General features: G+C 51.3%; 2 protein-coding genes across 2 annotated transcripts; one reads left to right on the top strand and one right to left on the bottom strand.

Annotated features, from left to right (window-relative positions):
- Positions 1–4,157: 4,157 nt before the first annotated feature.
- Positions 4,158–17,343, top strand: UTP11 (UTP11 small subunit processome component). The gene is made up of 8 exons (XM_055255264.2): positions 4,158–4,565; positions 8,581–8,642; positions 9,892–9,994; positions 10,689–10,802; positions 11,584–11,677; positions 11,778–11,908; positions 15,544–15,654; positions 16,390–17,343. The coding sequence occupies exons 1-8, from the start codon at positions 4,503–4,505 to the stop codon at positions 16,471–16,473; spliced, it is 762 nt and encodes a 253-aa protein (XP_055111239.1). The 5' UTR covers positions 4,158–4,502; the 3' UTR covers positions 16,474–17,343.
- Positions 17,344–36,246: 18,903 nt separating this feature from the next.
- Positions 36,247–39,208, bottom strand: POU3F1 (POU class 3 homeobox 1). The gene has a single exon (XM_055255259.1). The coding sequence runs from the start codon at positions 39,156–39,158 to the stop codon at positions 37,803–37,805; it is 1,356 nt and encodes a 451-aa protein (XP_055111234.1). The 5' UTR covers positions 39,159–39,208; the 3' UTR covers positions 36,247–37,802.
- Between the last annotated feature and the right edge of the window lie 23,244 nt (positions 39,209–62,452).

Raw genomic sequence — 62,452 nt, 5'->3', positions numbered from 1 at the left:
CCAGCCTGGCCAACATGGTGAAACCCCGCCTCTACTAAGAATACAAAAATTAGCTGGTTGTGGTGGTGCATGCCTGTAATCCCAGCTACTTGGGAGGCTGAGGCAGGAGAATCGCTTGAACCTAGGAGGAGGAGGTTACAGTGAGCCAAGATCGCACCACCGCACTCCAAACTGCGCGACACAGCAAGATTCTGTCTCGGGGAAAAAAAAAAAATCAAATCTAGACAGTCAGAAGTCATAGCACCCTATGCCAAAAATGAGCTTCACCATTAGGCTCTAGTATCTGTAGTCATTTAATCTCTGTAAACCTCAGTCTTCTCACTGTGAAAAGTGAATGAGTCTGCCTCGCAACATTGTTGTAAGGATTGGATGAGAGCACACAATAGGTTGTCAATATGTGGGGACAGTCCCCATTTTCATGATCAAATGTTAAGGTTCGGCTACTTGGACTTGGAGTCTGGGGGCCAGAGAAAGTTAGCTCTCTGGCTTGGGCCACCTGGGCTAGGGAAACCGGCCTAGAGGCAAGCCTCCCACAGTGAAGCTGTGTCTCCCTGTCTCAATTTCCACTCCCCAGTAAGCTCACATTTCCCTGCTCGCTCTATTTTTGTTGGCCCAGGAGGACGTGCCCCAGGGAAGTCCAGGGATCAGCCACATGGACTCCCTGTTCCTGTTCCCTGTCTGTCCTCCCCCCTCCCTGGGAAACAGGTGTGTCTGAACTGGCGCTGGAAGCAGAGCCTGAGAGCTGGACGACTGGCCTTGGGTGAGTAGGATCCTGCTGTCTCTCACTCACCCTAGAGTTCCCCACACACTCTTCTTTATCTCATGCTTAGGGCACCCCTGCTGTTTTTTCACTCTGCAAGGGTTTTCAAAAGGAGGCCCTGGGTGGCTACTGACAGGCCTCTCATGGTTTCCTCTGAGTGCTGAATCACTCTCTGATGCCTGTAACCACAGGCCCTCCTTCCCCCTAGTGAGAACACAGCCTTTTTCCTCTGGGTGTATTGCTCACTCTTACCTACTGGCCGCCTAGAGCCCTTGCAGGCCTCAAGGCTTGGTAGATAACCTCTTCCAAATTGCCCAGATGCTTTCTTTTATTTTTTCTTTTTCTTTTTCTTTTTTTTTTTGAGATGGAGTCTCGCTCTGTCGCCCAGGCTGGAGTGCAATGGAGCAATCTCGGCTCACTGCAACCTCCGCCTCCCAGGTTCAAGCTATTCTCCTGCCTCAGCCTCCTGAGTAGTTGGGACTACAGGCATGTGCCACTATGCCCGATTAATTTTTGTATTTTTAGTGGAGATGGGGTTTCATCATGTTGGCCAGGCTGGTCGCGAACCCCTGACCTCAAGTGATCTGCCTGCCTTGGCCTCCCAATATGCTGTGATTACAACCATGAGCCACTGCGCCTGGCTGTCCAGAAACTTTCCTTGTGATCCCAAGCTGGACACTGAATTTGTGGGTGGAGATGGTGAAATAAGTAAGTGACTTTCACAGAGCATGGGAGGTGGGAAGGGCAGATCGAGAACTAATGTAGTTAAATGTTGACTGTGTGAAGGGCACCATGCCACGTGGTAGTCATTACCTCTTTTTGTCCTCACAAAAACCAGAAGAGGTAGTTATTATTATCATCATCACCATTTGACAGAGTAAGACAAGCTCAGAGAGTTTGACATCATAGCCTCAAATCACAAGCCAATAGGTGATAGATATAAAGCCAGGGCTGACACCAGGGTCCCCCTGTCTAATGTACAGAGCTAGCTTCTCTTGGGTATGCTGGTCACCCAGTGCCTTCTTCAGGGGGAAGAGGCAGGAGTGGCTGGGGCTGCCACCCAGTCACTCTGCCTGATAGCTGGTCTTCTTAATGGAAATGAGGCTGGAAAGGTGGGCATGAGGCAGGTTATAAAGGGCCTTGTCTTCCAATGGTAAGTGATAAATGAAATGGAATTTTGTTAATGCAGGAGGCCCTAAATGGGCAAGGCTCAAACTCATACTTTCAGCTCTTTCATGTCCACTGGTCGACTGGACTGGCATTTCTGGGGACTAAGGGGAGGATTTCCCTGGAGCTCCTGAGCTGGAGGAGTGACCCCTGTCATGAGAAATGGGTGCAATTATACATCCTGTTTCATGTGGTAGAAAAGAAACCAAATGCCTCTGGAATGCTCTACTGTGCCCAATCCTCTCTCTAAACTTAGAAGCAGGTTTAGTAATAATAAAAATAACAATAGTAACTCCATTTTATTGTGAACTTGCTAAGGAATAAAAACAGCATTAAGCACTTTAAACATATTTTGTTTTGGCCGGGCGCGGTGACTCACGCCTGTAATCCCAGCACTTTGGGAGGGCGAGGCGGGCGGATCACAAGGTCAGGAGATCGAGACCATCCTGGCTAACATGGTGAAACCCTGTCTCTACTAAAAATACAAAAAATTAGCCTGGCGTGGTGATGGGCACCTGTAGTCCCAGCTAGTTGGGGGGCTGAGGCAGAATGGCGTGAATCCAGGAGGCGGAGCTTGCAGTGAGCCGAGATCGCGCCACTGCACTCCAGCCTGGGCAACAGAGTGAGACTCTGTCTCAAAAAAAAAAAAAAAAAAAAGCCAAAAAACCAACATATTTCATTTAATCATCAAAACAGTCCTGTGGGTATATTATTATTATTACCTCAGTTTTACAGATGGGGAGATGGAGGCTCAGTGAATCTAACTTTACCTTGACTGGGGTGGCATCAGAACACACCTCATGGGTCATTACCTTGTACTGCCTCTGATTCGCATATCGTCAACCAGCCATTGCCTTAGGGATGTGAGGGGCTCAGAACTTTATAGCTATTGTCATTGGGTGATTTCCTTCTATGCTCTTTACAGATATGACTCCTCAGTTCAACTGTGAGCTCTTGACAGCAATATGAGGCAAGAAGTGCACGTTATTATTATCCTCATTTTATGCTTGAGAAAAATGATGCTCATTGAAGTCAAGAAACCTGCCAAAAGTCACACAGCCTGTGAGTGGCAGAGCCAGGTATGGTTTTAAGGTCTCTTGTCTCTATAGAATATTTATCCCTGTACACTGTTATAGAGGAGCAAAAAATGGACAAGTCAGATGAATGAAGTTTATATCGTGTCCCAAGTTACAGAAAAGAATAGTGGCATGGGGCCTCTGGGGGCTGGTGGCAACGCATATTATGGGAAGGTGAGGGGAGGAAATGTCCTGTTACGGAGATAAAATCTCTCAGGAAGTAATAGTTGTCAGTCCTCTTCTTGACACAGATACCGCACTAAAAATGTAGATTTCCTTTGTAGGTGTAAATTTATTTCTACAAAAGGAAGGACAGCTTTTCAGAGCAACTCCTGTGTCTGCAGTTTCTCAGCATAACCAGCTAAAAGAAATAAGCCAGAGAAACATATATTTTGGGGTGGCATATTCTGGCCTTCCACAGTCATATTTTGGAGTGGCGCGTCCTGAGCCCCAACACTTTTTTTTTTTTTTTTTTTTTTTTGAGACAGAGTCTCACTCTATCTCCCAGGCTGGAGTTAAATGGCGCCATCTCGGCTCACTGCAACCTCTGCCTCCCAGGTTCAAGTGATTCTCCTGCCCTCAGTCTCCCGAGTAGCTGGGATTACAGGCACGCACCACCAAGCACAGCTAATTTTTGTATTTTTTTTTTTTGAGACGGAGTCTCGCTCTGTCGCCCAGGCTGGAGTGCAGTGGCACAATCTTGGCTCACTGCAACCTCCGCCTCCCGGGTTCACGCCATTCTCCTGCCTCAGCCTCTCCGAGTAGCTGGGACTACAGGCGCCCGCCACCACGCCCGGCTAATTTTTTTGTATTTTTAGTAGAGACGGGGTTTCACCGTGGTCTCGATCTCCTGACCTCGTGATCCGCCTGCCTCGGCCTCCCAAAGTGCTAGGATTACAAGCGTGAGCCACCGCGCCCGGCCTTGTATTTTTTTTTAAGTAGAGACGGGGTTTCACCATGTTGGGCAGGCTCTTGACCTCGTGATCCGCCTCCCTCGGCCTCCCAAAGTGCTGGGATTACAGGCGTGAGCCACCGCGCCCGGCCAGCCCCAACACTCTTAAATCCGTACTGCTTTAGCTTTAAACATACCGCCTAGATACAGCAACCCGTGCCGAGCTGTAAGTGACTGCACATGCGCACACGCTAAGCCCAGCTCAGACGGAGGCCAGTGCCAGCCACGTGTTCCCAGGTGCCCACGCGGGCCAAGCGCGAAGGCGAGATCTGGGTAGCGTGGACAGGCGCTAGCGAGTAAGAACTGGCTCTTACAGAGTCACGAGACTAGACCTAGGAAACTACACTTCCCAGAAGCAGCCTGCGGTGACTGCCTTTGTTGGATGACGTACTTCCTGAAAGCCGGCTCCGGATAGGTTGCTTAGAGGAAGCGGGCGGTTCTAAACCACCGGCGGCTAGGCCTATTTCCGGTAGGAATCAGTGGACTTGGCGGCAGAGGCAGTGCTGGTCCGGCGTTGTCCACTGAGGTTTTCCAAGGCTGTACAGACATGGCGGCGGCTTTTCGGAAGGCGGCTAAGTCCCGGCAGCGGGAACACCGAGAGCGAAGCCAGGTAGAACCATATAGGCCCCACGAGTGCTGGCCTTTGTCGCCATGTGTTACTCTCGCCCCAACCCTGTCGCCACCGTGGGATCCAGGTCCAAACTGTATATAAATGCACGTAAATGTATGCTAATAACGCTGGCGTGGCTGGGGCGGAGCTTCGTGGGAACAAGTGGACGGGATTTGTCTTTTCCGTTCTTGGAAGAGCAGGGGCTGCCCCCTTTTCCTTGGGGATATAAAACCTACTCTGGAAGATTTCAGTGTGGTGATTGAGTTAATGTCTGTCAAGTGCCTGGTCTCTTCTGAGGAGTTGAGGTCAGAGCTCATATAGGCAACAACTGCCGGGCTGAAATTGGATCCCACGTCTAATGCTCAGCTCCGCCTGCTGCATATGGAGGCCCTGACCGAAGAGACTGTGGTTACTAATGTGGTATCATCATCACACTGGGCTTGTGATTCATGAAGATCTGCCACGTGTGCTTTTTGTTTATGCCTTACCCCTTAATGTTGGCCTTTTCCGTTCCCATTATACAGATGAGGAAACTGAGGTCCAGAGTGGTGACTTGTCCAGTTACAAACACCAGATTCAGGCAGAGTAAACAGTTCTAGGATTTCTATGGTGGGTGTGCCTGTGTAGGGAGGTTGAGTAGAAATAAGCTTATATGCAGAATCAGTTGATACACTGTCAGGAATCCCGTGCTTAATATCTGATTCAGAAAGGCCCTTAGACATACATATGTGCTCCAACTTCGTTTTACAGATGGGGAAGGCAGGGGAAAGAGTTGTGCAGCTGACTGATGGGATAGAACTAAGGCCTCTTAACTACAGTTCAGTCTTCCTGCTTAATAGCATATATCAAACTTTTTTTTTTGAGATAGAGTCTCACTCTGTTGCCCAGGTTGGAGTGCAGTGGCACAATCTCGCCTCACTACAACCTCCGCCTCCCAGGTTCAAGCGGTTCTCCTGCCTCAGCCCCTCGAGTAGCTGGGACTGCAGGTGCACACTACCATGCCCTGCTAATTTTTGTATTTTTAGTAGAGATGGGGTTTTGTCAGATTGGCCAGGCAGGTCTCGAACTCCTGACCTCAGGTGATCCACCCGCTTTGGCCTCCAAAAGTGCTGGGATTACAGGCGTGAGCCCCTGCACCCGGCCAAAACTATCACCTTTTGAGCACTTACTATATGCTACGCACAGCTCTGCATGTTTTTACAATTGTCTCATGTAATCCTACAACATCCCTATGAGGTGGATGTTACCCTCATTCCTCATTTTACAAATGAGGAATCTGGTGCTTAAAGAGATTGAATGGTATATCCAAAGTCACAGTTGTAAGTAGTGGAATTGGATTAGCAGAGAAGACAGAGGGCTTTCAAAGCTGGCTGTGGGCATGGCATGGCCATGGCTGAGTAGGAACAGAAGGCCTATGTGGAAGAGGTGAGAAGAAGACCATCCTGAAAAGGTGGGTAAACCATTGACACAAACGTTCCATATTTGGGTAGTTTGGACTTTATCCTGTAGATCCTTCAGTAGGGCAGCAGGAGAGCTACTGAAGATATTTTGTATGGAGGGTGTATGTGTTATTATGTAAACTATTTCAGATACAATACCAGGTTTCCTTCTGTAATATGGATGTACATTCAGGTGGACATGAGAGATTTCAAGATTTCTGCCTCACCTCATGTTGTTGCTCTTTTGACCCTTTAGCTTGCTTTCTCTACCTTGCTTTCTCTACCTTGCTCTCTCAACCTTCCTTTGCTGTAATTAAAGTTAAAATTATTAGGGGAGGTTTGATGTTGTTTTACTTATGTTTTTGAGATAATGTCTCCCTCTGTTGCCAAGGCTGGAGTGAGTGGGGCAATCACGGCTCACTTCAGGCTCGACCCCCTCACTCAAGCCATTCTTTTGCCTCAGCTTCCTGAGTAGCTGGGACCACAGGCGTGTACCGTGACACCTAGCTAATTTTATTTTATTTTTTTTAATTTGTAGAGATGAGTTCTCACTGTGTTGCCCAGGCTGGTCTCGAACTCCTGGGCTCAAGTGATCTGCCCACCTCAGCCTCCCAAAGTGCTGGGATTGCAAGTGTGAGCCTGGCCTTGAATAGTTATTTATTGCATCACTTGAAAGATAAAAGATGAGAAAGTTGACTGTTAAAACTCCTACCCAAATTATTATACAAGTTTTTTGTTTGTTTGTTTGTTTTGGAGGCGGAGTCTCGCCCTGTTGCCCAGGCTGGAGTGCAATGGTGCGATCTTGGCCCACTGCAACTTCCACCTCCCGTGTTCAAGCAATTCTCCCACCTCAGCCTCCTGAGTAGTCATTGCAGAGCAGCTCACTGTCCTGGCAGGTGAAGGGTTCATCGGCTAGTGAGCGCTGGCAGCGGCAGCAGCCCTCGTGGAAATGGCGGTCTTCGTAGAACAGCTCCTGTGGGGAACACCGTGGGGGCACTGGCACCCAGGCCTCGTGGATCCACCCTTTGCCCCCTTCCACCGGTCACCACCCACCTGAGTAGCTGGGATTACAGGCACCCGACGTCATGCCCGGCTAATTTTTGTATTTTTGTAGAGATGGAGTTTCACCAGGTTGGCCAGGCTTGTCTTCTTGAACTCCTGACCTTAGGTGCCCCACCCACCGTGGCCTCCCAAAGAGCTGGGATTACAGCATGAGCCACTGCACCCAGCCTATTATACAAGTTTAAACACTAGAGAAGTGTATGCATTTCCCAAAATGTTAAGATTATTCGCAAGAGAAGAGGACTCAGTCTACTGTGATAGCCCTAGGGAGAATGGGTTCTAGTTTTGGCTCTGCTACTTATTAGTTCTGTGTTCTTGGGCATATCATTCTCTAAACCTCATTCCCTTTATGGAAAACTGGGGTAACAATAGTGCCTGTTTCACCTTCTTTCCAAGGTCGTGGTGGGGATTAAATGAAATTGTGTAATGAGCATAGCACACTGCAAGACCCTGACATACATTAAGTGCTCAACAAATGGTAGTATGTAGAAAGATCGTACCAAGATTTAATCCTTATACCTCCCTTGCTCTCCAAGTCTACGTCAGAGAAAGTACTTTCTGTCATACTTTTTTCTCACACCTAGTACCACAAGTATAATAATAATAGTAAACTCATGCTGGAAAGCTGCTACGTGTCAAGCCGTGTGCAGGCATTACCATTTACACAAGCTCCTTGAATCCTCAGTATAACCTGGAGAAGCAGGTACTATTTTCTTTTTTTTTTTTTTTTTTTTTGAGACGGAGTCTTGCTCTGTCACCCAGGCTGGAGTGCAGTGGCGCGATCTCGGCTCACTGCAAGCTCCGCCTCCCGGATTCACGCCATTCTCCTGCCTCAGCCTCTCCGAGTAGCTGGGACTACAGGCGCCCGCCACCACGCCCGGCTAATTTTTTGTATTTTTGGTAGAGACGGGGTTTCACCGTGGTCTCGATCTCCTGACCTCGTGATCCGCCCGCCTCGGCCTCCCAAAGTGCTGGGATTACAAGCATGAGCCACCGCGCCCGGCCAGCAGGTACTATTTTCATGTTACAGTCAGGAAATAGCAGCTCAGAGAAGTTAAGTGACATGCCCAAGGTCACAGATTGTTCAGAGGTAAAGCTTGGATTTGAACCCACATCTCCAGACTCTAAATTTAGCTCCCTTACCACAGTTGCCTCCCTGTTACTATGTTTTCCCTTCGTAGTATTTTATAAACCCTTGGATTAAGTTGGTAGTAATTTTAGTACAACTGGCAACTGCTTGCTTAGTGCCGAGTCATTGTTGCCTCTCTCTGTCCTTAATAGGCCAAGAAACCTACTAGAGCAATGCTTGTGACCTGTCCGGTGCTGGCAGGGTCCCTCTCATCCTTGGGCAGAGCCCAGTTGTGGGGAGGGGAGGGAACAGGGTTGTGGGTTAGCTCCAAGGACTGGATTTACTGAGCGCTCCAGAGACTCCTGTGCCTGTTAGGTGTCATGTTGATTTGGATATGTGTTCACGGAGGAAACTAAGCACTGTTGTTTTTTCTTTTGTCTTCTAGCCTGGCTTTCGAAAACATCTGGGCCTGCTGGAGAAAAAGAAAGATTACAAACTTCGTGCAGAGTGAGTTCAGTCTTTCTGGTAGAGGTGCTGCCAAGAAAGCTTACAACCTACTTGCACTGCAGCTGAATTGCCTGAGTGTGCAACAGGGGATAATTTCCTGCCATTGATAAAATGGCCAAAGCTCTGGCAGCCTGTCAGATAATTTTTTCTGTGACCCTAAATTTCTCTCTTTGTTTAGGCAGATCATTGTTTATTTAACTGTAGTTGCATTGTGAATTATTTGTATTATGTTGTTCCAGATCATTTTCTCATGGTGGCTTTGATTTGGCTCTGCCTTGGTGTTTGAGCCCAAAGCTGAATCTTTTTCTCTTTGTTTTCTTGAAGTGCAGGATATAATCTGAAATTCCATTTGTTGAGTCTCTTACATCACCATGTGTGTGATGTGGAATGAAGAGATGTGAAAGATGTATTCATGAGACCAAGCGTGGGTGATAATGAACTCTGAAAACATTTTATAAAACAATTATCCCCATTCTTCTTCTCTGTTAGCACTTTGTTTTCGAAATACTTCTTAATTATTTGTTAGCCATACATTTCAGCTGAGGTCCTTTTTATGCCCCTGGTCTAGATGGTGGTGATAGATTAAATGGGTTTCTGTAGGTCCCAGAGATTTTAAGGCTAATGATAATTAAGTGTTGTTATTGGGCCAGGCAGTGTTCTAGGATATTTACCATTTTTACACTGATTTGTCCCTCCCAACAACCTTCTGAGATGGGTTACTATTACCATATTCATTTTACAAATGAAATTGGGATGCAGGATGGTTAAATAACTTATCCAAGTTTACTTAGCCAGAAGTTGTTAAGTCCAGATTTGAACCCATGCTGTCTGGCTCCAGAGTCCATGATTCTAGTCATTGCGCTATACTGTACTGTGTAGTTTCTGAATTATATGTGGTCATTTGGTGCCCAAGCTTGCACCATATCCGTCTAAGGAGTTTTAATTTGTACTTTGTTTGGTGTCTCCCTGTAATGATATAAATGGCACTGAAACATATCTGGGCTGGGGACAGTTAATTTCAGGTTCCACTGGAATAGGAACTGTTGATTAGATTGTGGACCCTGCGAAGACATGAGCTCAGCTCAGTGACAGTGGAGTGTCCATCAGATCCAGTCACTGCTTTGGTTTTTTTGAGTTTCACTCTGTGTGACCTTTTAGATGCTTGTAAAGTTTGCTTATTGTGGGTTTTTGGTTTTTTAAAATTATCTATTTTTTTTTTGCTATGAACCTCATTTAACCTGTCTTTTAGTGACTACCGTAAAAAACAAGAATATCTCAGAGCTCTCCGGAAGAAGGCTCTTGAAAAAAATCCAGATGAATTCTACTACAAAATGACTCGAGTTAAACTCCAGGTGGGTGCCCAATGGCTTGGTTGGTGTTCTGAGCTCCACATGTTGGAAAATAAGGACAGGGAGGAGATGGAGAGGAAGAATACTTGGCCTTAATTTAACCCTTCTCTGGTTACTCCAGGTGCTCTTGGTCAGTGTCCAAGGCAAACCTTCCACTTCCAGAGGAGCGTGCATTTTTGCCTTTGAATCTGGGTTGTCTTACACCTGGAGCTGTTCTAGGACGGATGACTGGAGGTGCTACACTGAACGTACGCCTCAGGGGCCTGTGTCTAGGATTGCTGTTAGCATACAGCATTTGGTTGTCTTTTTGTTTTTTTTTTTGAGATGGAGTCTCTCTCTGTTGCCCAGGCTGGAGTGCAGTGGTGCGATCTCGGCTCCTTGCAACCTCTGCCTCCCGGGTTAAAGTGATTCTCGTGCCTCAGCCTCCCGAGTAGCTGGAACTACAGGCACACACTACCGTGCCTGGCTCATTTTTTGTATTTTTAGTAGAGACGGGGTTTCACCATGTTGGTCAGGCTGGTCTTGAACTCCTGACCTCAAGTGATCTGCCCATCTCGGCCTCCCAAAGTGCTGGGATTATAGATGTGAGCGACCGTGCTTGGCATATGGTTGTCTTTGTTCTAGGGATGCACTGTGCCAACAACTTATTCATGATTTTAATCTAATAAGGAATATATCTTTTAAATTTGGATCTTAGAATGGAGTACATATTATTAAGGAGACCAAGGAAGAAGTAACCCCAGAACAGCTAAAGCTGATGAGAACTCAGGACATCAAATATATAGAAATGAAGAGGGTTGCAGAAGCTAAGGTAATTCACTCTTTGTTCTGATTGGTTTTATTGGTTAAGAAAGGAAACTTAAATTCATCAATCTCAAGTTATTCATTAATTTCTTCTGGCATTTACAATCTCACTTGATTGTAATAATGATTTAGAAGTATAGTTAGCATGGTAGAGTAGAAAGAGTTCAGGTTTGGGAATGAGACAGACCTAGGTTTGAGTTCTGGCACTGCCATAAATTACTAGCCCCATGACAATGGGCAAATTCAACTCCCTGAGGCTCTTTCCTCATTTCTTTTTTTTTTTTTTTTCGAGACAGAGTCTCGCTCTGTCGCCCAGGCTGGAGTGCAGTGGCGCAATCTCGGCTCACTGCAAGCTCCGCCTCCCGGGTTCACGCCATTCTTCTGCCTCAGCCTCTCCAAGTAGCTGGGACTACAGGTGCCCGCCACCACACCCGGCTAATTTTTTGTATTTTTGGTAGAGACGGAGTTTCACTGTGGTCTCGATCTCCTGACCTCGTGATCCGCCCGCCTCGGCCTCCCAAAGTGCTGGGATTACAAGCGTGAGCCCCCGCGCCCGGCCTCTTCCCTCCTTTCTGTCTCAGGGGACTGTTGCAAGGACTAAGTGCGTCTTGGGAAGTGCCTAGCCCAGTACCTGATATGTGTTGGGATCCTTTCCTTTAAAAGAATAAAGCAAGTTCTTTGCTGGCTGGCAATAATGATGTGAAATGGTTTAAACTTTTGCAGTTTTTTTTTTTTTTTGGTACCCTAGAAGAATCTAATATAAAGTGAGACCATATTCTGTGTTCTAGAAAATTGAAAGACTAAAATCAGAGCTCCATCTGCTGGATTTCCAGGGGAAGCAACAGAACAAGCATGTGTTCTTTTTTGACACCAAAAAGGAAGGTATGAAATGTTTGAAGGTTTCTGGGACAGTCTACCATGCCAGTCTGTGTTGTTTGGTGTTAGAAACAGACAGTGCCTTAAGGATTGTCTTGAATTTTAGTTGAACAGTTTGACGTTGCAACTCACCTGCAGACAGCCCCGGAGCTAGTCAACAGAGTCTTTAATAGGCCCAGGATAGAGACCTTGCAGAAAGAAAAAGTGAAAGGAGTTACCAATCAGACTGGACTTAAGGTAATTTTCTCTGTTGTTCTTCACATGTGAGTTTAGGGGAATGTAGGTGGTGTTTTGTTGTTTTTTTTTTTTTTTTTTTTTTTTGCCACTGCATTTAAAAGAATTTTTAAAATTGATTTTATTTTATTTTTTAGTCAGAGTCTCACTGTCTCCCAGGCTGGAGTGCAGTGGTGCGATCTTGGCTCACTGCAACCTCCACCTCCTGGGTTCAAGCAATTCTCATGCCTCAGCCTCCCCAGTAACTGGGACTATAGGAGTGCACCACCACACCCAGCTAATTTTTGTATTTTTCGTAGAGATGGGGTTTCACCTTGTTGGCCAGGCTGGTCTTGAACTCCTGACCTCAGCTGATCTGCCTGCCTTGGCCTCCCGAAGTGTTGGGATTTCAAGCGTGAGCCACTGTGCCTGGCCTAAAATAATTATTTATTTATGGAAAACTTATGAGTTCCCTTAAAAAAGTGGATTTGTAGGAGGATTTGATGATGGGATGGAAGTGGAGAAGGGCTCCCTGATTTCTATGATTGGAGGAGGTATAGTGGTCAGAAGCTTAGGTTCTGGCCTTTAGATCTGGGTTTGAATCCCAATTCTGACCCTGCGCTTTGTGCTTTTAATACTTGTAACAGATGCCATTGTTTTGAAAATGCAGAGAAAGGGATTGCTGAAGATTAAAGGATTTGGAATACTTTAATATTGAACCTTTAGCAGTGAATACGCACATCAAAAGGTCTTTCTGTGTTTTTATTTTTTTTATTTTTTATTTTTTTTATTTTTTTTTTTTTTTTTTTGAGACGGAGTCTCGCTCTTTCACCCAGGCTGGAGTGCAGTGGCGCGATCTCGGCTCACTGCAGGCTCCGCCCCCCGGGGTTCCGCCATTCTCCTGCCTCAGCCTCCCGCGTAGCTGGGACTACAGGCGCCTGCCACCTCGCCCGGCTAATTTTTTGTATTTTTAGTAGAGACGGGGTTTCACCGTGTTAGCCAGGATGGTCTCGATCTCCTGACCTCGTGATCCGCCCGCCTCGGCCTCCCAAAGTGCTGGGATTACAGGCGTGAGCCACCGCGCCCGGCCTATTTTTTTGAGACAGGGTCTCACTGTCACCCAGTCTGGAGTGCCATGGTGTGATTATGGCTCGCTGCAGTCTCCACCTTCTGGGCTTAAGTGATCCTCCTGCCTCAGCCTCCTGGGTAGCTGGGACCACAGATGTGTACCACCATGCCTAGCTAATTAAAAAATTTTTTTTGTAGAAACGGGGTCTTGCTAAGTTGCCCAGGCTGGTCTTAAACTCCTGAGCTCAAGTGTTTCCTCCCACCTCGGCCTCCTGAAGTGTTGGGATTACAGGCGTGAGCCACCATGCCTGCCCAAAAGGTCTTTCATATTGTATATTGTAACAAAAATTTTGTTTTGGCTTTTCCTTATGGTGCTTTCAGTCACTGTAACTGGGTTGTGCAGAAGACATGCTTTTCCTCAAAGCCTTCTGGAGTTGAACTCTTCTGACTGATTCATTAAAAAAAAATGCTGTCAATGTGTTTCAAGCAGACAGCTGTTCTGTTTTGATTTGAATCATTTACACCGCATCAGTTTTGCTTCCAATGTTTAATTTCACAGCAGTTTTCTCTAGCTCAGAGGCAGCTAAACTTGCTTTAGTAATATAAATACCCCTAATTAGTTTGACTATATTGGGTAATCCCATAAATCTGACAGTCTGTGCAATAAAGCGAAAACAAAAGCTGTCTGAAACCACTGCTGTGAGACTGTGCTAGAATCCGTGAATTGTTGAAGTCTAAGGCCCAGTAATATTTCCTTCTGTAGATAACACTTCCAGCCAAAGGTCTTGCTCACGAGTGTTCTTGTGATAACCCTGTTGTTTGTCAATTAGGTGTACTTTTTTTTTTTTTTTTTTTGAGACAGAGTCTCACTCTCACCCAGGCTGGAGTGCAGTGGCATGATATCGGCTCACTGCAACCTCTGCCTCCCGGGTTCAAGCAATTCTCCTGCCTCAGCCTCCCAAGTAGCTGGGATTACAGGTGTCCGCCACCACGCCTGGCTAATTTTTTGTATATTTAGTAGAGACGGGGTTTCACCATTTTGGCCAGGCTGGTCTTGAACCCCTGACCTTGTGAGGGATTACAAAGTGCAGGGATTACAGGCGTGAGCCACCGTGCCCGGCAATTAGGTGTACTTTCAATTAGCCATGTTACTGACGCTTCTCAAGAATTGTGGTAGTCTCTAAAGAGATTACTATTCCAAATTCCCGTGTAGAATAGTTCACCAGCATAGCTTTTGAGAAGTTAGGGAGGTTTAGATTTTTGCCATTTTTGTCTAGTAATGTTGTTTCTTTCTATTTTGTTTACTGCAAAATCATTTTTATTAAGAGACTGCTTGGTGGATTGCAAGGATATTTTGTCTGTAACTTGGAGTGGGTAGACAACTCATGAGTGAGCTTTAGGAGGTCTGTGAAAACCCCCTTTCTCACTGGTATTTTGTGCAGATAGGTATATGTGCTTGCACAACCTTTTACAAACGTGTATGTACATTTATCTCAAGAAAGATCCCAGGCTGGGTGTGGTGGCTCACGCCTGTAGTCCCAGCACTTTGGGAGGCCAAGGCAGGTGGATCACTTGAGGTCAGGAGTTCGAGACTAGCCTGGCCAATGTAGTGAAACCCTGTCTCTACTAAAAATACAAAAATTAGCCAGGCGTGGTGGCGGGTGCCTGTAATCCCAGCTACCAGGGAGGCTGAGGCAGGAGAATTGCTTGAGCCCAGGAGGCGGAGGTTGTAGCGAGCTGAGATAGTGCCACTGCACTCCAGCCTGGGCGACAGAGCAAGACTCTGCCTCAAAAAAAAAAAAAAAAAAGATCCCAAAGCTTTCATCAATTTCTCTGAGGTTGATGATTCCCCAAAATGTAAGGACCCCACTGATCTTTGAGGAGTCATTAGCAGTGAGAATTCTCAGGTCAGCTTCTGCTGAAAAAATTCGTCTGCTTTCTGAGTGGTGAGATTTTCAGGCACCAGCACACTGCCTGGGGACCCTTCTGTTGTGGACTCTTCTGTTGCTCTCCATTCACTTTGTGTAGGGTTTCCAACACTGATTCATTCCTGCCATCATCTCAGGTGACTGTGGCACTCACACAAAGATTGAAGCAGCTTAGTGTAGTAGTGGAAAGATTCCTGGGATTTGTGAGGGGGGGACAGTCCTGACTCTGCTCCAGGTGAGGCATGTGTCCTTGGACCACTTCTTCTCTGGGCCTCATTTTTCTGCATTTGTAAATGACAGGTTTCGATAAGATAGTCTACAGGGTTCCTTTTTTAATTTTTTTTTTTTTTTTTTCTTTAGACAGTCTCGTTATGTTGCCTATGCTGGTCTCGAACTCCTGGGCTCAAGTGATCCTCCCTCCTCAGCCTCCCAAAGTGTTGGGATTACGGGCGTGAGCCACTGCATCTGGCCCAGGGTTCCTTTCAGCTCCAGAATGTGATGTTCCTAAAATGGGCGACTTTATTGTTACCACGTTATGTTGATTCTGGTGAAAGGAGGGAGTTGATGAAACTATGCAGTTGGCTTAAATGGATTAAGAAACAGTTTCTTACTCATTTTTGTCCTGTTCGTTGTTCACTGAGAATGTGTGTGTTTCTTCTCCAGCGAATAGCTAAAGAAAGGCAAAAGCAGTATAACTGCCTGACACAGCGGATTGAACGAGAGAAGAAATTGTTCGTTATTGCTCAGAAAATTCAAACACGCAAAGATCTTATGGTGAGGAGAGAGAGCCTTAGGCCTCTTTTTTTTTTTTTTTTCCCTTTTCTTTCTTGTAAAGGTCTTAACTCAGACTGGATTTCAGCTGTGTGTAAATCAACCCCAGTGAAAATGTCTGCTCCTCAGGGGCAGTGGTTTGAGCCAGTGTCTGTTACTCTGACAGTGTTGAAATGCGCCTTGATTAAGAAGGTAATAAGGGGGTTATTAGTCAGTGCTTTGGAACAGCAAAGGGTAGGATCGGGTAGCATATGAACTTTATAGCTTATGAGCAGCTCCCGTAACATTTAAACAGGTTAACAAAACAGTGCATGTCACTCATTGGTGTTTAAAAATAGACAACATTGTGTAGTTAAATAGCAGAGCTGAGGAATATAAGATGCCTCTTTCATATTCTTATCATTCCTCTAAATGTCAAATTCTTTAGCTTTGTAGATCATTTAGGTAAGCCTTTCTCAACTGGGGTTCCGTGAGAGAATTAAAATTATAATTTTAAATGAAACAACTACTTGAACACCTTTCTTCTCAATTTTCCTAGGACTGTACACAGCTATACTTTCTAGATGCCTAGGGGAGAAGTTAATTCATTGCCTACAGTGGATGCCTTGGGCAGTAGGACTGTGTCTGTTCTCAACTTTGAGAAGGGCTGAAATAGGGGCTAATAGGTAGTTTATTAACCTTTCGATTTTACAAAACCATTTCCTTCTCTTTACTGATCACCTTTTTACTCTTTTGTAGGATAAAACTCAGAAAGTGAAGGTGAAGAAAGAAACGGTGAACTCCCCAGCTATTTATAAATTTCAGAGTCGTCGAAAACATTGACATGTTATAGATAAGCCTTGTCATTCTGCATCACAAATCTGTCGTCTTTTTCTAGAACTTCAAATTCCATTACTCCAAATGGCATGGTTTTCCGGTTTGTAACCATAACTAAATCGTCAGTCTGACATTTAATGTCTTTCTATGGACAACATTAAATCTCCCTCCGTTCTGTAATTGTTTTTGGATTGTGAAATTAGTCTTATTTTTATATACATAATTTTTTTTTTTTTCTTTGAGATAGAGTCTTTGTTGCCAGGCTGGAAGTGCAGTGTGTGATCATGGCTCACTGCAACTTTGAACTCCTGGGCTCAAGTGATCTTCCTGCCTCAGCCTCTTGAGTAGCTGGGACCACAGACATGTGCCACCATGTCTGAGTAATGTTTAAATTTTCTGTAGAGACCAGGTTTTGCCATGTTGGCCAGGCTGGTTTTGAACTGGGCTCAAGCGATCCTCCCAGCTTGGCCTCCCAAAGGGCTGGGATTACAGGGATGAGCCACTATGCCTGGCCCGTAATTTTTTTTGTTATGAAACATAGGATCTCATTACAGCAGATTTGGAAAATAGATTAATTCATTCCTAATCCCAGTGCTTATTCAATAATAACAACTATTTATTGCATACTTAACTGTGCTAGGAGCTAGAGCTGTGGAGGTGGACAGTTACTATGAGTAGTCTAGTTGATTTCCTCCATTTTGTAAAACGAGGCATCACTTTTTGTCCATGTTTTTGTGTTTTATAGTTACAGTAAGCAATTTGATGTCCTCCTTTTTAATTAAATCATTAGCTCTTTCCCAGTTTGTTACATCACAAAATTTTTTTACAGTACTATATGCTAGAGTAAACGTTAAAATAAATATTATTTTTAATGATTGCATAGTGTTTTATCTAGTGGATAGACTGATTTTACCCTCACTCATTCTTCTTTTATTGGCTATTCAGGTGGCTTCATAAATTATCCAAGGAGGAATTTTTTTCTCTTACTTAACACTTGCAGACAGAAACTCTTGGAACAAGGAACCTACAGGAGCACCTCTTCTTTATTGATGAAGCTCAAATCAGAATAGGCCTGGCTGTGTCTCTGTCCTCTGCACTCCATGCCAACCCACAATTCCAAGGCTAGAATAGCTTGGTGCAGACCTTCACTCTGGGAATATGGACCCTGGGTGTGTTGGCCAGCTTCTTTCTCTTCCCTGGTTCTCTCCTTCCTTCGTTTGCCCCATCAGGATTATAGGCCAAGTCCAGTAAGGACAGGACTGAACATGCCTAGAGCAAACATGGGAGAACGGGGAGCCGGGTGCTGGGGGGCTTGCTCAGCCCTTACCCCCACCATGGAGGGAGAACAGCCATGTGTGGATTTTAAGGCTTTAAAAGAAGATTGTTAATGCTTAATAAGTGCCCATGACTGTGAGGTTCCTGTACAAGCCTAGACTAGAAGCCTGTTTCCTCAGGGTGTACCCAGTGGAATTTAAATCAGGGGCCCTGGAAAACGGGAAGAAGGGCCAGGAAACAGAAGCCAGTAGGTTTTGCCTTCAGGAAGGAAATGCTTCCCATTGTGCGTATGCACTCCCTTCTGGGGAGGTGCTGAGCTCATTTTAGAGACTTCAGGATCAGACCAGGGAAGGGACTCATCATGGTGATACTGGACAGGGGATTGAGCAGACTAAGCAGCAGTCTGATCCTGGGGTCAAACAGCTGGATGCTGCTGCGCTGTCTCTTGCCCCTGCTGGGTGGGAAAGTGGGGGAGAGGATGGGGAATAGACCTAAATGCCTTCTCACGAACCATACACCCACATGAAGGTAGGCTCGCCTCATGGAATCTTATGTTCATAGATGCACAAGGCACATATAACTCAGGCCTCATAAACAGGTACAGGCATACCTACACACCGTCTGGCACAGGAGCACAAACAGTGACATTTGAAGAGGCACACTCCCAGGCCAAACGGAGCAGGAAAGTCCATCCTTTTGGTGTACTGTGAGTTCCAGGCTGAAAGTAATCGGAGTGCTATAAGAGGAGCTGGGTGTTCTGAATTGCTGTTACACTTGAGTGCTGTCTCCAGGGCTCAAGGATGTTAAGCAAAGAGATTGGCTGTCCCTGTGACTAAGCAAAGACAGGCCCCAGCCCCATGTATTCTGAGAATTGGCCAGGGCTTTGCTGCTTTGGTGCTCAGTGGGACCCCAGACTCTTGGCTTGTTGGGGAGGGGAAGAGTATTGTTTGCTTAGGAGCCGCCCCTCTTGGCCTAGGGGTGATTTGGCCTGTTGGTGGCATACTGCTCTAGCTGTGCCGAGGGGGCTGTGGGCAGCCTATGGAGCTGGAGGGCTTTTCTGAGTCAGGACTTGTTTGGCTCAGGTCTCTTGTACAAACCAAGTCTCCAAACAGCGGTTCTATGGTGATGTGGACCCTTCAGGTCTGTCCAACAGAGAATTCAGTGAGCCTGGCTCAGTCTCAGTCTGTTGCCACATCCTAGGGCCCTTCCCACCAAAGCGGGAGAGTGTCAAGCCCTAGCTTTATTCTTGAATAAGTTCATCTTTTTCTTTGAGACGGAGTCTCGCTCTGTCACCCAGGCTGAAGTGCAGTGGTGTGATCTTGGTTCACAGCAGCCTCCGCCTCCTGGGTTCAAGTGATTCTCTTGCCTCAGCCTCTCTAGTAGCTGGGATTACAGGCGCAGAGACGGGGTTTTGCCATGTTGGCCAGGCTGGTCTTGAACTGATCTCAGGCGATCCACCCCTCCTTGGCTTCTCAAAGTGCTGGGATTACAGGCATGAGCCACTGCTCCTAGCCAATCTTTTCTGATTTCTAACTGCTTCCTGGTGCCAGGGTGGAAAAGGGCCCAGCAGGTGGAGCTGCTGCCCCTTTGCTGGGATTCCTTCTCAGGGACTTGGTGTCCACCCACCCAGCACACTTGGCTTCTTTCAGAAGTGTCCTTGTACTTAGGAGGTACTTCCATGTGTTTGCTTATTGAATTTAATGCCGGCGGGGAGAGCTCCCATGAAGAAATGGGATTTTCTCACCCTGAGTTTGAGATGAGTGTGGCCCCAGGAGGAAGACTGGGCAGGAAGGTGCTTTTCCTTCCTGTTTCTAGTGAGGACCATGCAGGGAGGTCTCCGTCACAGGGCCCCAAGTTTCCCATAGGCTGGTTCCACCAAGACCTGGGAGGGGTCTCCCTCCGTGCAGCTTTAAGCATCTGTTTATCGCTCACTGTCCTCTCCCCCATGCTGCTGACTGGGGCACTGAGCAGTTAGAGCTGCATGTCCTCCACTAGGGAAGGCAGCCAGCAGATGCAGACTCGCTCTGCCTACCTGTGGAGGCCGGTGAGGCCAGGGCCTGTTGGGACTTGAAACAGGGAGGCAAATGGGTGTGTGGTGCTGGGCTCCCCCCTCAAGTTCTCCCAGCGTTGCCAGTTCCCGGAGCCTTATGTGCAGAGTGTTGGGGAAGGGCGGGCTGAACCGTGGGTGGGAGTCTTGGCTCAAAGCCCCAGGTGAGTGGAGGAATTGGGGGCGGACCTGAAGTACTGTCTTGAGGCAGACCTGGCAGGCCTCTTGGGCTTGTGCAGCTGCCTCCCCGGGTCAGAGGGTGCGCCCTCTGTACCCAACCAGGTCTCCACAGGTCTGTCTCAGCAAAAAGTGCAGGGAAGGATCAGAAGCTGTAAAACAAAGGGAGGCAGAGCTTCCCTTCCCAAGCCTACTGCTGAGAGGTTGGAGTGTAGAGGAGGCTGCCTAGTTCATGCTTCTGCCTGTTCTTTCCTCAACTGCTCTGGCCAGAGGGAAGAACGTCTCCGCTGCTTCTCAGGCTCCCTGTAAGGAATCTCCTGGCTCCCTATTCCTAGATCCATCATCGTCACATTTAGGAAGTCTTGTCCAATCTACTTCTAGGTGAAGCGTACACCTAGCTCTCCCTGTTCATCTTGTCCGCTTCTCTTGATGCAAAGGGAACAAACTGCTTGGGCTGGGGTGGTTGACAGTCCAGCCCTGCGCTCCTGTGTGGTGGTAGGAGAGGCTCGTCCAGAACGGAGCTAAGGACCCAGCTTTTTCTAGGCAAGAGGAATGTATCAAGGGAGCTGCTGTGTTTGGGGGTAAGCAGAGGATGGAAAGGAAGCCCTTTCCCCTCCCCGCATCTGTCACCTGACGGCCATGCTCCGTTCGGGTTAATGAAACTCTGGTGCCCCAGGCAGCTGGGCAGCCCCCCGCTGCCCTGAATCAGCCTGACTCATTTACAGCTTTCTCCCAGTTACCCCAAAGGCTTCTCTCAGAGGTGACAAATGTAGCGGGTTGGTTTCAGGTTTCATGTTTTCACATTACTGGGTGGAAAAAAGAAGAAAAAAAAAACACCTTTCCAAACCAAAAAACCCAGCTTCTATAGCAGAAACAACTTGTCCCGAGAGCACTGAAAATTTCCCCATCCTCTCTCCTCGTCTGCTCAGATACACTGAGACCAGTGACGGAGGGGTTAAGGGGAGGGGTTGGAGTCAGGCTAAGTGGAGTGTTGGGGACAGCCCCTTTGGAGGTGGCAGCACCTGCCTTCCTGCTTATAGGCAGGGGAGGGCCTTTGCAGGGCCCTCCAGCTCTGAAGCCTGTGATCTCCAGTGCCCAGAGATGGATTGCCAGGGCATGGGGCAGTGAGCTCAGGATGGCGAGGGACCAGGGAAGGAAGGGACAATTTCCCCTCCCTAGCTAATTTGATCCCGGGAGGTCTGGAACAGGTGTCCCTCCCTGGCAGAGGGTTCTTGAGGTGGAGTGGTAGGTGAATATAGAAGGTCCATCTGGCACATGGAGCCTAGGGGGCAGCACCCCCTCCTCTTGCTGGCTGGTAGCATTGTAGACCACCCCCGCCCCCCGCCAGGGGCAGATGGTCTCCATAGCAGATGGAGACTAGGCCGGCAGTGGCAGGATGGGCTTTCTAGTCTCAGCCTGGCCACTCTGGCTAATAAGACAATCCGGGGGCAGTGACAGGGCTAACTGCTGGTGTGTGTGTGTGTGTGTGTGTGTGTGTAGGTGTGTAGGAGAGGGAGCCCTGGCCTTATTGGGCCATTCTGGGGGAGAAGTAAAGAGGACCCCCAGACAGAATCAGTGGATCTTTGGGGCCCCCTCAAGTTTGCCATGTAAGGGTGGCAGGCTCTCAGCGTCTGGGCTCCTGAAGCTGCCCTGGTTCTTGTGTGAAGGCGCCAGCTCCGGGGTGGGAGCCTCTGCTGCAGCTGGAGCCTGGACTGCTTGATTTAGACCCCCTGCCAGGTCCCCAGAGCTCAGGGCCTGGGCAGCAGCTCCTCCCAGAGGACGCGCCCGTTTATTATGCGCTCCTGCTCCCTCATGGCTCAGGCAGGCAGCGGCCTTCATTAGCGGAGGAGCTGGGGTCTGTTTTGGCTGCCTCATCAGCATCAGTGAACTGCGTCCCTGCGAGATTTGATACAATTTAATTAACCTAATTAAAAGCTCTGATTGCAGAGATGATTGGGGTAGCGCCAGCAGCGACTGCATATTTATAATGAGCTGCAAGGTGTGGGACCGCAGCCAAACGCCACGCATCCTAATGAGCGGGAGCCGGGAGCCAGGGAGCAGGAGAGGGAACGTTTATTTTTGGCAACAATGCCCAGTTCCTCCCTGCCAGGGAGTCAGAGACCCAGGGAGCAGAGATGGACCTGCCCACTGTGCTCTTCCGCACAAGGTGGAAGCAGAAATGTGTGCCCTCCACCGGTTCGAGGGCCCTTGGACGCCCCAGGAGCACACAGTGCCCGTGTTTCTGTTTGTAGAGTAGGGGCTGGGACCCCAGCCATGCGCTTTTCCTGCCTCTCATCTCTGGGAGTCAGGGGCTGGCTTCTGAACCGGGGCCTTGCTGTGAGGAAACAGGACCCAGCAGAGCCACCTCGTTTCCAGGCTCCAGGATCCCTGGGCTGTTTTCTCAAACTTGCCAAGGAAGAGATGGGGGCTGGCAGGACTGAGGCTGAGACACTGCTTGGGAGTCAGAAAAGGGGTCTGAATATCCAGGAGTCCCAGATGAGGATCCTGGGCCTGGGACAGAAAGGAGAAAGAGGAAGGGCAAACTTCCCACTCATCCTGGAAGCTGGGGACCCCTGTCCCCATCTCCTCACTCCCTTTGAGGACCCTGCCCAGGGAGGCCAGCTGCCCTGGACTCTTCCTCTCTTCTCCCACTGCCTCTGTCTGGGGAAGTCTTGGTTTGTCTGACTCAGCGTTTCCGCTGTAAATCACATCTAATAATACCGAGAGTGAGAGCTGAGACGGAGGTGCTGTGGGTGAAGGGGCACCGGGGAGGAGGGGCACGCCGCCTAGGTGCCAATGGGTGTTGTGCAGGGAGGGAGCTCTGAGGTGGCAGGAATGGGGGCTGGGCTCTGAGGACGAAGGTGGGAGCAGCCTGCCACCCCTGCCCCCATTCCTGCTCTGGAGCTTGTGTAGGTCATGAGCTCAGCCAGGCTGGCCCAGCCCCCCAGTGCTTTGAGTGCCGCCAGGACAAGATGAGATTTGTCCCAGCCTACCTTGCAGAGTTGCAGCTGTTTAGCTCCCTTATCAATCTTCTCTGTGGGTTTAATCATCTCTCTGTCATCCTGCTGGGGCAGCCCTCCCCTAACTGAAGCCCCCAGAGGGGCTGGAGCTTCTCAGCCCCAGCTTTCCTTCAGTCCCCCTCCCCCAGACAAGCATCTTTCCCCACCTGACTTCCCCTGTGGGAGACAGAGGGTGGGCCAGGGCGGCTTTGCTCCAGGTTTAGTCTCAGTGGCAGGGGTGAATGTCCTTGTTTTTGCAAGATGTAAACAGGATGAAGGGTGGGTAGAGGTGGCACTGGCAGAGAATCTGTCCCAGCTGGGTCCTCAAGGTCTTTGACTCCATTCCAGCCTGGGTAGAACAGGGCCTAGAGGTCGGCTATGAGGGCTTTCTGCCCAGAACCAGGAGATTCTTGCGTAGGTGCACGATCCTTCCCTCCTGCCAGCCCCTTGGGAGCTGCGGCCAGCCAGCCAGCTCCGGCCTCCTTCCCTGGGTGGGTCCTGTGGGGCTCAGGGGCCCCTGGGCAGTAACCACGAGCCCACGGCTTTGTGTGCATCTTGGGAAGGAGGGCGCACAGGAGTCAAAGGAGGCTGTGTTGTGGTCCAGGCGGGGAGCCAGGGCGCAAGGGGTTCTGGGGCTGCCCCAGTGCTGACGTGCAAGATGACCTTCAGGGCCGCGTGCGCTTCGGCCCTCTGCTGTGCTCTCCTTCCCTGCTGAGCATCTGGAGAATGGGCAAGGAGGTGGCATGGGATGGGGTATGTGCCCCCAGAGGGAACATGAGAAAGAGGGCCCTTCTTCCCCTGCTCCCCACTCCTCACCCTAGGCCTTCTCTGTGCAAATGGAAGGCCAGCGCCTCCCCATTTCTCGGAAGGGGAGGTAAAGTCCCAGAGAGGGTTGGGATCTGGCTGAACATCACCCAGCTTGTCCTCAAGGCAGGGACTGTGAGACCCCGGAAGAGGGTCCCTCAGGAGGGAACCAAAGGTTCTGGAGGGCCACCAACAAGTCCTGGGCTGGAGGGGGCTTGTTAGGTTCAGCATAAGGCTGGGCTCTGGAAGACAATGGAGTGTTGATGAGGCTTGGGTCCTGGTCTCACATGACCTGACCAGGCAGGGTGGGCGGACTGCACGTGGCTGAGTTGCCTGGGCTGACCTTTGGTGGCTGGCTAGGGAAGAGAGGAAGCCATGAAGGTTCCTGCCCACTCCATGCCCTGGGCACCCTGACACCCCCACCCCAGGAACTGCCCTCTGGGCACACACTCTGTCTTCCACCTACCTTCTTCTTTAGTCTTTCTCTTTTCTCTGCCACGTGTAGGAGCATGTGTACAATATGTGTGTATTTGTGTGTGAGAGTATACGTCTGTGTGAATGTGAGAAGTGAGGCATAGGATGAAAGGGAGAGAAGAGACCCTCTTTCTGGGTTCTTCCCTATCAGGAATAAAGACTGAGTTTCAGCCAGGCACGGTGGCTCACACCTGTAATCCTAGCACTTTGGGAGGCTGAGGTGGGCGGATTGCCTGGAGACCATCGTGGGCAACATGGTAAAACCCTGTCTCTACTAAACATACAAAAAATTAGCTGGGCATGGTGGTGTGTGCCTGTAATCCCAGCCACTCAGGAGGCTGGCTAAGGCAGGAGAATCGCTTGAACCCGGGAGGCGGAGGTTGCAGTGAACGGAGGTGGGACCACTGCACTCCAGCCTGGGTGACAGAGCAAAACTCCATGTCAAAAAAAAAAAAAAAGAAAACAAAAAAAGGCCGGGCACGGTGGCTCATGTCTGTAATCCCAGCACTTTGGGAGGCCGAGGCAGGTGGATCACTTAAGTTCAGGATTTCGAGACCAGGCTGGTCAACATGGTGAAAACCCGTCTCTACTAAAAATACAAAAATTAGCTGGGCGAGGCCAGGCACGGTGGCTCATGCCTGTAATCCCAGAGCTTTGGGAGGCCGAGGCGGGCAGATTGCTTGAGGTCAGGAGTTCGAGACCAGCCTGGCCAACATGGTGAAACCCCATCTCTATTAAAAATGCAGAAAATTAGCTGGGTGTGGTGGTTCACGCCTATAGTCCTAGCTACTCAGGAGGCTGAGGCAGGAGAATCACAGTGAGCTGAGATCGCGCCACTGCACTCCAGCCTGGGCGACAGAGCAAGACTCCGTCTCAAAAGAAAAGAAAAATTATCTGAGCATAGTGATGGGCACCTGTAGTTCCAGCTACTTGGAAGGCTGAGGCAGAAGTGTTACTTGAACCCAGGAGGCGGAGGTTGCAGTGAACAGAGATCGGGCCACTGCACTGCAGCCTGGGAGACAGAAAAAAAAAAAGGCTGATTTTTTTCCACTGTGGGGACAACACCACGGATGGGGCCAAGGTATATGTGCGTGTGCCTCTGCATGTGTGTGCATGGGAGTGGATGCATGTGCTCATGTGGAGGGCAGTGCCCCCTGCTCTGCCTTGTCCTTTGACCTGTATCCTCCTCTGGTGGGAGGGGTGACTTCTATGGTCAGCATCTTCCAGCTCAGGCTGGAACCAGAGCTGTGACAGAGCCAGAGTGTCATTTTTTTTTTTTTTTTTTAAATCTTTTTGAGACGGTCTCACTCTGTTGCCCAGGCTGGAATGCAGTGATGTGATTGTGGCTCACTGCAGCCCTGACCTCCTGGGCTCAAGTGATCCTCCCACCTCAGCCTCCCAAATAGCTGGGACTACAGGTGCACACCACCACACCTAGCTAATTTTTAAAATATTTCGTAAAGATGGGATCTTGCTATGTTGTCCAGGCTGGTCTCAAACTCCTGGGCTCAAGTGATCTTTCCACCTCAGCCTCTCCAAATGCTGGGATTACAGGCATGAGCCACCATGCCTGGGCCACACTTAGGATTATTATTTTTTATTTATTTATTTTTAATGAATTTTTTTTGAGACAGTTTCGTTCTTGTTGCCCAGGCTGGAGTGCAATGGTGCGGTCTCAGCTCACTGCAACCTCTGCCTCCTGGGTTCAAGCGATTCTGCTTCAGCCTCCCGTGTAGCTGGGATTACAGGTGCCTGCCACTGCTCCCAACTAATTTTTTTTGTATTTTTAGTAGAGACCAGGTTTCACCATGTTGGCCAGGCTGGTCTCAAACTCCTGACCTCAGGTGATCCGCCCACCTCAGCCTCCCAAACTGCTGGGATTACAGGCATGAGCCACCGCAACCAGCCCACGCTTAGGATTATTGAAGGGGTTTATCTGCCCCACCTCTTCCCTCGCCAAGATGCTAAGGTGGATGTAGCAAAGGGGTTTATCTGAAGAGACTCTTCCCCTGAAGTCCCCAGGAGGTTGAGGTCCAGGGCCTCAGAGAAGGGGCAAACCAGTGTGAATGACACAGCAGCTGAAAGGAAGCCCAAGGCCTGACTTTATCATATAACATTACATATATTGTGTGAAGCTTTTCTGGTGAATACTCCTTTGCTGGGAGCACCATCCAATTTTCTCACTAGGGCTGGTCCACCCCTAAACCTTTCTGGTGGCCCTGAGAGTTTGGGGCAGGAAGCTAAGCTCCTGCCTGGGATGAGATGAGGGTGGGGCACCCAGGCATGGGCATGAGGAGGCATCTAGATGAGAGGGGACAGCACATGTGCCCTCAAACTCTCCAGGCTTCTCTCAAATTAACAGCTTCAGGTGGTGTGGCCGAGGAGTGTTTCTTGGTGATCCTACCTCCTCCCTTTTGTGTCCTTTGGCTGTCACCCTGCATAGAGTCCTCTGAATCTCCTCAGGTACTGGGGGAAACAGTATGGGAATGGTCCTTAGCAGTGGAGTGGAAAGGACAGGGCCTGAAGGGGCTGGGATGGAGGCTTTGTATGACCCCATGGGGCTGAGTTTGAGGATGGGCAGAGGCCAGGGCTGAGGCTAGAGCTGGGATTTGAAGTTGGAGCTGAGTTGAACGTGGACTAAAGTGAGATGTTGGAGGTTGGGTTGGAAGGGCGTCTCCTTCAGTCTTGACAGGATTCTGAGATGTCTATATTTGGAGTCAAGGCAGATGTTCTCCCCCAGGTGAAGAGAATGTTTGGTGTCAGCTCTCCCCTTGGAGGCTGGGGTGGGACACATCCCCTCCCCCTGCTCCCCACAGCCGGGCAGAGTCATACATCACCCAGGGGCTGGGCTCCCTAGATGTATTGCCCTCATGCATCGCTATAGCAACCCCACTCTAATCCTGCATTATTCTAATGTGGTCCCCCTCCCCACTGTGATGTATAGCTGGGGTCTTAGAGCTGCTAGGCCCCTTTTCCAAGAGTCTGCTCCATGCACCCCATCTTGCCTCTCTTCACCCTGTGCATGGGACTCTTTGTGAGGCTGGGTGTGGAGGTGGGTCTGGCCCATCAGCCTACCCGCCTGCCTCTCCAGTGAGGGGAAGTAGGAGGCCATGTGTCCCCGGCCCTGGCACACGAGCGCCTGACGCACCGACCCACGCCAGCTTGCCCAGCCTGGGGACCTGAGGCCTTGGGGTTGGGGGCCGGGGCTGGACAATGGCTGCATTCCGGCTGTTAGCCACAGGCCCCCATTGTTCCTGTGGACACTGCCTGCTTGAGGGCCGAGATTCTGGCCCTCACCCCGTGTGGGGCGTAGGATGCTCCTTGGACCACTCCCCCGGGGACCATAGAGGGGTGATTCATGGGGTGGCCAGGGCAGAGCAGGCCCCAGCTGTGCCCAGATTCTGGGGCTGGGACGGGGAGGCAACTGAGGGTTGTTTGTGTCAGGGGAGGGGGGTTGAATAGCCAGAGGACTCCAGGCCCTGGACACCAACCACGTCATCTCCTACCCCGCCTCGTGTGTGGGCCGGCCAGAGAGGCCCCATTGTCAGGGAAGCAGGCCCACCCAGGCTGGAAGGGAAGCGAGAACTGAGGAGGACCACCTCAAACTGGGAAAACCCATAGACCCCACAGTCTGCACTGCTGGGGAAACTGAGATTCAGAGAATGGCGGGGTCTTGCTCAAAGTCACACAGCTAGGTGGTGACAGGCCCCAGCTGGTGGTGATATCTCCCTATATCTTCCTGGAGATGCTGCTGCCATTTCTGACAGAAACTGAGTCCCATTGGTGACTTCAGTTTTGGCAGAAGTTGTGTTCATGAACTCCTTCCTCTTCCCCACTTCCTTTGAAATCCCTCCAGTTTAGGTTAGCACTTGTGCCCCTGGAGTAAGGAATTGGAGGCTGGGCACAGTGGCTTACACCTGTAATCCAACACTTTGGGAGGCCAAGGTGGGAGGATTGCTTGAGGCCAGGAGATTGAGACTAGCCTGGGCAACCTAGTGAGAGACACTGTCTCTACAGAAAGAAAACAAAATTAGCCAGCTGTGGTGGCACATGCCTGTACCCTGTAGCCCTAGCTATTTGGGAGGCTGAGGTGGGAGGATTGCTTGAGCCTAGGAGTTCAAAGTCACAGTGAGCTATGATTATGCCACTGCACTCCAGCCTTGACAACAGAGGAAAAAAAGTAGAGCTAAGGGGAGTCCTAGGGCCATGCAGAGTCCATACGGACAACACTTTCTGTGGGGCCCTCAAGAAATGAGTGGGGCATGGAGGTTGCCAGTCTCTGACACACAGGATACATAGATGCAACAATCAACTTCATTGTTTCCTCCCAATTTTTTCATGTAGGCCCTCGTATACCTACCCTATATGACTTCAGAGTTAGGGAAGGGAAGAGACTAATCTAGGAGTGTTCTGAGAACTGAGGGACTGGTCTTATCTATCTTTGTGCTCAACATAGGGCCTGGTTATTAAATTGGATGATGGGATGAGTGGATGGTAGATGGATGGGTAAGTGGTTGAATAGGTAGTTGAAGGGTGGATGGATGAATGGGTGAGTGGATGAGTGGGTAGATAGATGAATGGATGGGTGGGTGGGTTGATGAATGGGTGGGTGGATGGATGTAGAATAGATGGATGGAGGAATGAATGGGAGAATGCCTGAGGTCCAGGGATGACAAATGACCCAACTTGGGATGAACAGTGGAGTGAGGCCTGGATGCAGGTACCTGGGCACCACCTTTGAGGCTTGGTTGTGCTGTGGCATGGTTTGGTGGTCAACCTCTGGGCAGAGATGCAGAAGAAGCAGGAATTGAGACCTAAAGGAATCTATAGACAGACTTAGTCTTATGGTGTGTGACTCTACAGGGTCTTTGACCCTGAGTTGAATTTTCTGTGCTGGAGTTAACGGAGGGGGCAGGGGGCCACTGGTGGAAGGGTCCTGGGAAGGGCAAGAAAGTAAATGAGTGGAGTCTAAGGGTTCGGGCTGAGTGACTTTGGCTCTTTGGGATTAGGCCCAGAGCCAGGACCCCCCTGCACCTTGCTCCCAGGTAAACACTCACTTATTCTTCATGACCCAGCTTGATGGTACCACCCTGTATGAGGCCTTCCCTGACCCTCTGAGTGCTGTCTCCCCAGAACCTAGGACAGAACCTTAGTCCATAGAAGGGGACCCGTGCACATGACTGAGGTCATGGGGATGCTACAAAGTGGCAGAAGTAGAGAACAGGTTGAGAGACTGTATCTATCGCTAATTTTCTGGGTTATCTCAGTTAAGGCCCTCAATATCCTTGGGCCTCAGTTTCCTCGTCTGTAGGCTGGGGATGGGGATCTTGAGCTTTTCTTACTGGAGTGGTTTTGAGAATGAAGAGAAATAATTCTAGGCCGGGGAAGCACTAGGCATTATTTCTCTGCACTGCTTAAGCTCAGCAATAATATAATAATATATATTGTACATATGAAATTATTTTTATAGTCAACATTTACTGTGCACTTGCAATGTGCCAGGCTGTCTTCTAAGTGTTTACATATATCATCTCTCGTCTACTCCTCACAGCAATTCTACAAAGAAGGCACTATTATTATCTTCATTTACCGATGAGGAAACTGAAGTTTGGAAGGCTTAAGTATCTTGCCAAAAGTCTCAAGGGTAATAGGTGGTGCAGCCAGGATGAATGTCTGGGCAGTTCCCAGGGCCCACATTCTTAGGCGCTACATAGAATTGCGCAGTACACGGAGACTTGGAGTGGATCAATCAGAAGGGCTTCCTGATGGTCTTGATGATCCCAGGCAAGTTACACAACTTCCTCGAGCCTCATGAGATTTAAGTGGAGCACAGAGAAAGATAAGAGCCCTATGGTGAGCACAGAGATAGATGAAAACGAATCTCTCTGTTTTCAAAGCACACCCTGATAGTGGGGTAGTGGAGAGAGGGGCAGCTTGTAGCCAATGAACCCCATCACCCTTGGTCCCAGCTTCTCTCCCTGACCCAGTCCTGAGTCCTGGACCCTCCCCTGCCTTGGGCAAATACCCAAGCACTGAACACACTGTTTGCCCCAGCAGGGGGTGCCATGGACCTGGGAGTCCATGTCCCAGGTCCATATCCAGGGCATGTGAGTGGGCTCTGGGAGTCAGAAAAAGTGGGCTTTATCCCAGCTTCTGTCATTAACAAATCTTGCTGCCTTGGACAAGTCACTCTGGGTACCACTTTCCTCATCTATAAAATACAGATAATTAATGTGACGTAGTGAAAATAAAGCACAAAGGAGTGATGGGAAAGTATCTCAGAATGCCTTGGACAGAGTGGGGTCCATGGTAAAAGTTCATTACATTATGGTTTTCTTCCCTGTTCACTTGTTTCTGCACAATGCCCTGTTCAGGCCTCACAATGAAACAGCTTTCAGGCCGGGCATGGTGGCTCACACCTGTAATCCCAGCACTTTGGGAGGCTGAGGTGGGTGGATCATCTGAGGTCAGGAGTTTGAGACCAGCCGGGCCAGCATGGTGAAACCCCCCCGTCTCTACTAAAAAAATACAAAAATTAGCCGGGTGTGGTGGCAGGCACCTATAATCCCAGCTACTAGGGAGGCTGAGGCAGGAGAATGGCGTGAACCTGGGAGGTGGAAGTTGCAGTGAGCCAAGATTGCGCCACTGCACTCCAGCCTGAGCCACAGAGGGAGACTTCGTCTCCAAAAAAAAAAAAACCACCACCACCACCACCAAAAAACCAGCTTTCATTTATTCATCACTTATGTAAACTCTTATGTGCATATTATCCCACTTAATTCTCAAAACAACTCTATGATCAGGGAACTGCCTTTGTTACCATACCAGGAAACGGGGGCACAGAAATGTAGGTAGTTGGCCTAAATTCACAAAACTGATAAGAAGTGGAGACAGGATTTGTGCCCAGGTGTCTGGTCCCAGAGCCCCTGTCTTTCACCATTCTGCTCTCTACCTCCTCGGAGGCGTGGATAGCTTCTGGAGGGACTGTGATGACAAGGGGAGAAGGCAGGTGACCCTCAGAGGCTGGAGGGTGCCTGGCCATGGGCTGCTTGGGTCAGCTCTACCAGCTTCTGTGTGGATGGAGCACTCCCTCCTCCCCAGGCCAGCCCAGCTCCAGGGAAGGCCCAAGGATGGGGACAATATCCCATTCCAGGCCACAGGAGCAGTGGTAACGCAGGGTCCAGGTCTGCTCCAGCTCTTGCTCTTGCTCAGAGCTGAATAATCTGGAGCCTTTGAAGAAGGATTTCTGAAAAGCCATCAGGAGTGAATCATTGACTTAGGGAGGCGATGAATCAACGGGGAGTTCATAAAACAGCAAATGAATCGGGTGTGAGAGCGACAGAGCCACTGCTATTCCCCAGAACCCTCCAGGGACAGAGAGCCGAGAGAAAAGAAATAAAAATAACACGGGGCCTTACGCCTGCCACAAACCCCAGGCAGCCCCTCCTTCCAAGTGGGAAGACAGAGTGGGGCAGAGGGATGGGACCCACTGGTGGGTGAAGTGGGGCCAGAGGGAGGCTCCCCGGGGCACTCCCAGCTCTCTGGGTCCAGGCTGTGGGTGTAATTAGCAAATGCCTTTTCACTTCTTTTCAGGAGCCCTCATAAGAAAGAACACTGATTTTGACGAACACCCAAAATAATGTGAGATCAGGCACCATGCATTATGCATGAGGTCTGATTTAACATGAACATTATTTCTTGTGTACGAGACCATATGCCTCCGTGCTGTCTCTGCAGCCTAATAATACCCAGACCCACCCTGGTCAGGCTCAGCAGGAGACATGTCCACTGGTGTGTGTGTGTTGCGGGCAGGGATTGGAGCAAAGCTCTTCTGGTACTCAGGTCATCTGAGGAGAGCCCACTCAGATGCCCGGGAGCGGGGTGGGTAGTGGGAGGTGGGTCATGCCCTTGGAGAAAGACCAACGTAACCATGTGAACGTGCCACTGTGCGTGCGCGCGCGCGCGCGCGTGTGTATGTGACATCAGGAGCCCGTGACTAGGTGATGCTGGGTTCATTGCATAGCAATGTGGGGGCATATGCATAGCTGAGGTTTTACTGCACAAGAAGGACTACGGCAGGAATGGATAGATCTAATTGCTGTGTGTGTTTGTATATATACACGCATATGTATGTGTGGGGGTGTGTGTTTAAAAAATAAGATCACACATACATACAAACACACAGCCTAACTTTAATTATCTGAAAGGAGCAGGAAGGGATCTGGGAGGAGCTGGGACAATGATGGACAGGAATGTGTTTGGAAAGCAGTTTAGGGGTAAGTGCTTGGAAGTCCTGAGAGAAGGGGACCGGGTCAAATGTTGCAAAGGATGGCCGTTTGTGCTTAATCAAGTATTACATGTGCCAGGTACTCAGTGACTCTCAAGAGTTCAGTGCCAAAGACCAGAAAGCTGGTCTTAGACCGCCCAAACTGTGGTGTGGGTGTGACCATGGGTGTCTTAGCATGTGTGTGAGTGAGCAAGGTGGTGAGAGCCTGGATCGGGGTTTTAACTGGTTGAGGGGAGGAGTGATGGGGATGGGGATGAGTGGAGAGAGAGAGAGGAGGTGGTGTATGATCGTGGGTTTCTGAGAGTGGCTGTGTGAATGGGCGAGGTGGAAGATGAGAGGGAAGGGTCATGGATTTGTGTGTGTGTGTGTGTGTGTGTGAGAGAGAGAGAGGAGAGAGAGAGAGAGAGAGGCTTGCTTCTTTTGGAGGCTAAAGTTGCCTCTGCTCTAACTGGCAGTCCTCCTCGAAGAGCCCACTTGAAGCTGACTTTTTGAGGGCATGCTTAGGTTCTAGGTGGCCCTGGTAACTGCTACTAGGTCCCAGTTCAGGGACCAATAGAGGGCAGTCCTCCCACACGGAGGCCTCAAGAGGCAGCAAGGGGAGGCCTAAATGGCCAGTCAAACACCATTTCAACTCCAGAGCCTTCAAATATGACAGGCAGGGACAAAACGGATGGCTCCTCCAGCCACCTCTGATCTCAGTCTCCGAGCCAGAGGCCCTGGGTAGGTCATCTTGGCTGAGCTTAGGAGAGCAACTAGGCCAGATAACCAGTCTCCTCTCACTCCACCCTCTGCTTAGGTGGGTCTCCTTTTTGGAGCTGAAGCCCTGCTAGGGAAAGTTCCAGGGAGGTAGGCAGCCTGGCCCTGGGTGTGTCATTGGAGGCCCAGAGCCTCTCCAGGGGAGGATGAATTCTAAACGGCTCTAAGTGGGCAACTGTGATTGGGGGTCAGTTAGTCCTATGGACATCCAGTCAAGTCCTAAGGTCAAGGGATGATTGCATAGGACCTAAGGCATGCAGCATATAAACTAGTGCAACCTTCTGGGCAGTAGGTGGGGGAGAATATAATGTCCTCACGCCTCAGGGCAGGGTACCTTCTGGGTTTGCCTTCATGACCACAGGTGACTAAGATGACCATTTTCCTTCCTTTTGGTATTGGCCAACCTCCATTCTACAAATGTTCTTCCTACTCAAAGCATTAGCAGTGTAGCCTGGGTTTTCTTTTCCCCCTCCTACCTCTGGGATTGGCTGTGGCTTTGCACACACAACAGCATACACACAAATTCTTACACCAACTTGCAGAGGTTCACATGGGGAGAGAGTTCTAACTACCATAATCTGTGGCCACATCAACATAAACAATAATTTTGTTCAAGTGAGATGCGGAAGGAGATGGGATCAGAAAATTCCCAATATGCTAGGGAAAGCTTGGACTTCCTTGGAGGTCGATGCTAGTTACACATACCTCTCCCGAACAAAAGGAAGTCTGAGGCTCTCAGGCATAAGCAGGTAGCTATACATACCCTTGGGACGGAGAGACTGCGTCAAGCCCACAGTTGGCCGTGCTTGTCCTAACTCTGTTCTATCCAGGGAAAATGATTTCTCTTTCCTATAAAGTGCTGAGATTCCTACCGTCTAGGGGCCTTTTGCGACCAAGGGGTTGATCACTGGGTAGCTATCCCACGCTGGTGTCTCATTAAGCCAAATCCTTGCAAAGTAAAAGATTTTCTTCCATCCCTTTTTCCACTTTTTTTTTTTTCATTTTTTTGTTCTACTCCTCAGCTGCTGCTGGTTCTTGGGAGGCTGCTTTGTTTTGCTGTTTTTGAGTTGACTTGCTTAAATAATAAACCCACCCTCTTGTAGAGGATTAAGCAGACAATTAGGAAATCAATCAATCAATTGGTGTCAGCTGCAGGCAGAGGCCGGTGAAAGGCCTCATCTTCCCGGTGGCCCTTTCCAACCTCAAAACCTGCTGAGGCTCTGGGCCGCGCAGGCGGCAGGAGCTCTCAGCTTCATTTGCTTCCATTTCAGAGCCTTGAGGCTGGGACAAATCCAGGAACGGAGAAATGAGGGAGCAGGGAGGAGTGTGTGGCGGCTTCAAAGTTTTGTACTTGGTGGAGTAGGAAATGAGAGGCTGAGGCAGGGTGGTCAGTGGCTCCTGGCTATGCCATTGTCCAGCTGGCCGGTACATTGCCAGCTTCCTCTTTATGAAACATGGGAGGGAAGGCTACCTGGCCCACCAGTGTGGGGAACAGCTGGGACACAGGTGCCAATTACAGGGCTATTCGCTCACCTGGCTGGACTGAACTGAGGAGGAGAAGAAAAAAGGAGCAGGGAGTGAGGGGCTGGGCCTCTGGAAGCCGAGGCAGCCTTTGTACTTGCAGAGACAATTCCCCCCAAGAGTGAAGGCCGAGCGCAGAAAGTCGCCGGGAACTCTCAGCATGGCACAGTCATCCCAAGGCCCTAGCCCCGCCAGGGCGCACCAACTTGGGGCCCTGGGGACACCTCTCTGGACATCCCTGACACCGTCAGCTAGAGCCAAGGCCTCTCACAGGCCTGGACTTGGGCCGCTTCCCTGGCAGGAGGGGCCCCACACACCCCCTCACTAGGGTCAACTTTCTCCCCAGCTAAGAGATTGTGCCTTCAAGCTTTGGCTTCACAAAGAGTGAGAGAAACTGCATGTGGCTTCTCCTGAGAGGGGAAAAGAACCACGTCTACGGAGGAAGCAGGAAGAGCTCTTTTATCAGTATTTTTAAGAAGGGTTGTTTTAAAGGAGAAAATAAGGTCTTGATTGGAACCCAGGTAGTCTGGAGCTCTGCACCGGGAACCAGATCTGCCCCCAGATATCCTGACTCACTCCAGAAGACAGCATCTGAGAAGGCCTGTGCTCTCCTTCCTATCACTCCCTGCAGTGGTGGTGGTGGTGGTGGTGAGGGTCTTGAGCACCCACCCTTGGAGAGAAGATATCAGGTCTTTCTGGTGGCACAGTTGCCCATGCCTCTGCTTCTCCCCAAGAGAAGCTGGGGCAGTGGTTTGTTTGCAGAGACATAAGACCGGCTTTGCCCAAGCAGACTGGTAGGGCTCCCTCCCCAGGCTGACCCAGCTCACATAGGACCATGAAACCCACCTCTGTCTAAGCTGTTAGAACTCCCAGTGCATCCAGGGGGCCTTGGGCACCATTTGTGTTCGGGTGGAGAGCCTGCTGGAGTAGGATGGTGGGGCCTGACCAGGCTTCCAGGTGCCCTAGGACTGGGAATGGTAAAGTTGGCTCAGACCTCTCATATAGAGTGCAAGGTGAAATGAAAGTTGGGGGTTGAAGTGTCAGGTGGGGGATTATAGATTCTAGGCTGGTGACCCAGGCCGATGCGGGCTTCTTTCTTGGCCAAGAAGAGCAGTTGAGGTGTGCATGAGCGATGGCTGATCCGAATTCCATGTGGTGTCCTTGGCTCACTGTCCCAGGCCCTGGTTTGGTCTAGGAGAGTCTGTCTATGACGGGGGGACACGAGGCAGCTTCATCTTCCCTAAACTGATGCACCTGAGGCAGGGGCCCAACTGTTGCCCATGTCCTGATATCCACCTGGAAGGTCTGCAGGGTCATCTTCCTCCAAGATCTCTCTTAGTGAGATCAGAACTTTAGGGAGGTGAAGCACGGGATCCCATCGCTTCACCCCAAAACCCACCCAGCCCTAGCAGTAAAAAGGACAGGACACAGCCCTGGGGTACATGTTTATGTGAGTAATAAAATATTTACTATAACATAAATATAAAGGGAACTTCCCAGTCTACATTTTTTTTTTTTTTGCAATAAAGATACAAAGAGAATGCACCGAAACATTGTTTCAAAAAATAATAAAAATAAAATAACAAAATTTAAATTCAAACCTTAACAAACAGAAGAAGAAACGGAGAAGGGGGAAGCTCCAAACACATCCAGAAAATAAATAGAGATGGGTCAGAAATTCGGAAATCATATTAAAATATCTTTTTCGGATTAGTCAGTGTACAAAATCCTTTAGGGTAGGAAGGAAGGGTAACCCGGAAAACCAAAAATAAAAACCAAGCACAAAATGTTTCTTCTCCCCGCCAGTGTGTACATATCTCACATATTTACATGGTTCCCACCTCACCCCAAACTTGGGGAATTTCTCTCCCGGCCTCCCCTGGCATCCCGCATCCCGGCGGGCTGGAAAGGGAGCAGAGGGAAGCTGCAGGGAATCAGGCGGAGGGTTCTCAGGGAACGGCTTATTTCTACAGCTGGTTAAAAAACAATCTCTCTAACTTTTCCAAGTTTCGTTTGGTGTGGCCAGGAGGGCAGGGCCCCGCGGGGAGCAGGGGCCCCGCTGTGCGGCGGTCGGTCTGCAGCAGGGCAGAAGCCCCTTCCCGTCTGGGTGTGTGGGAGCGCAGACCCCTCTGGCGTGGCCGGGAACCAAGCCGGGGCTCGGATGAAACGAAACGAAAAATGAACACTCGAATTTTTTTTTTTGTTAGCTTTTTTTTTTTTTTTTGCTTTTTTTGTGGGGGAGGGGGAGGGTAGGGAAATATAAGGGGAAAAATAAATTAGGCTAGATTAAAGCTTTGGCTATTTCCTGCTTTTATACACAGACGCGGCTCTCGCGACCTCCCCTCCGGGGCCCCGATAAATACAGTATACAGCGATTTAAATTAAGGGCGCGGGCGGAGTTAGAAGGACCCCAGGAGCCGAGAGGCTCCACGAATAAATAAAAACCGTAAAAAACCAAGCCCGGAGAAAGGGGAAAAGGGGGTGGGGCGCATCCTTATAGGAGAGAAGAGGCGTGTAGCGAATAAAGTGACAGCCCCCCACCCTGGACCCGCAGGCTCAGGAGTCCACGCGGGGAGAGGGGATGGAGAACTCTCCTCGCTTCGTCCTCTCTCCCGAGGAATCCCTAACCCCGCACCGCGTTACCTGTCGCTTTGGGGAGGCCGCTGCCGGGATCCGGCCCCGAACAGCCCGGGGGCAGGGGCGGGGGTCGTCGAGGGGATGGGGGCAGACAGCAGGCGGCGGGCAGGATGCCCGGGGTGAGTTGGCGAGTTCTGGATCTCCGCTCCTCTCTCCCGGGGCTCGGGCGACGCAGCCTACCGGGCCGTCTTCGCCGCTCACCGGAGAGGGTCGTCCGGGTGTTTGGTTTTGTTCGAAAGTTTCTGGGCTTTTTTTTTTTTGTAAAATCCAAAGCAACCGAACAAAAAGAGTCCAGGCCGCGCGGGCGGGCTGCGCGCCCGCGCCCTGCAGCGCGCCGGCGGGGGCCCGGCCCGCGGGGTCACTGCACGGAGCCGGGCAGTGTGTGGTGGTGGTGGTGGTGCAGCGCCGCCGGCGGGGGCGGCGGGGGCGCGGAGGGTGGCGATGCGCCGCCCCCTCCAGGCCCTAGCTCCCCAGGCGCGTATACATCGTCCATGGGCGGGTGGCCCGCGCCGGCCGCAGGGGTCATGCGCTTCTCCTTCTGCCGCCGGTTGCAGAACCAGACGCGCACCACCTCCTTCTCCAGCTGCAGGCTGTCTGCCAAGCCGGTGATTTCGTGCGCCGAGGGCTTGGGGCACTTGAGAAAGTGGCTCTCGAGCGCGCCTTTGACCCCCACCTCGATGGACGTGCGCTTCTTGCGCTTGCGGCCCTGCGCCGCGATCTTGTCCAGGTTGGTGGGGCTGCCGCTGGACGAGTCGGTCTCCTCCAGCCACTTGTTGAGCAGCGGCTTGAGCTTGCACATGTTCTTGAAGCTCAGCTGCAGGGCCTCGAAGCGGCAGATGGTGGTCTGCGAGAACACGTTACCGTAGAGCGTGCCCAGCGCCAGCCCCACGTCGGCCTGCGTGAAGCCCAGCTTGATGCGCCGCTGCTTGAACTGCTTGGCGAACTGCTCCAGGTCGTCCGAGCTGGGCGCATCCTCGTCCGAGTGCTCGCCCACCGATGAGCCGCCGCCGCCCGCGCCCGGGTGCAGGTGCGCCGCCGCCGCGTGCAGGCCGCCCGCGTGTGCATGTCCGTGTGCGTGTCCGTGGGCGCCCAGATGCGGCGGCGGCGACGGCTCCAGCTGCGCCTCGTGGCCGTCCTCGTGCAGCGCGTGGTGCAGGCCCGGCCCAGCGCCGCCACCGCCCGCCGCCAGCATCCCGGCCAGGCCGCCGCCGCCGCCCCCCGGGTAGGCCGCCTGCGCGTACAGCCCGAGCGGCTGGGGCTGGTGGCCCCCGCTGGCCCCAGGCGACGGCGACATGGCCGGGCCCAAGTGGTGCGCCGTGCTGCCCTGCGCCCATGCCGCGCCCGCGTGGGCCGCCCCCTGGTGCACCAGGCGCGCGTGGAAACCTCCGCCGCCGCCGCCGTCGTCGGCTCGGCCGGTGCCGCCGCCGCCTGCCTTGCCGTGTTCTAGGTGCGGGCCGCCGGCCCAATCGCCGCCGCCGCCTCCTCCCGTGGGTAGCCACTGGGGGTGCGCTAGGCCCACGGGGTGGCCCGCGCCCGCGCCCAGCCACTCGTGGTGCATCAGCTTCTGCACTTCGCGGTACGCGGCCCCTGCGTGCAATCGCTCGGCGGCCGCCGCCGCCGCCGCTGCCGCCGCGGCGTCCGGGTGCATGAGCGGCCCGGTGCCCCCAGCTCCGCCACCGGGGCCCCGCGGCAGGTACTGCGCGGTGGTGGCCATGCCGCCCCGCGCCCTGCGCCGCGCCGCCGCCGCCGCTCCACTCCGTCTGCGGGCCCCGCCGCCTCGCTCCGCCGGCTTAAAGCCCCGACCCGCTCGGCGCTCCGGAGCCCCACCCCGCCCGCCGCCCATTGGCTGCCCGCGGAGCCGCCTCCCGCCTCCCGGGCCCGGCCCCCGCCCCCCGCGCCCGCCCGCCGCCCTGCCCTGCCGCCCAGAGCTCTCCATTGGGCGTCGCTCCCGGGGTCCCGCGCGCCGGCCGTGCTGATTGGCCGCTGGGGCTTCATTCACGGCCCCCCTACCGTCCGCGTACACACTCACGCCCCGGGGGCGCGGCCGCCACGTGGGGAGTGGCGCGGGGGTGGCCCTGGGACCGCACCCCCTCTCGTCCTGGCTGTGTGGGCCCCGCTTTCCCCCAGCGCTGGAGACTCCGAGCCCGGCCGGTCCCACATTCCACGCGAGCTGAATTCCCGCCCGCATCCCGCCCGGGCAGCAGGGATTGCGGGCTCCGGGAGGCGCTCGGGCTCCGAGAAGCGGCTCAGCCCCGCGCCCCTCCCGCCTCAGTACCGCTGCCGGCGGACCAGGATTCCCGCGGGTCCTGGCGGCTGCGAGCGCGAGGCGGCGCGGATTCGCGGCTCGGTTCCGGCGCGACTGCTCACCGCGCCCGCCTCGCCTCCCGCGGCTGTCAGCGTGCACTGGGCGCTCCTCGGCGCGTCTGCCCGGCCAGTCTCGGCTTTCCTTCTCCTCCCTCCAGTCCCGGCGTCACAACTCCGCCGACCTCCTCTGCCCTGAGAGCGCGTCCGGTGCGGGCGGAGTCGGACGGACTCGGGCTTCACGCCTCGCGCGGGCACCCCTTCTCCCGGGCACTGCGGCCCAGGTGAGTACCCCGCGGGCAGCTGGGTCTGGGACGGAGGGCGGCAGCAGTTCTACAGTCCTACGCGAGCCCCTGGTACCCGGCCGCGCTCCGGGGTTCCAGAAGCAGAAGATCTCGAGGTGGAGACTGTGGCTCCGGGGAAAACGCTGCTGGCAAGGGCGCTAGTGGGGAGTGGACGTTGGGCCCAGGGGTATCTGACCTGCGCCGCTGCAGCCTTCTCGCTCCTTCTCCCAGCTTGGACAGCTCATCGGCTGTGGTCGTGGTGGGATCAATGCCCCGGGAGAGGAGAGGAGAAGGATGGGCTCAGGGAAGGGGCGCGGGCACTCCAGAAATCCGGCGTGCAGGCCGGGAGCTGTCCAGCCTCGCGAAGAGCCCCGGGCTGGAGTTTGCCCGGACTTGCCTGGAGCTGCTGAAAAGGGAATTGAGATTGAGGAGGCCTTGTTGGAAAGGTGGGCAGTGGAATTCAGCTACCTCCTCACGCCCCAGCCCTTGAGGACTCCCTGAAGGATCTTGAGTGGAGTCGGACCTCACTGCAGTTCCTCTGTGCCTTCTTACCCGACCTTGGGCCCCAGGCTGAGGGTACTGAGCTGTGTTTTCTCCTCTTCCCCACACTGAGGCTTGGGTCCCAGGGAGTCTTCAGCTGCCAGTCCTCCCTCTTTTCTCTCCTGGATCTTGCCTCAAGTGGATTTATAGCTTACAGGGCCCTGGGGTCCCAGATCACAGAACTGAGCTGGGGGCCCAGCTAGGGCCCCACTGTGGAATAAAGCCTTAGTGTGAAAAAAGTTGCTGGGGGCTCAAGTGGCAACTGCCATTGGAACAATGCAGGGCACCTGGGACAGAGTTGACAGTGACAGGGGTCACCCTCGGCACAGACTTTGATCATGTGGGCCCTGAATGCCCTAGGACCAGCCAGGGAAGGAGTGGGACAGAGCAGGGCCCTTATCCAGCCATTGGCCACTGTCCTGAGCAGGCTCCGTGGTCCCACCCTAGCTGTAAGAGCTGTGACGGAGCTCTGTGTCTGAACCGAGCTAGAGATACTGGCCTTTCCTGGACTCTGGCCCAGGGAATGGTCACCTTGAGGCAGCCCAGGTCTTTCACCTTTCCCAGGCCTGGGAGGTAGGAGGAAGACTGGGAATTCCGCAGTGAAGTCTCTGCTCGTGCCAGCCCTAACCAGGCCTGTGTGATATTGAAGCTTGGGCTTTCAACCTGGAGCTGCCATCATCTCCCTGGGCAGGAGTAACTCTGGTCCAGCCTTCCTAGCTCTTGGTTTTCCTTCCTGTACGTTGGGAATAACAGTACTATAGGCAGCCCACCTGTCTCACTAAGGTAGGTCAGATAGTTAATGTGAGACAACGGGGGTGTAAAGCTGTCAGATAGGTGTTTACTCTGGTCGTTTCCATTGTTGCTGTTCAGTGACGGGCAAGGCATTCCCCCTCTCTAACTAAATCTCAGTTTCTCCACCTCTAGCATGGGATTGCAGAGGTTTGGACCAGTCAACCTCTCTGGCACTTCTCACTCTCATGGTCTGTGATTCTGTGAATCTGTCTCAGTTCCTGTTGGAGGAAGTCTGGACAGTGGGCAGGTGTTTTGATTTCCAGCCTTTGGAATTGCCACTGAGGCTGGAAGAACAATGACCAACAGGCACGGAGTTGTTTTTCTTTTTTTTTTTTAATTATACTTTAAGTTCTGGGATACATGAACAGAATGTGCAGGTTTGTTACATATGTATACACGCAGGCACGGTGTTTTAACAAGTACTTTTACCTGTACCTCTCAGCCCTGTGAGAGAGCACTGAGATTATTATCTTCGTTGCCTAGATGAGGGACCCAAGATTTGTCCAAGGGCACAGGACCTGTGAGTTTCCACTCATCATTCTCATTACCGTGGGATGGGGGTCTATGGAGGCAGCAGCTTTGGCTGGCACAGCAAAGAGAGCCCTTGGCCCTGTTTCTGGTAGGTCTCAAGGGCAGGCCAGGGCCTGCTGGGGCTCCTGAAACCGTCTTCCCAGGTCTGTGCTGAATTGAGGGGCAGTAGTGAGGCTTCTAGGTTATCAGCTTGTCACCCAGCAAATCAAAGTCCCAGTCCCACCACATCCTTTAGCAGCCCTGTGACTTTGTGTGAGCCACATTGCCTCTTGGAGCCTAAGTTTGTGCATCTTACAGTGAGAACAATAATGCCTGCTTTTCAGGATTGCTCTGAGGCTCCACAGATGAAATAAGGCATGCAATTTAGGTGCCCTTTAAATGTTAGATGCTGGCCTGGGGTGGAAAGCAGTTTGAAGTAGGAAAGATATAATTCTTTTCTCTGCTTTGGAAATTTTAGACCTTCCACAAGGATATGGGTTTGGTCTTGAGTCAGAATTTTCTTGTGTTTGAGTTAAATTTCCCCCAGGAAGTCTTGACATCGCTCTTAAGATTCTGTGTGGGACACTAGGGCTGAGACCTGGCCACTGGTAGAAACATCTGCAGCTGAGCAACCCCTTTGTCCTGCAGCATCACCTTCTTAGGCCCTGGGGAGAACTCATCCTCACACCCACAACACGTAGGCAGGGTGTACACACAGAGGTCAGACACCCACCTGACCCATGCAGACACAGAGTGGTGTGGGCATGAGAACAGGTGTGCACACGCACACACACACAGATACAACCATGCAATTTAGCACAGCACCGAACGTACAGATTCACAATAGGAACACACCATTAGGCTGAATATTCATAGTCACACAAAGCAACACCCAGTGGTAAATACAGGCATGTGTCTAAACGGGGAGATACACAGAACCCACACATGGGCTGAAATAGGCTGAAGTAGGCACTGCTTTGCTGACACAGAGATACATGAAACCTACAGGCTCTTGGGGCCACAAACATGGAGACTCTCAGCTGGTGTGCCGAGTCACACACATAGGCATACCATTGTACTCACACACAAGAGCACGTGGAGCCAGCCACGCACACCCTCTCACCCAGATGCACGAGGAGGCTCACCCCACACATCACAGAGACACACAGACATATCTACCCACACCCTGTAAGAAATAACAGATCCGCTCAGGGGATCAGAAAGCAGAGGAAGGGGCTGTGTCCAGCCCAGAGTTTGGTCCACATGGTTTGGTTGCAGCGCTAGGCCCAAGGCTTTTCTTCTCATATTTTTTCCCTCTCTCCCTTTCTGTGGAGGGCAGCTCCCAGCCAGGCCGCCGCCAGTTTCAGAAGCTCCCGGGCCTCCCTCCCCAGCGGGGCCTCTGCCCAGCCCGCCCCCAGGCAGGAGCTGCTTGGGCTTTCCCAGAGCACAGCGGCCTCCTCCAGGCTCTGGAGTGTGACCGAGCGCCTGCTCATTTGACACAGGTCACCGAGCCTCCAGCAGATGGGGCCCTCGCTGTGGGGGGTCTCTGAGCCGGGGGCTGTGGGGGGCTGGGAGTGGGAGGGAGGCTCTGCAGGGATGGACAGGCTACACAAGCTCCAGCTCCTTATACTCTTTCTGCAAAGCCCCGGGTTACGGACGTGGGCCCTAGAATACAACTATACTCACGAGTCAGTCGCCATCAGCACCCCGGCGGCCACATACACAGGGCAGTATTCCAGACACACATCCCGGATGACAGGGGGCCTAACAATGGCACGCCGAGCCCAGCTTTGGGAAGGAGAAAGAGGAAGAGCCTTGCTCAGCGTCTCCTGGAGGCAGCTGGGTCTGGCTGCTTTCCCCCTTTGGTCTCTGAGCCCCCGAGCTCTCTTCTGTGAGTTGGTCAGTTGGTTAGGAGTCCGGGATGGGTTGAGAGCAGATGCAGTTTCAGACCTCAGGCCTTTTCGGTGCTGGGGGAAGACGGGCTCCAGGATGCTCCACCTGGATTCCTCACAAGTCAGGAATGCTGAGAAGAGATAAACAGGAGAGGTGGGGCCCATGGGAAGTGCTGCCGGACAGGCTGTGTATCTTAGGATGCCTCCTGCATGCATGGACTTTGAGTCTTTGAGGCTGGCTGGACCGGGGCAGCACTCGCGGGCCACTTCCCTCCTGGCAGTCTCCTTATGCCCTGGATCTTGCCTTTTCAGAGTGGCCTGGCTTGGCAGTCAAGGGTCCTGGGTTCCATCTTGGCCCTGACTCAGGCCTCATTTTGGGCCAGTGTCAGCCTCCTAACCCTCTGTATCCTCATCTGAAAGTTGGGCAATATGGTCTCTGTTGGCTGCTTGAGAAGATGGGGGTGAGATCACTGCTTGAAGAAAACTTGGAAAGGGAAAGTGTGGCTTGATTTCCCTCCCTGGCCGGCCATCTGGGGTGAGTAAGAGGCTGTGTGAGCAGGCGTGGAACCTGCCTGCTCCCCTAACCAGTTCTTGCTAAAGAGTGTCAGGAGGGACCACGCCCACTGGGGCTTGCTGCCCGCACATTCTGAGCTGCAATGTGGTTTTGACTGGAAGAGTCTGGCAGGGTCCTAGCTGTCATAAATTCCCAGTCTTAGGAGGGTGCCAGGGTCATCTTATTGATCCACTACCTTGGCGAGGTGGGTGCCGTCTAGACAGATTCGTAGTGCTTGCCACCATCCTAAAGCTCTGCCCACACAGGATGAGCTCACCCTTCTGAGCCCTCAAAGCCCCTACGCGTCTCTCCCTCTAAGCTCAGCCCCTTCAGGTGTCCAGTTCTTCTGTCCTTCCTGTGATCTTTAGAGCCCAAGGCAGAGGAGAGGAGTAGTAGCAGGGCCGTTGCTGCCCTTGGCAGAAGAGAAAGGAGCGATCTAACTTATTTAATCTCAGGTCTTGATGAAGGGAAGGAGGGACAGAAGGTGAAATAGCTCTTTGGGAAGAATCTTTCCTTGTATTTTTGTTTTTCTGCCTCAGCCCCTAGGCTATGGGTATGGGTAGGGGTCCTCCCAGAGCGTCAGTAGAATATTCAAATTAGGGGTGGTCAATTGCTCTTGAAATTTACTTTCGTTTTTAGCAGAATGTCAGCCTTTGAGCTGGTGTTAATGCCCACAATCCGGTTATGCAGAACACGCTCTCTGCAAATCGGTAAATCATTAGTGGGGATTAATCACTCTGAAAGGCTGGGGCTAGGCTTTAGTTTCTTTCTTTCTTTCTTTTTCTTAAAACATGCTTTTTATCTGGATGGCTGCAAAATTCACCACCACAGGATAGGGTGGGATTAGGGGATGATAATTTAAGTCCTTGTCACCATGATTAGAAAAGTGAGATGCCTTCCTGGGCCTTGGGTTGACTTTGTAGTCCAATTGAAGGGTGGGAGTAGGCAGTTTGGGTGGGTGGGGGGGGGGAGGAAGGGAGGGCAGTTCCCTTGTGATTATGTGTGTTATGATGTCTATAATAGTGTGTAGGTGGCTTGGTGTGCTTGTATATATGGTGACTTTATGTTAGCATGCTTACATGAATTCATGTGTTTCTACTTTATAGATGCCCATTTGTGTGCTTGTGTTAGGGTGCTTTTGCTTGGTTTGTATTAGTGTCAGACACTTGGTTTGTAATTGTGTCAGACAGTACTTCCATTTGAGAGTGTTTTTGGGATACTGTTTTATTGTGTGTGTGAGTACATCCCCTCTGGTGGGAGACCACATCTCACCCTCCTCAGCCTCAGGGTAGCTCCCTAGGGGAAGGTAGAACAGGAGGGCAAGTCCCAACCAGCACCTGCTGGGGGGTGTGGCTCAAGGTTGATTTACATATTCATGAGCTAGCTGCCTGGTGGCTTAGGGAGCTCTCCTCTTGAAGAGACTCAGTCTGAGCCCAAGCGGGAGACCTCTTAGGGCAGATGGGGAGGTCAGGCTCTCACTGTTAACACCTCTTACTCCCCAATCTCAGGTTTAGTGGCTGCCTCAACCCCATGGCTCAGGAACCTCCAACACCTGCAGTCCCTGAAACCTGACCTCTGCATAGCCACAGGACACATAATTCTAGCTTCCAATACGGATAAGAGTGATGTGGCCGCTCCTATCAGGAAGCTGTCAGTTCCTGGACGCTCCTGTGGGGGATCTTGGGGAAGGAAGGTTATTCTTCCAGCCAGGATCAAGCTGATAAATGGGACTGTCTCGCCATTCTCTGTTCACACTGGATCAGCCTCCTTATTCCTCTCTTTCTCCCTAGCTTAATGCAGCCCAGCTTTGGAGTAGTAATTACCTTCACATGACCCCGTAATCATATTCCCTGGGTGTTGAGCAGACCATGTGTGTATGGGGATGAGGTCACAGGACTTTCCCTTCCCCTCTAGTCACAGAGTGTGAGGTTTGAGGTGGGATTTAATGGGCCTGGTCCTTACATCAACTCACATCTTCCTCTAACCACCCCCACCTCCCTCTCCCAATATAGGGTCAGCTTGGCTAGCCTGGGCATCGCCGTTCACTACTCCCCGGATGGCACAGGTGTCCTGTACTCCTGTACATGTGCGTCGTTCATCATCCCACTGCATGTCTCCCCACGCCTCCAGTGTAGTAGTCTAGCCTGTAGTCAGGGGGAAGGATGGAATGATACGACTACTTGGCTTTTGCAAGGTGGGAAGGTCTGGGGAGAGTTGGCTGGGCTCATTGCTGACCTTTCTGAGCTTTCTTGGGGGGTAGCAGGTGGAGGGTGGAAGTGGTGAAGGAGGATTTAGGAATTATATTTTCCCAGGGACCTCTCAGCATCTTTATATATCTCTCGTGGCAGACATCTGTCTGAGCTTAGGGTAGCATCTGCCTAGGCTAGAGACAACATCTGCTTGAGGCTGGGACACCTGGCTGAGCCCAGCACATTATCTGGCCCCGGGACAGCTTCTCTCTGGGCTCAGAACATGTGTTTGAACCTGGCACAACATCTGTCTGGGCCTGGTACATCATCTTCCTGGCCTGGGGGCAATGTCTGTTTGAGCCCTGGATGTGTGTTTAACTTGGGGACGTCTGCTGGGCCTGGAACAGTACCTGTCTGAGCCTGGGGATGGACTTGTCATTGCAGATAAAATCACCCCTGAGCCTCAACTTTGGTTCGTGGCTGAACACAGAGTGTGTGCAGGGCTCACGTCGCTGTTCTCCTTTCTACCGAGGAAAGGGATCTTAGGTGGAATGCCTCAGTGTACCTTCAATTGTAGGCCCATTGGCCTGGTTGCTCTGAGTACCTCGAGCACTGGCCAAAGCCTACAACCCCAGTGGCCCTGGGAAACCAAAGTCAAAAGAACGCATGAGGGGATTGATAGGTTATAAAATCCAGTGACCGGTCTAGGATGATTCTCCCTTTCTCCAATCCCTCATCTAGGTACTTAAGTCAGGTCACAGCGTTCCCACTAAGACACAACTTGGAAATGTCACTTTGCACTTGGCTCCTGAGAACCCTTCTATTTATTTGTTTATTTATTTATTTTTTGAGACAGAGTCTCACGCTGTTGCCCAGGCTGGAGTGCAGTGGTGCAATCTTGGCTCACTGCAACCTCCGCCTCCCGGGTTCAAGCTATTCTCCTGCCTCAGCCTCCCAGGTAGCCGGGACTACAGGCGCCCACCACCATGCCTGGCTAATTTTCCTGAGAACGCTTCTATGGCTCCCTGTTATGTATATCATCAGGCCCAAAGTCCCTGGTAATCCTGCCTCTGCTGACCCTCTGAATCCAGCAACACTGAGCTCTGTTCCTGCGAACGCACGGGGCCCTCCGAGACCCCTTATCTCCGCACACGTGGTTCCCTCTCCTTGGAACGTCCACCATCTCTGCTTTACATCCTTCAAATCCCAGCACAAGGGTCACCAGCCCCGGGCAGTTTTTCCCTCTAGACTAAGCCACAGCCTCTGTCCTGCTTCCACAGTCCATTTGTGCATTAGCCTTTACAGGCCTGTATTGTCATTAAATCTTTGTGTGACTGTCTCTCCCACAGGACTGTGAGCTCTGGGGCTCCGGGACCGGATCTGCTTCACCTCTGTCCCCCGGCACCCAGCTCAATTCCTGGTCTATAGTACGCACCAGTAAAGAATGCCTGTTGAATGACCACAGGTTGTGCCCCTGTGATCTCATTTCCTTCTTTTTTTTAAAAAATGAGGGGTAAGAGGGATACTGTAGACACTGGTTTGCAGTCTCAGAAGAAGTGGGCTTCAGAGAAGAGGGCATGTCTTTTTCATACCTGATTGGTTGACTGTAGCCAAAAGCGCTCGGTAATGGACCCAGAGTGCCCTGGACAAGAGCCTGGTGGAGCCCTGTCCTGCCCAAGGTTCTTTATCTGTGACCAAGATGAAGATATATAGGCTGGTAAGATTCAATACATTTGCTGCTGACAGGAGTGGGAAAGTGCAGTGAAGGTCAGGGGGCAGCAATGAATCCAGACATAATAGCCTCTCTGTGGGTTGCAGGGGTGGGACTAAGTCTAATAAGGAGGACTGTGTCGGGCATATGTCAGGACCTTGACCTGGGTCCAAACCCAACTCCTCGGGGGCAGGTGGGAGAATAGAGGCCTGGCTCAGCACGAATGGAGAAGTTACGGGGTTCCTAGGTGTGCTCGTCTTGCCAGAGAGGGAAAGTCACAAAAAGCTTTATCAATATCAACGTTGTATCCAGAGCAAGGTGCTCTCACTGTCAGGACACGCTGGCACGTGGCCAGCTTCAGAGGGACACGGATCCCTAGAAATGTGTTTGGGGAGAGAGGCCAGAGTAGGGGGGTATGTGGAAACGCGAAGAGGTAGCTGAGAAGTGAATGTTCCAAGGACATGGTCTCTGCTTTTGTGGCTTTTATTCCACCAAATAGGAATATCTTTATGTTTTTGCTGATGATAAAAACAATACAAGCTCATTTGTAAGCACTACAAAAGTAGTATACAAAATAGAAAATGGAAGTCCTCCATCAGCCTGTCTGCCTCACTCCTCAGAACTACTCCTGGTGGCTATATCTTTCCAGAACTTTTTTTTGTGCAGACACACAGTACTTAATAATAGTAGCTTAGGTTTATTGAGGGTTTATGATGTGCAGGTACTGTGCTAAGTGCTTCTACCTGAGTTTACGCATTGCATCCTCACAAAAACGTTATAGGTTAGCTGCAACTATTATTCCCATTTTACAAATGAAGAAACTGAGGCTCAGAGAGTTGAACTCAAACTTGCCAAGGTTATCCAGGTAGTAATCTATATTGTTATCTGTGGATCTATTATGTACAGATATATAGATAGATAGAGATATGAATTCTTTTGGCAGAAGATGGGACCACAGTGCATATAGTGTTTTATAGTGTTTTGTAACTTGTTTTTTTTTGTTGTTGTTGTTGAGACAGAGCGTTGCTCTGCCGCCCAGCGTGGAGTGCAGTGGCGCAGTCTTGGCTCACTGCAACCTCCACCTGCCAGATTCAAGCAATTCTCCTGCCTCAGCCTCCCGAGTAGCTGGGATTACAGGTGCCTGCCACCACACTGGCTAATTTTTGTGTTTTTAGTAGAGATGGGATTTTACCACATTGGCCAGGCTAGTCTCGAACATGTGACCTCAGGTGATCCGCCTGCTTTGGCCTCCCAAAGTGCTGAGATTACAGGCGTGAGACACCGCGTCCGGCCTGTAACTTGTTTTTTTAAATTAACAATGTTTTTGGATGTGTGTCTATTTTTTTATACATTTCATCCACCTTACCCTTTTGAAATGGCTGTACAGTATTCATTGTGTTGATGCACTGTAATTTCTTTAAAATCTACTGATGGACATTGAGATTGCAGCTTCTGCCTCTTGTCTGCAGGGCTGTCCTGGGCCCCAGGGAGTAGATAAACTCTTTGTGACCTGAAGGAGCAGAGTTCAGATCAAGCCATGGACATTTTAGGGAGCCAGTGTTCGGGTTCCCCATTCTAAGGACCACCTTGTCACAGACTGAGCTCCCTGACTCTGGAGCAATTGAGTAAAGGCAGAGTAGCTGCTCTCAGAAATGCTGCAGGAGGATTTTCAGGCTATGGTTTGCGGGGAGCGTGGGTGGGGCCTGAGGTATAGGGAAAGGAGCGCTGGTTTTACAGCTTGGAGACCTGCTCAAGTCCCTGTTCCGGCTCCTGGCAAACCTCCCAGTGCTTCAAATTTTCCTCATCTGTAAAATGAAAATAGAGAACCACAGTAGTTCAGATCATGGGCTTGGAGCCAGGCAGACCTGATTCTGAGTGTAGGCGCTGCCTCTTACCAGCTGTGTGACCAGGGGCAATTTGCGTAAACTGTCTTAGCCATACTTAACTTTAACCCAGGAATACAATACAAATACGTGTGTGTGTGTGTGTGTGTGTGTGTGTGTCTGTGTGTGTTTTGAGACAGGGTCTCGCTCTGTTGCCCAGGCTGGAGTGCAGTGACATAATCATAGTTGACTGCAGCCTTGACCTCCTGGGCTCAAGTGACCCTCCCACCCGAGCCTCCTGAGTAGCTGGGGACTACAGGTGCATGCTACCACACCCAGCTATTTAAAAAAAAGATGTTTTGTAGAGACAGGGCCTCGTTATGTTGCCCAGGCTGGTCTTGAACTCCTGGGCTCAAGCGATTTTCCCACTTGGGCCTCCCAAGGTGTTGGGAATATAGGCATGATCCACCACACCAGCCTACAAATAGTTTGTCCTCACATTTCAACTAATTTTTTTTTTTTTTTTTTTTTTTTTTTTTTTTGAGATGGAGTCTCGCTTTGTTGCCCAGGCTGGAGTGCAGTGGTGTGTCTCGGCTCGCTGCAACCTCCGCCTCCTGGGTTCAAGCAATTCTCCTACCTCAGCCTCCCAAGTAGCTGGGATTACAGGCGCCCACCACAACGTCCAGCTAATTTTTTTTATTTTTTTATTTTTAGTAGAAACGGGATTTCACCATGTTGGTCAGTCTGGTCTGGAATTGCTGACCTCAGGTGATCTGCCCGCCTTGGCCTCCCAAAGTGCTGGGATTACAGGTGTGAGCCATCATGCCTGGCCTCAGCTAATATTTTTTATCACCTGTTTTGGGCCAAGCATTGAGGATATAGCCACGAAAGAGAGAAAAAGCCACTGTCCTCAGAGAATGTACATTCTAGAAGAGGAGGGAAGAGAATGAGACAGGAAACAAGTAAATAGTTTCACAGAAGATGACTACAGATTGTACTAAGAGTTTTGAAGAGACTGCATCGGATGCTATGATAGAGTTGCTGGAGGGGCCTAGATGCAGTTGGTTGAGAAAACCCTCCATGAGGATGTGACGTGGGAGCTGAGGCTTGGAGATGAGAAGGGCCGGTCACGCTGAGAGCCATGGAAAGAGTGTCCTGGCAGGGAAGACTGTGAGTTGCCAAAGTGTCCTTGTGTGTCCAAGGAACAAAAGGCAGCTGGTGTTGCTGGAGCAGAGTGGCAGAGGAGAGAGCAGCTGGAGCTGAGATCCCAGAAGGAGGTGATGCAGACCTAGCAGGCCCTTGTAGAACGTGGTCAGGAGTCTGATATCCTGCTAAGGGTGAATTTCTACCTCTTAGGGGTCTCCTGAGGGTTCAATGAGATATGCATGTTTGGGTTTCCCCAGAAGCAGATCCTGAGATAAGGATTTGAACACATGCAGGAAAGTGATTCCAGGAAATGCTGGTAGGGAGTGGGCCTGTGAGACTGGGAGGGGAGGAGGCCCACAGAGGGAGCCTCTTGGAGCAAGTTGCGAGTTACACTATGGGTAACTGGACCACTGAGGATCGCTGGGCGCCTGTGCTGAACACACTTCTGAGAGTTACCCCCACTTGCTAGATGAGGAAGCCAGGTCATCTATCTACTGTCATGTCAGTCATTCTGGGGGTTGGGGTGAAGGTTAATTCTCCAGCACTCTGAGCCTGCCTTGGGAGGGCAGAGCAGGCTCCTGGAGACCAGAAGAAGCCCTTAGGGAAAGATGCAGCTGCAGGCAGTTGGAAGTCAGGCTGGAGTACACTGAAATGGTAGGGCCTGGAGGAACTGGGGTGGAGCGCCAGCACTATCTGCTACTCATGGAGAGCTTGTGGCATAGGAAGCACCCTATTGATGATAGTAATTATTACTGATAATGTTAATGGTAGTTTTACTAATGAGTATTGTCATTGTGAGGGTTAAATTGGAGGATATTAATCATAGCTCACATATATTGGGTTCTTATAGGTGCCAGCAGTAAGCACTTCTAAGCACTTTACATGCTATCTCATTTCATACCTGTAGTAGCTAGTATGTAGGAGAATGCATGATGTGTGGCAGGCAATCAGTAAATGGTGGTTGATTCTTCAAACTTGGAAGTTCTAGAACTTCAGGTGATGAATTTTGGACTGTTCAATGGACCCCTAGATGCTGAGGGTTCTTGTCCCAAACCTCCTGAGCTACAGGCAGCCTCCCTGGTGCCTTGAGATGCTGACTCAGCAGAGAAAGATGTAAATTCCTACCTTGGTTTGCATACGATTTACACATATTTATTTATGAGTGTCTTTGATTAATGTCAAAGTGCCTGTGTGATTTTTCTGCCAGACTTCTGGGCCCTGCAAGGGCATGGCTGGCATGGATGTGGCTGCAGGCTCCATGTGAGCATGTGGGGGTTCTCGGGTGGCCTGAAAGTGACAGCCATGGGTAGTGGCTGGCAGCCATAGAAGGCCTGGTGAGCAGCCTGGAGCCTGGTATTCTAGGGTGATTTGGGCAGCTGGTGTCAGTCAGGGATGTCTGTTAGCATGTGGCAGGGTCCAGCCAAGGGGCTGGGGGCAGGTCAGGGCTCCAGGCACTGGGGTGAGTGACTGTGGGCCCACAGATGACCATGGTCTTGGTGGTGGCCACATTTTCTGGGTGGGAACTCAGACCCAGGGAGCCAGGACAAGCTCAGGTTCTAGGACTCATGGTGGTGGGAAAGGCTTCCAAACAAGGCAGAGGTCAGAGGCTGTCTCTGCAGAGTGCCTGCCTCCTGGGGCTGCCCAGGGCAGGAATCCTCTGCTTAGATGCTCTGTGAAAGGGAGTGCTCTCTGCAATCAAGGCCTGGGACAGGAATTGAGAAAATCTGCCAATCAGCAAGAATTTTCTGTGTGCTGGCAGTGCCCAGCCCTGTGTCTGGAACTGTGGAGATCAGTCCTAGCCTGTAAACTTTGGCAGGAGAACTGGTGAGATAAGGAGGGAAGGGCAGGCCCCAACCTTGGTGGAGGCTCTGTGCTTGGCACCATGTAGTACTTACACCCATTATCTCCTTTAATCCTCACAAGGGCCCAGACAGGCAGTTAATGTCATATCTCCTCATTATAGGGGAGAAGCAGGGATCAGAGAGCTGTAGTAACTTGTCACAAAGCAAGTGAGTGGAGGAGTCTAGATTTGAACCCAGCTCTGTTTCATTCCAGAGCCCAAGCACTTGACCAGTTTATTCTGCCTCAGCTAGGTGTAAAATAAGGATAAAACCAAGATCATTTAGTTTTTGTGAGTGAAATGGGCTCAAGTGTGTGGACAGCTTATCATGGTGGCTGGCACACAGTAAGTGCTCAGTAAAAGTGTTTTTTTCTTAAGTGTTACAGCAAGGATTCTTAAATCCTGGTTCGTTGCACCCTCCTATTTGCATGGTACTGTGGTTTTTGCCAAGGCCAATTGGGAGGGCAGACGGTTGGGAACAGAGCATGACCTCTGCTGTGAGTTGAGTGAGGCCTTGTCATGCAGGGACACTGATAGCCATCAGCAGATGGGTGGGACCACCTGCCAGGCCAGATCCTCTGTTGGCTCAAGGCCCAGCCCTGGATAGGGTAGGGACACTGAGGCTGTCTAGTCAGGATTGCCTGGATATACGTGTGTGTGTATGTGTGTGTGTTTATGGACTTGGTGAGGGTCCTGGACTGGAGAAGGAGAGACAACTTCGGGAAGTGGGGAGCTCTCCCAGCAGGCAATGGTCAGAGCCCTTTCTTATTTCCAGCTGCAGAGATCTAAATCAGGTGAGAGACTGAACCATGTGAAAATGTGTGGGAAATCACTCCTGGCAGCGGGAACAGCAAGTGCAAAGGCCCTGGGGTGGGAATGAACTTAATGTGTACATCCACCTTCCACAGTAGCTGTAGAGACAATACTGACTCCAATTCTCCAGTATTTGAAGTAGAGAAGCTAAGCGGGGGCAGGATTCATTTATTCCTTCAACAAACATTTAGTGCCCGCTTTGTGCCAGGCACTATCCTAGGTGCCAATGGCTAACACTTATTTGGTGCTCGCTGCTTCTAAGCACTTTATGTATATTATCTCATTTAGTCTTCACAGCACCACATTAAGTTGGGGAAGTCTGGGGAGACAGTTGGTCTTCCTCTTTTTCCTCTACCCTCTTCCCATCTCCCAGCCACCTCAGGCCCCAAGTGTGTGCCATCCAGGAAGACCAGGATCTCCACAGTGGGTGAGGTGGGGCAGTTCTGAGAACATGACTGCTGCAGGGTCTTTCCCGTCATCACTGGGCCCTTCCTAGCCTCAGGCTGTGAGCCTCCTGGAAGCCACCCAGTAACAGGCTAGAAAGGGTGCTCTCCAGCCAGGCCTGCTCAGAACGTCCCCTCCCAGGGGGCTTCCAGTTGTACCTTCTCTGTCCCTTCTCTACCACTCAGTTCCTGGCCTCCTCCAACCCCTTTATGTAGCTTAGGCCCTGTTTTTGGACTCTGCCTAGGGAGCCACATTCCAGTTCAGGGCTGAGATTGCTGGCAGGGAGAAAAGAAAAAGTTCCATTTTCTGATGGGGCAGTCCCCGAACACTCCCTGTGGCTTCACTAACTCTGCTGGAGGCAGCAGGGCGGTTCACACTGTGCCCGGCTCACTCTGTCCTTTCCTTATGATGATCAGCCCACAGGGCCTCAGCCAGGGCAGACTTTTCAGTTCCTGACTGCCCACCTGTGCCTGTGCACCCACCTTGTGCCCATGACCTGGGCTCCTCACCCTCTTCTGGAGGAAAAGGGGCAGAAAAGATTAAATAGAAAATTGCTCAAAATTCAGAGGCCATGGAACAGATCTGACAGTTCCCATGGTCTTTGGTGAATAAATAAACCTGGAAAAGGGGGTTTTCTGGGGGGGGTGAAGGAAAAGGAAGGTCTTGTATGTTGGTCTATGCTAACCTGGAAACCATGACTCCATCTGTTATTCCATTCATCCATCTATTCATCTATCCAACCATCCATAATCCTTCCTTCCTTCCTTCCTTCCTTCCTTCCTTCCTTCCTTCCTTCCTTCCTTCCTTCTCTCCTTCCTTCCTTCCTTCCTTCCTTCCTTCCTTCCTTCCTTCCTTCTCTCCTTCCTTCCTTCCTTCCTTCCTTCCTTCCTTCCTTCCTTCCTTCCTTCTCTCCATCCATCCATCCATCCATCCATCCATCCATCCATCTACCCATCTACCCACTGACTGCTTGCCGGATGCAGCCACCAGCTCAGTTACGCTTATTGAGTGAGTGTGCTGGGAGCTAGTCAGTGTTTATGCTTTTATGACCCCTCTGTTTGTGCATTTCCTCTCCTCACCTGGTTTGTAGAGAGCTCCTTGTGAAGTGAAGTCCCTCCATCCCTGTAGAGCCAAGGGGCTCTGTGTTGGCTGTGGGGGTGGCAGCAGCTGCCTGGCTTGGGCACCCTGGTTAGTGGGGAATCTTGCATGCTGCTGCCACCCCTGCTGCACCAGGCCTATGACCCTCAGTCCCAGCCGTGGAGGATGCCAATGTGGTCGCCAGGTGAGTGGGGCCAGGGCTTTGCGCTGCTCCAGGGGCGGGGCCTTGTTGCCTGGCAGCCTGCCCATGATGCTGAGGGGCTGCTGGCCTCCAGCCAGCACCAAGCTTTTAGAGTGATACAGTTGTATTGCTGCAGAGCCTCTCCACACTACTGTAGTCAACAGACAGTCTGGGGCCAGGCATGGTGGCTTATGCCTGTAAAGCCAGCACTTTGTGAGGCTGAGGGAGGTGGATCACCTGAGGTCAGGAGTTCGAGACCAGCCTGACCAACATGGTGAAACCCTTTGCTACTAAAAATACAAAAAATTAGCTGGGCGTGGTGGCACATGCCTGTAATCCCAGCTACTTGAGAGGCTGAAGCAGGAGAATCACTTGAACAGAGGTTACAGTGAGCCGAGATCGTGCCATTGCACTCCAGCCTGGGCAACAAGAACGAAACTCTCTCAAAAAAAAAAAAAAAAAATCTGGGACTCTGGGCCTGGGAACCAGGAAGGATTGGGGTAGTTGCCATCTCTGTTCTTGGAGGGGTGGGTCGGTGGGCGAGCTTTGAACCCAGCAGCTGCTGTGGGCCTGAGAGTTGAGGCCAGTCCTCCTGGCCCTAGCAAGACCTGGCTTGGACAGCAGATGTGGGGCAGCACACGGGCTAGGCGCTGAGCTGTGTTGGCTGGAAGTGAAACTGCAGAGGGCCCATAGGCAAAAGACCCACATCAGACGGAGATAGAGATGCAGATAGAGCAGAGGGATATGGAGATTGAGGGGGTGAAGGGGGAGTGGGGGGGAGACAGAGAGAGAGAGAGAGAGAGAGACTCAGAAAGCAAGACAGAGTCAGTGAGAGAGGGAAGATTCAAAGGACTGAGAAGAGAAGGATCGGGGAGGGGAGTCCAGGGCAAGGGAAGCAAGCCAGTGTGGTGGGCTCAGGGAAGCAGGTCTTTCAAAGGCAGGGGATGCAGAAAGTAATGATAGCTTAATAAAAGCCCCCTCCTGTGTGGACAGCACCCTACAGCGAACAAACTTTCCCACTTGCCAACCTCATTCAGGCCTCCTGACAGCCGGGCTGAGATGGGGTTGGAGATCTCCACGCTGCAGGATGGGACGGGGAGCTGGAACTGGAACTGGAACTGGCTAGAGTGGGTGACACAGGGTGGGGGTGGTGAGTGGCTTAGAGACAGAGCCCCCAGCTGGGCCCAAGTCCCTGCCGTGACTGAGACTTCCCCAGCTGTGTTCCCGGGCCAGGCTTGTGCTCGCTGTTCCTGCCACCATGACAGTGCTGCTTTGTTTCCTGGGAGGAGGTGCGTCGCTCTCAAGTCCGGGCTGCTGACTGTAGTGGATGCTGTGGTGCATGCTCAGATTCCCCTTCAGGTCTGAGGCGCTCGCTCCCCAGCTTCTGGGTGTGTGGGCTGTGGATGACTCACAGCTGAATCCGTCTCAGGGAACTGCCTTTGATGGAAGTTGGGGGAGAACCTTGCCCAACGTTATTCCTCCTCCCTGGGGGCAGCCTGTATCCAATGGCCTATTGATTGTGGGGGTGGGGGGGTTGTACAAAGGCCAAGTCCCCTTGCATCAACTTGTGACACTACTGAAGGGCCATCCCAGTTCCAGAGGTCCTTGGGAGATTGGCTGAGGCCTTTGGTATGACTGTGTGGCAGATCAATTTCTCCATTTGCCCAACCCTGCTTCCCTCGCTTCCTGTTGTTCTTGGGATTACTCCCCAGTAAACTCCCCCAGAAACGGTGAGGCTGTGAGATTACACACCCAAGAAGGCCAAACTCTGGCCCCTAACAACAGAACTGGTGGAGAGATGTGAACTTGGAGCAGTTGTCACCTCTGAGACAATCCATCCTTGAGTGAGCAGAGCCTCCCTGTCCACAGCTGCCATGTCCCGTCCCCTAGCCATGGACCTCAAGGATAGGGGAGAGAAGAGGCTTGCCCTGTGGGGCTGAGGATTGATCCTTGAGCCCAGCTTGGGAATTGAGACACCAGAGCCTGGGTCTTTCTCAGCCCAGAAGCCTTGTGTGACCTTGGGCCAGCCCTGTCTGCCTTGCCAATGCCAATCTCACAGTCTCAGACTATTTCCAGGGATTCTGACCTGTGACACTAATGCTAACCATTGGACACCAGCCTGGACTCAGCTCAGCTCCCCTCCCTCCCATCCTTGTTTTCTTTCTAATTCTTATCGACATCAGACAGGTATCTGTGTATCAAGGAGAAGTCGTAGGAGGAGGGAATGTTCATCCAGCCCTCCCCACCCTGGGCAACCCCCCCCTGTGCATTCCCAGAAGAAAATGCATAGAGAACTCGTCCCCTAGGGGGTAAGCTCAGAAGGGGCAGGGCCCTGTGCTGCCTGGCACATGAAAGGTGCTTGATGGTTTTGAGTGATGATGACTCTGGCACTTTTCTGCTCCACCAGAGAGGCAGGAGGTGTGGTGGTTAGGGTGCTGGAGCCAGACTGCCTGGTTCAAATGCCAGCTCTGCCTGTCAGAAGCTGGGTGACGTTGGGTAATAAGGGCAAAATGGGTTAATCTATATCAAAGTACTTAGAACACAAAATGGCCTGTGTTAGCTATTATCATTATTATTATTTTTTCAGTTGTAAGATAACAGCTGATCCTCCAGGTTGTTTGGACTGTAGATCCCATGTCTAAGAGATGCACACACACATAAGGAGTTATTTCCTTAGTGAACAAGGAGTCTCATGTGTTGCCCTGTATCCCTATAACCTCATGCAGTGCAAGCTCCTCACTTGGCAACTCTGCAGACAAGGCAGAGGGGGCTGGGCCAAGGTCATACAATGCTCTGGACTGAGGAAGACCCAGGCCCTGGTGTCCAGTTCCCAAGCCGGGCTCAAGGCTCAATTCTGAGCCCCATAGCCTCTTCTCTCCCCTGTCCTTGGGGTCCATGGCTAGGAGACGGGATGTGGCATCTGTGGGCAGGGAGGCTCTGCTGGCTCAGGGATGGATTGTCTCAGAGGTGACAACTGCTCCAGGCTCATATCTCCCTCTGTATACCCAGTTCTGTTGTTGGGGGCCAGGGTTTGGCCTTCTTGGGTGTCTAAGGGATCAGATGAGAGGCCGCTGAAGTTCGGAGGGTTAGTCTCTGGCACTGTGCTTGCTGCACAGAGATTGCAGTGGTCAGGTAACTGTAAATAATAATACCAAACCATAACATTCACCCAGCACTCTCGTTCCCTTCCTACCTCATTTACCCCCACAATGATCCCACGAAGTAGGACTTGCCCCTTCTGCTGCTGCCAGCAGGGGCGGGACTCTAAGCCCTGCCCCTCCGCACCTGGGAACCGCCTCTTACCTGGTCTTCCTGCTGTCTCAGTCCTGCCTCATTCGAGCTGTGCTGTCTAGTACAGTCCCCACATGTAGCCAGTGAGTGCGTGAAATGTGACTAGGTCAACTTGAGATGTGCTGTAAATACAAAATATGTACTGGTTTTTGAAGATGTGGTATAAAGAAACCAATGTAAAACATCGCTAATGATTTTTTTATATAGATGACATGTTGAGATGATAATATTTTGGGTGAAACAAAATATATTATTGAAGTTAATTTCACCTGATTCCTTACTGTTTTTCATCTGGCCACTAGAAAAATTTTGAATTGTGCATGTGGCTTGAAACGTATTTCTGTTGGACAGTGCTGCTCTGAAGTCTGTTATTCATACAGCAACCAGGGTTATCCTTTAAGATCTTGATGATTATGTCCCTTCTCTGATCACAACTCTTTATTATTATTACTTTTCTTTCTTTCTTTCTTTTTTTTTTTTTGAGACAGAGTCTCACTCTGTCACCCAGACTGGAGTGCAGTGGTGCAATCTCAGCTCACTGCAACCTCTGCCTCCCAGGTTCAAGCAATCCTCGTGTCTCAGCCTCCCAAGTAGCTGGGATTACAGGCACGCGCCACCACACCTGGCTAATTTTTTGTATTTTTAGTAAAGACGGGGTTTTACCATGTTGGTCAGGCTGGTCTCCAACTCTTGACCTCAGGCGATGTGCCCGCCTCAGCCTCCCAAAGTGCTGGGATTACAGGCGTGAGCCACCGTGCCCGGCCTACTTTTCTTATTTTTAAGAGATGGAGGTCTCACTGTGTGGCCCAGGCTGGCGTGCAGTGGCTATTCACAGGTGGGATTATAGCACACTATAGCCCTGAACTCCTGGGCTCAAGTGATCCTCCTGCCTCAGCCTTCTGAGTACCTGGTACCACAGGCTTGCACCGCCATGCCCATCTGCTCACAACCCTTTACAAGCTCCTGTGACACAAGATAAAAGCCAATTACTTACCATGGCCTTCGAGACCCTTTGAGGGTGATTCACCCTCTTGCTTCCTTACAGATCTTCCCTCCTACCGTGCGCGGCTAGCACGTGCTCCTATGTTCTAGCCACACTGTAACTCCTTAAACTTGCTAAGCTTATTTCCACCCCAGGGCCTTTGCTTGCTGTTCCCTTTGCAGGGAGTGATTTGCCATCTCTCCGTATGTTCACTCTCTCACTTGATTCTGATTTCTGCTAAGATGTCCCTTCCTCAGGGAGGCCTTTTCTGTCCATCGTAGCCAAAACAAATGCCTCTGTATTCCCTAATCCCTGGGGCAGAACATCAGCTCTCAAGTAACATTACATACATGGCCTAGGGTTTTTCATCCTGTAGTCATGAAAATCCCAGTGGCACTTGGGAAGCTCTTAGAGATACCTAGTTCAATCCCCTCTTTTTATGGAGAGGGAGATAGAGGTCCAGGGAAGGAAGAAACTTGCCCAAGTTCATAGGTATGGAAATAATAATAGCCAGCTGCCATTTATTGAACATCTACTCTATGCTAGGGGTTTCACATCCATTCTTTTGTTTATTCCCACTATTTTCTTAGTAGTCTCTGATTTTGTAGTTGAAGAAGCTGAGGCTCAGAGAGGTTAGGTGATTTGTCTGAAGTCACATAGCAGGAGGGCATAGACTGGGATTCAGACCCAGATCTGTTCGACACCAAAGATTGGGTTGTTCCTCTGGCCTCTGTGGGTTCCCACATTCCAGGTCCTGCATCTCAGGCCAGAAGATTTTCTATATTGGCTGGAGCTTCTGTGGGATGCAGACAGTGGATGAGAAGGGAAACAAACGACAGCAAATAGAGGAAGCACGAGTGTCTGGCCTCAGTGTTGGGTGCACACAAAGCAAATGGGAGAAGGAGGAAGGGGCTCCCTTAGCCCTGCCCCAAGGCCCAGCCAGGCAGGCCCCCAGCAGCCTGGCTGTCTCCCTCCCTTGGGGGCTGGAGCTGCCTCTCCGCCTCTGCCCGCCTGATCGGGGCAGAGCTCGGCTTCATGTATTATTAATAGCACTGCCAGCCTTCCTGTTTTCACGCTGATAACCTGCAGGGGAGGGCTGGTGGGAGGGAGGGAGCAAGGTGGCAAACCCTGGAGCTTCTAGGGTCCCTCCCCCGTCAGTAGAGCAGCTCTGCGGGGGTTGGCCCCACGTCTCCGAAGTTGGTTTCTAGAGCCTTCCCATCCAAGCCCATGGGAAGGGACCAGGGCCTCCTAAAGGGAAATCACGTGGGAGGTTGGAACGTGGGGTCTGGGAAGGGCCCCGTCACTCAATCCATCTAGGACACCAATGGCTCAAGTCACCTTGGCCCTCCCCAGAGGCATATGTGCCCATGTCTAGGGCACATGGGGCTCAGAGCTGAGGATTCAGGGGTGTGTGTGTGTGTGTGCATGTATGCATGTGTGAATGTACGTGTGTGTGTGTGTGTGTGTGTATTCGAGAGAGAAAGAGAGAGAGAGAGAGCATGAGAGAGTGAGTGCTTGGCTCCCAAGGTCTGCTATGATAAGAGATCTCTGAGGTCCAGCCACACATAGACTTCAGGCCATATCTGAGCTGGCCTCTGCCTGCCCCCGCTCCCATGCCTAATCTTTTTCCTTTCTAGTGCCCAACATGGGGGCCAAAGGCAGGTTACAGATGGAGCCACCCTGTCAGGGACTGTGATGGGGTGGGGTGGGTAGGGCCCGCCCCTTCGATCTGGCCCATAGGCTGGAGGTAGCTCTAGGGGATAGCAGGTGCCAGCTGTGCATCTCTTTCCAACTTCTTGTTCAGTGACGTCACATTGGTTGTTTGAAATTGGTCATGGTGGGAGGATTTACATTACAAAAATCAGCAAATGCTACAAATCAGGGTTCTGCACCCCTAGAGCCAGTTGTTAGACATTTAGTAGCACAGCTCTTGGACCAGTATGGAAGGCTCTGCTGCATCCCATCTAGAACATGCCTATACCTTTTTTTTTTTTTTTTTGAGACAAGGTCTGGCTCTGTCACCCAGCAGGGAGAAGTGCAGTGGTGCGATCTTGGCTCACTACAACCTCTGCCTCCTGGGCTCAATCGATCCTCCCACCTCAGCCTCCTGAGAGGCTAGGACTACAGGTGTGCACCACCACACCCAGCTAATTTTTGTATTTTTTGTAGAGATGGGGTTTCGCCATGTTGCCCAGGCTGGTCTTGAACTCCTGGGCTCAAGTGATCCACCCACCTTGAGCTCCCAAAGTACCGGGATTACAGGCATGAGCCGCTGTGCTCGGCCACGCCCTTTTCTACCTCTTACCTCGTCCCAGACTGCTCCCATGAAGTCCTTCCTCTTCCCTCTTGCCTGTTAATTTTCAATAACATAATAAGAGGAGTCATGATATTGGCTGATGTTTCTTACGTGCTTGTTAAGTATTTTCTGGGTCTGTTGGAAGAGCTTTACAAGATTCACTTCATCTTCACTGTCATCTAGTGAGTATTATTTCCAGTTTACAGATGAGGTAACTGAGGCACAGAGAGGTTAAGGAACACTTGAGGTCACACAGTTGGTAAACGGCAGAGCTGGGACCCCTGTCTGGCTCCATGGCTGGTGCTGACAGATACTATGTCAT

Source organism: Symphalangus syndactylus, chromosome 12 (assembly GCF_028878055.3).
Source record: "Symphalangus syndactylus isolate Jambi chromosome 12, NHGRI_mSymSyn1-v2.1_pri, whole genome shotgun sequence".
Taxonomy (NCBI): Eukaryota; Metazoa; Chordata; class Mammalia; order Primates; family Hylobatidae; genus Symphalangus; species Symphalangus syndactylus.
This window is presented reverse-complemented; position numbering and strand designations above follow the sequence as displayed.

What these genes read in the sequence shown, in the direction of transcription:
- UTP11 (XM_055255264.2), top strand. Translation starts at nt 4,503, where the DNA reads ATGGCGGCGGCTTTTCGGAAGGCGGCTAAGTCCCGGCAGCGGGAACAC. An exon ending in TGACTCGAGTTAAACTCCAG is followed by an intron (nt 9,995 to 10,688) that starts GTGGGTGCCCAA and finishes TTTGGATCTTAG; the next exon opens with AATGGAGTACATATTATTAA. An exon ending in AAACACGCAAAGATCTTATG is followed by an intron (nt 15,655 to 16,389) that starts GTGAGGAGAGAG and finishes ACTCTTTTGTAG; the next exon opens with GATAAAACTCAGAAAGTGAA.
- POU3F1 (XM_055255259.1), bottom strand. Translation starts at nt 39,158, where the DNA reads ATGGCCACCACCGCGCAGTACCTGCCGCGGGGCCCCGGTGGCGGAGCT.